This window comes from Oryctolagus cuniculus, chromosome 7 (assembly GCF_051225735.1).
Source record: "Oryctolagus cuniculus isolate XC-2025 breed Fujian yellow rabbit chromosome 7, ASM5122573v1, whole genome shotgun sequence".
Lineage (NCBI taxonomy): Eukaryota > Metazoa > Chordata > Mammalia > Lagomorpha > Leporidae > Oryctolagus > Oryctolagus cuniculus.
Window position 1 is genome coordinate 156,422,455 of NC_142873.1, and position 70,166 is coordinate 156,492,620.

General features: G+C 54.0%; 1 protein-coding gene across 2 annotated transcripts; it reads right to left on the reverse strand.

Annotated features, from left to right (window-relative positions):
• Positions 1–391: 391 nt before the first annotated feature.
• PDPN (podoplanin) lies at positions 392–32,469 on the reverse strand. 2 transcript variants are annotated; one of them, XM_008275368.5, is made up of 6 exons: positions 32,016–32,469; positions 9,616–9,752; positions 7,263–7,392; positions 3,217–3,255; positions 2,578–2,683; positions 392–1,778 (listed from the first exon to the last, which is right to left on the reverse strand). In XM_008275368.5, exons 1-6 carry the CDS (start codon positions 32,083–32,085, stop codon positions 1,772–1,774), a joined length of 489 nt encoding a protein of 162 aa, XP_008273590.2. In that variant the 5' UTR covers positions 32,086–32,469; the 3' UTR covers positions 392–1,771. The 2 variants fall into 2 exon arrangements, with proteins under 2 accessions (XP_008273590.2, XP_008273589.2); XM_008275367.5 differs by having other exon boundaries at positions 2,572–2,683; positions 32,016–32,456.
• Positions 32,470–70,166: the final 37,697 nt, after the last annotated feature.

The window sequence follows — 70,166 nt, forward strand, 5'->3', positions numbered from 1 at the left end:
CCCTGAGGCACTTGGAGCCAACCTCCCAGGGGTTATTTCCTTCTGGTCTTGGGTAGCCAAGCCTCAAGCAGGAGGACTGGCAGGTGCAAGACTGGCAGGTGCCCACCCACCTCGCCTGGCTCCCCTCCTCAGTCATGAGAAGCCCAGAGCCCAGCACAACCTTGCAGGCACCGCTGGTCTCCCCACCTGTTCTGCTTGACCTTCAGCCCCGCGGCCGGCTGGGGGGTGCGGCTGCCTGCCTTTTCGCGGGTGAAGCCCCTGTGGTCGCTTCTAACTCGCACTCGGGCAGGTCAGCAGACGTGTGTTTACACAAGTTATAATCTCACCCCGAGACGCTCTCAAGTGTGCCCCAGACGCCGGAGAGACCTCCAATCAAAGGTCTGACTCATTCTTTACACAAGCATCTGTTTTATTTGAAAACATGTCTACACTGCATTGCACACCAACACAGATGTGACCAAGAAACCCAGAGTCCAGTGTGTGACTCAGGGCGGGCTGCTGTTGTCCACCGTGGCCGGGGGGTGGGGGTGGGATAGGGAGGGAGAAATGGGCAGTATTCCTCACTCCTGTTCAGGAATCGGAATGAGCAGACGGCAGGTGATGGAAATGTGAAGCTCTTCCAAGACGCCTTCTCTCTATCGGCTGACGTCCAGGTGTCGAACCCGGACGTTTTTTATTTAAATTGACAGGCAAGGCCTTCATACATTTCCTGGAAAATGCATATTATCCAAATACCACTCATGAATCTCAAAATTTTTTTTTGCACTACACTTATCTTTTAATTCCATTTTTCTAAAACCTTTTTGCAGTACCTTCCTATGGCATACGATTATGTCTTTCTCGCCTTCTCTTTCCCTGGGGGCAGACAGAAAATGCTAACAAGCCGGCGGCTTCTATTTCCACGCCAGAGGCACACACAGGATCTCTTTTTGCTTGGCGGCCAACACGACTCTTGGTTTCTGGGACACGGGAGCCTCCGACCCCATGGGGCCGAGGTCTCCATATTCCAGAGCCAGACAGCCCATCCGCAGGACGAGCACCATGGCAAGAGAGGAGGCTGCTGCCTTCACTCCGCTCCCCACCGCCCGAGGGAAGCCGGGGCACAGACAGGAGCTCATCTGATCAAGTCAACGCTGGCCCGGAGGCCGCCTGGTGGCCTTGCTCTGAGAACCCACGCGCCTTCTCCCCCAGAGTGCGGACTTCCTGTTTACGGTCGGAAATGGATGCCTCTGATAAATCATCTGGACCGTTGCTCACAGCATCCAAGTTTAGATTTTCTACTTGATTATTCACACACTCAATCAGGCTTTAAAAAAAAAAAAAATCAAAACCAGACCCGTGCAGCCTGGAGCGAGCGCACTCCACCAGCTCAGCAGCACCGGCCCGAGCACCCTCCTGGTATGAACATGGGACCATTCCTCCGCATTTCACAACAGCAGAGCGCAGACGCGATGACAGCCTCTAACACGGACTGGGGGACATGGCCTCAGCACTCAGTAGTTCACATAGTTTTGCTCCGTTTCCTATGCATGTTGTCTTTTCTATCAACTTTTTTTTTTTTTTAATTACGTTTAAAAAAATTTCAAAAGGCAAATGCTTAGAGGAGGGAGCCGAGTCGTGTGCGACTTTTCCTTTCTTCGGTCGTTTCTGGCAGGCAGAGGGGTCGCCGTGGAGTTTTCTGCGGCTCATCTTCTCCCGCGAGCTCGGGGACGGGGGGCGTCAGGAACTCTGTTTTCAGCAGGTTGTCAGGAGGGCACGGCCTTTCAGCTCTTCAGGGCCTGTGAAAACAAAGCAACAGGCGACAGCTGCTCACGTCTCTCGCTGGCCCCATGAGTCACGGTTCCTATTGTCCATTTCTCCGCATCTTCCCATCCTGGGGCCCTGTGCCCCTCTCCTCTCATTCCTCCTCCACGTTCAGTCCTCATCCAGCCAGAATCAGAGCCCCGGGCATTTCTGAACATGACAGATCATCAACCCCGCCCCACCCCCAACCTGTGCATCGGCTGTCAGATGTATCATCTCCTCAGTAGAAACCAGGAAGGCTGCCCTCCGACCATGAACTTGAATATCTGAATCCTTAAAGATGTTCAATAAGGAGAGAGAATTCCTTGCCCTCATCTGAAGGCAATGCCAGGTGAACAGAACCATGTGTAAGGAGAGATTCGGGTGAGGAAGGTCCCATGCCCCGCGGGATTCTTCCTGAGAACGGGGTCTTGGCTCCATGACAGGTGCTTTGCCAATAACCACGCAGCTGTGATGGCTGGAGGCAGGGCGATTAGGTTCAAGTTAAAACTTGGTTTGGGTTTTCTTTCAAGTTCAGTTAGTTGGAAAATTAAGATTATATTTGGTCAGATCTCAACAGAAGTCAACTTATGAGCCATCTCTGGCTCTGACTCTGTTTTGGAACCTTACAAGGTCTAAGCCAACATCTGTTCTGGGGAAACTTCTGATGCCCCACTTGCAGAGCTAGGAGGCTCTTGAACGTGACCTTTACAGAGAGGTCCAAGGGTCTGTGCTCCAGACGCAATGGCCTTCGGGGACCTGTCACGTGGGCGTAAGTTATTTACTTACGAGTACCTTCCCGACATTTTCCGCACAACGACGATGACGATCCCACCCACGAAGCCGATGGCTAGTAAGACCCCAACTATGATTCCAACCAGCGTCACTGTCGCCAAACCACCTGAAGGAAAAGGGACAAAAAAGCATGAGTCCCAGATTAAAAATGCACCTGCAATAAAACGAGACACCTAAACAATGCCACTGCCCCACTGTACACAACAGCCTTCCAAGTTGTTCTGCCTGTATCCAGCGGAAGCTGACTTACAAGAAGAGAAATCCTGGACTGGATAAATCCCACCTCCTGAATGGAAAGATTTCGGGGTCTCAGATCTATCAAGCATAACACTCGCACCAGCTTCACGGTTAATTATTGGGTAATGTTCGTATACCGCTATTCAATTGGCTTCTAAATTCATCCTCAATGACAATAAGTTGTGATAGGAGGCCATTCTCCACATCTGTCATTAAGGGAATATATTCGTTTGTGGTTTATTTATTTTCCAACACAGGGAATTCCCCGAAATGTATTCTCGGGAGATTTCTATTCTGCTCTCGCTGACTACAATCTAGGAAAGAGTGGAATTCACCGCCAAGATCAAAGAAAAACATTTTTCAACTCCCATAAGAATATTTTGACAGCAAACTCTAACCCACCTTTCTCAATGGTTGTGTCTGGCTCTTCACCCGCTTTCTCTGTAAAGAGAGAGATGTAATGATATGGAATTATTAGGATTTAATAACTATAATTTAACAACTGGCAAAAGATGAATTTACCCTAAGTGGAAAGTGACTAAACACAAGCGAAAAAAGATAATTTCCTAAATAAACTGGAAGGAATTCATAAGCAGGCTCTGACATGAAACTGACTTTATAGCTACTATTATCACATTTATGAGGGCTTCTTCCCCACTATGGGTCCACAGCACTTCTGTATTATTATGTACTTTTCCTCACCCAAGTTAGAAAGCAGAGCCAAGAAAACACAGATGTCCTAAACGAATGATTCAAATGTTTCAGCGGTTAAGGCAGCAAGGGAATTCTGAGCTGTGGGCTCCTAGCCCAACGCCAAGATCTTGGAGGAGCCGGCGTGGCATAGCAGGTAAAGCCACCACCTGCAGTGCTGGCATCCAATACGGGCGCCGGTTCAAGTCCCAGCTGCTCTTCTTCTGATCCAGCTCTCTGCTGTGGCCTGGGAAAGCAGCAGAAGATGGCCCAAGTGCTTGGGTCCCTGCACCTGTGTGGGAGACCCGGAAGAAGCTCCTGGATCCCAGCTCTGGATCAGTGCAGCTCCAGTCATGGCAACCAACTGGGGAGTGAACCAGTGGATGGAAGGCCTCTCCTTCTATCTCTGACTTTCAAATAAATAAATAAATCTTTTTTAAAAAATCATGGAAAAGTCAGAGACCATGATGAAGGCCTCTGCTCACTGAGAACAATGCTTCAGTTTGGGGAAAGGGGACCAGGACTGTGATGCACCTCTCGGTTTCTGTTCCCTGATTCCTGTTTGGTAGCAAAATCCAATGTCAGAGAGCAGCAATCCGCCCAGAAAACTGAATGGAAGAATATGGCATTTTCACTTATAAAACTTTTTTTTTGAAGATTTGTTTATTTGTTTGAAATGCAGGGTTACAGAGAGGCAGGGGCAGAGAGAGAGAGAGAGAGTGAGAGGTCTTCCATCAGCTGGTTCACTCCCCAGATGGCCACAATGGCTAGAGCTGAGCCAATCCAAAGCCAGGATCCAGGAGCTTCTTTCAGGTCTCCCATGCAGGTGCAGGGGCCCAAGGACTTGGGCCATCTTCTACTGCTTTCCCAGGCCATAGCAGAGAGCTGGATCAGAAGTGGAGCAGCCGGGACTTGAACTGGTGCCCATATGGGATGCCAGCACTGCAGGCTTTTCCCGCTACGCCACAGCGCCAGCCCCTATTTATATCACTCTTGTTCTAGGGTCTCTGTCATGGTCAAACCTAGTCCAGTAGCTACAATGTGAATATTCTCCATTACGAGGTTCTTTTGGGAAAGTTTACATAATTCCTGTTTTAAAATAAAGGTGTTGGGGCCGGTCCTGTGGTGTAGCAGGTAAAGCTGCCATCTGTATCACCATCTCATAAGGACACTGGTTCAAGTCTCGGCTGCTCCACTTCCAATCCAGCTTCCTGCTGATGTGGCTGGGAAAGCAGCAAAAGATGGTCCAAGTCCTTGGGCGCCTGCACCCAAGTGGGAGACCCAGAGGAAGCTCTTGGCTCCTGGCTTTGGATTAGCCCACCTCTAGCCACTGGTACCATTTGGGGAGTGAACCAGTGGATGGAAGATCTCTCTTTATCTCTCCCTCTCTCTGTGACTCTGCCTTTCAAATAAATCTTTAAACAACAACAACAACAACAAAACCCAAAGGCATTTTGTTTTGTTTTTCCCAACAATCTCTTTATAACTGAGTTCTTAACTCCAATGAAAGGTGGTTGTTTTCCTAGTTTGCAGATGGGGAAAAAGTCAAAATGCTTTGATCTCATGAGAAATTAGAGAGAAAGAATAATCAGTCAAGATTTCCCTAAAATCTTGGCTCGCGGTTTACAAAATATCCCGTATGTTCAAACATTTTTCTAACCAAAGGTAAAATTAGCCCAAGTATCATCTAAAAGATGCTTGATTTTCCTGGAGGTTGGGTTTGAAACAATCTTTGTGCCGAGACTCTCCTGTAAACAGGCGCCTTCTCAAGAGGGCCTTGGGTGGGGCCCCAGGTCACAGCTCTTCCTGCGTGAGTTGAGCTCACGGTCCCAGACCCTCACTGGCTCGGGAGCCTCACGCTGCCCGTGCTATCCCATCCTGGAAAACAGCTGGGAGACTGCAGGCGCGGAGCCCTCCCAGACGAAGGCATCATCGAGTCAACGCCCAAAATGTCATCCTTGGAAGTCAGCTACTGGCAGGGATGGGCCAGTCGCGTGCTGACCATGTCCTAACACGGGGGCTGCCAGCGTCAGACACACAGCACAGCACTGTCTTCACCAGAGACACCATTGCATAAGAAACAGATGACCAAAAATAGAGTGAGTTGGGGAAACTTTGGTAGGAATTCCGAGCTTCTCGGTTCTGTCCTCTACAGCTCACTCCCAATTACGCTGACCGTGACCGTGAACATGGGTCATACGTGTGAACAACCCTGGGCGTGCCAAGGGAAAAGCAGCCATCTGCTGCCCCAATCAAATGCCCTCTGAAAACACTGACTGCTTGTAACTGACTTTAACTCACGCATGAAATCATCGTGAGATTATGAGAAGTAACGCGGATGCGCCTCAGGGTGGCGCTGTTTCTGACAGGGTGGGGCAGGAGAAGGAAGGCAGAAAAGAGGATGTCCCAGGCAAGCAAGAATTTCCTTTTGCTGGAAGAGAGGCGTCTATCACGACAGAAATGGTCTCAACACGGAACTTCTCATTTCTGCTGCTGATTAGTTGTCAACCCCATTCAAAGGAGCGATTCTTAAAAATGTTGAAAAGCTCTCCAACGGCCACTTCCGCTGATTCGTCTTTCTTGCATTACCCCATTGGCTCTCTCTGATGTCCAAATGTTAATCTTTCCTTTAACCGCTTGCAGCAAGCGCTCGGGTTTACTTCAAAGCACTTAATGAAACTTTCAAAAGATCGTGGTGATGCACAGCGAATATGAAATTTGCTAAATTAACCATTTTCAGCATACAGTTCATTACCAGCATCCGTCTACAGAACCGCTTGAGGCTTACCAAATTTCCACTCTGTGCCTATTCAACACAAACCCCTCAATCTTCCCTCCCCTGCCCCTGGCAACTCTCAGGACTGCTCCTCATTCTCATCCGTGATGGTTTAAACACCACAGTGATGGCAAAGACACAAAGGTCTCCTCCCGCGCTTGCCTTCCAGGTGTTCCGTTCACACACAGCAGGTGCCAACTGAGAATCCCAGGTACAACCCCAAATCCTGGCAAGACTGGCTCAGAGCAGACCCTTGTTCCATGTGTATGGACATGAATCCAATGGAAGATGGTAACTATTAGCCTAGAATCTGTTAAGATTTACATAGGTACGGGGCTAGTGCTGTGGTGTCGTGGGCTAAGCCTCTGCCTGCAGCACCAGCATCCCATATGGGCGCAGGTTCGAGTCCTGGCTGCCCCTCTTCCAATCCAACTCTCTGCTATGGCCTGGGAAAACAGTAGATAGTGGCCCAAGTGCCTGGGCCCCTGCATCTGTGTGGGAGACCCAGAAGAAGCTCTTGGCTCCTGGCTTTGTATCAGCCCAGTTCTGGCCGTTGTGGGCATCTGATTTGGGGAGTGAACCAGCGGATGGAAGACTTTTCTCTCTGTCCCTCTTTCTGTAACCCCAGCTCTCAAATAAATAAATATTAAAAAAAAAAAAAGATGTACATAGGTTGACTGAGTTTCGCAACCTTGGTTGTCAACACCAAGTTCTTAGAGCAGCACTACACCAGCTTAGGGTCAACAATGCAAATCAGTAGCTACTTCACTTGCCCTTATAGGAGCATTATCACTGGTTCTCTCTCAAGGTGGAGAGAAATGTTCAGCAGCCCAATAAATTTAATTCTGAATCTGCTCCATCAGAACTCCCTCTCGGCGCTCCAGAGTTCTCTGTTGATGATATCACATCTATTCATCAGCTTCTGGAATGCACCAATTATGCATGAGTCAATCAGCCCCTATTGACACAAATGGTTTCTTACCCATGGACCGACTCGTAGCCGCATTTGGGGTCGTTGGTTTCTGGCTCTCTTTATGGGCAGGGACTGTGCTGTGCAGGAATGAGTGATCCTCGAAGTGATGGCTTGTAACACTCTCTGCATTTGTTGGCACCTAAGGGAGATGCAAATGAGGCAAAATAGAAAGCCAAGCCTGATGTGTTAAATACATACCCTAGAGGCCAGTGCTGCGGCATAGTGGGCTATGCCTCTGCCTGCAGCACCGGCATCCCATACGGGTGCCAGTTCGTGCCCTGACTCCTCTTCTGATCCAGCTCTCTGCTATGGCCTGGGAAGGCACTAGAAGATGACCCAAGTGCTTGGCCCCCACACCCACCCGGGAGACCTGGAGGAAGCTCCTGGCTTCGGATCAGCCCAGCTCCAGCCGTTGCAGCCATTTAGGGAGTAAATCAGTGGATGGAAGACCTTTCTCTCTCTCTCTCTCTCTCTCTCTCTCTCTCTGTGTATAACTCTACCTCTCAAATAAGTAAATAAAATCTTAATATATATATATATACACCCTGCCTTATAACAGGAAAGTGTTTACAGTGGCATAAATATGTCAAGTATTTAATGGAGAAATTGAAAGTGGAAACAAGGAAACAAACAAAAAGAAACAAGGGTGGAGACAGGAATAAAACCGGGGCCATTGCTGTGGCGTAGAGGGTAAAGTCACCGCCTGCAGTGCTGGCATCTTATATGGGTGCTGGTTCAAGTCCCAGCTGCTCCACTTCCAATCCAGCTCTCTGCTGTGGCCCAGGAGTGCAGTGGAGGATGGCCCAAGTGCTTGGGCCCTGAACCCCATGGGAGACCAGGAGAAGCACCTGGCTCCTGGCTTCGGATCAGCGCGGTGCGCCGGCCGCAGTGGCCATTGGAGGGTGAACCAACGGCAAAGGAAGACCTTTCTCTCTGTCTCTCTCTCACACTGTCCACTCTGCCTGTCAAAAAAAAAAAAAAAAGAAGAAGTATAAAAACTGCGTATGATCCCACGTCTAGGGTACCCAGAGTAGTCAAATTCATAGTGAAGCAGAATGGTGGGTGCTTGGGGCTGGGAGGATTGGGGTGTCAGTGCTCAGTAGGTGGGAAGTTTCCATTCTGCAAGACGAAAAAGGGGATATACTTAACACTACTGACTACATCCTTAAAAATGGCTCAGGTGGTAATTTAAAAAAATCATTTAAGAGGCAGAAAGAGAGAGAAACAGACACAAAGAGAGAGCTCCTAGCCACTGGTTCACTCCACAGATTCCCACAACCGCCAGGGGCCCAAGCTGGGAGCCTGGAACCCACTCCAGGCGTCTCACTCCTGGGTGGCAGGAGCCCAAGTCCCGGAGCCGTGACCAAGGCCTCCCAGCATCCGCAGCAGCAGGAAGCTGCATCAGAGCCCAGGCCCCGCTGGTGGGATGCAAGACCTCAACCAGCATCTTTTCCTGAAGATGGGAAATTTCACGTTTCCTGTTTATTGCAATGTTAAAGACGTGCTGAGGAGTGTGTGCCTTGCTGGCAGCAAGTTCCAAGCCCTGGGAATCCCAGTGATACAAGTTAAAGACGTAGGCGTTAGCTACCGTTCATTGGGCTAGGAGTACGTCCAGTGAGAATCTGCACAGTGGACACCCATGTGGCCTGGGGATCAGTTTACTCCATGTTGGCTACTGGTCTACAGGGAGATAAGAAATGGAGAACCCCGCATGCTGGCCCTGGGGCACAGGTGTTCAGCCACCACTGGCACTGCTGGCATCTCATAAGGCAGTGCCGGTTTCCGTCCTGGCTACTCTGCTAATGGGCCTGGGAAAACAGCAGGAGAAGGTCTGAGTACCTGGGCCCCTGCCACCCACGTGGGAGACCCAGCTGGAGCTCCTCGCGGCTGGCTTTGACCTGGTGCAGCCCAGACCTTGGCAGCGGTTTGGGGGAGAGAATCAGCAGATGGAAGATCTGCTTCTGTCTCTCCTGTGACTCTGCCTTTCAAATAAACTCAAATAAATACATTGTAAAGACACTCAGAACACGTGGTTAGAAACTTTTACAGCAACGACATCGCTGCAACATCCAAGGAGACTTTTACTGTATTGAAAAATGACTTTTAACTCATTGGAAGAACCTCATTCCTCACCAGTCTGAGAGGCCCCGGCCTAGGCTCTCAAATCACCTGAGACCAGCACGCTAGCGACCTGCGAACTGGATGACACCGGGAAGTAGTTCTTGTTGCGAGCCTCGCACTTACGCCTTCGAGTGGTGGCTCATGCTGATTCCACACACGAACGCACATTGTTCGTTCACACAATACCCTTGTGCGTGGTCTGTGCCTGTGGGGCAAATTCCTCTCTTCCCGGGACACTCACCAGAGCTGTGACACCGTGAGGCTCTGAGTGATCTTCCCTGGCGCCTCTGGTCACCACATTATCTTCTACCCCTGTGAGTCCCGTGCCACCGTCCACACCCGGAGTCACAACCTCGTCTTCCGGCAGGGACGTGACGGCTAGAGAAGAAAGACGGAGTAAGGACTTTTGGAAAACTGTGTGGCGCAGACCTAAGCGGCCAGCTACCATCAGTTCAAGGGCTTTTGTCTTTGTTCTGTTTTATTTTGGGCCACGAATCAAACCATCCTCCTCCAGGCCCCTCTGGCATTGGCCTGGTTGAATCCACCACAAAGCCAAGGAAGATGGAGACACAGAAAGCAGAGGTAGCCTGTCCCTCCCTGGGGTCCCCCGGTATGAGGCAGGGTGGGGCGGGGAGTGCACATCCTTTTCAATAAAGAACCAGATTCTTCTATTTTTCTGGTGCTATCTCATGCAAGGATTTCCTGCAGCGGAGTATCATGTGGGCCTGGGCACTACGTAACAGTCACCTGGAAAGATTTCCCAACAAACCAATTTCCAGGCTCCCTGCAAACCTACTGAGTCAGAGTCCCAAAGTGAGTCTCCATCTATTACTTTGGATTTATATATTTATTTAATTTGTTTGAAATACAGAGAGAGAGAGAGAGATCCCCCATCCTCTGGTTCACTCTCCAAAGATTTGCAATAGCCAGGGCTGAGGCAGGTCAAAGCCAGGAGCCAAGAGCTCCATCAGAGTCTCCTACATGGGAGGCAGGGACACCTGCTGCCTCCCTCCCAGAGTACACATAAGGAGAAAGCCAGACTGGAGAAACAGAACCATGACTCAACCTTGGCCTCCCGTACGGAAGGCAGAGTCCCAAACAGCACCTTCACTGCTCCACCAAACGCCCAGCCCCGTCTTACTAAAATCCAGCCTTCTCTCCATCCGATTCTGGGACCACTGTCCACTGGCATGGTTGGAATCGTTGTTCTGACCCCAGACCTCATGGGTAGGGAACCTCTTCTTCTACAGCGAGAGTCGTTGTCTACAGAGGGGCAGCCAGGTACTTACAGGTACTGAGACAAGAGAACACCCAGTGCATCAAGAGCTCTAGGAAGAGGCCGGCGCTGTGGCGTAGTGCGCTACGTCTCTGCCTGCGGCACCAGCATTCCATACGGGCGCTGGTTCGTGTACCGGCTGCTCCTCTTCCAATCCAGCTCTCTGCTATGGCCTGGGAAAGCACTGGAAGATGGCCCAGGTCCTTGAGCCCTGCACCCATATGGGAGACCCGGAAGAAGCTCCTGGCTCCTGGCTTCAGATCAGTTCAGTTCTGGCCATTGTGGCCATTTGGGGAGTGAACCAGTGATGGAAGACCTCTCTCTCTGTCTGTGACTCTACTTCTCAAATAAATAAGATCTTAAAGAAAAGGGGGGGCTCTATTAAGGCACCTCGCTGCCCCTGGCTTGCCTGTATTCACATCTGGATGAATGACTGGGTGGCTCCCAGTGGAGCATGGGATTGCTGGACTGGGGGAGCACGCCAAGTCCCACCACCAGGGAGCGTGAGGTCTGGAAGTGTCCTGTAGATTTCGTGTGCTGGAATTCGAATCCACATACTCACGGGTGGATGATACACATCTCTGGGAGATGATAAGGGCCAGATGAGGTCCCGAGGGCGGGGCCCCCTTGCTGGCATTCGTGGCCTCATAGGAAGAGGAAGAGACCCACGTGTGTGCACCAGCTCTGCTCTCCCTGGGTCGCCCTCCATCCACCACCACGATGCAGCAAGAGGGCCCTCGCCCCGCGGATGTCCCCACCTCCCCATCCCAGGGCCAGATAAACCTCTCCTCTTTATCAATTATGCAGCCACACGTATTCTGTTAGAGCAACAATGAACTAGGGCAGGGAGAGAGGGGACAGCGCCCGTGCCCTCCCCAGCCTCTGTCGCAATGATCCGAACTCGTCACGGCTGCGTCCAAGCACCGTCTCCTAACACCCAATAACCCTCTCCACGAGTCAGAAATCTGACTCACTGGCCATGGCTTCCTCCCCACACTCCGGGGGCTCTGGAAATTCCGTGACTAACTACAGCTGCAAAGTAAGCAAGTCACGGCACGCCAGGAACAGGAGGGAGGGGCTGCCCGGAGGGAGGGGCTGCCCGGAAAGCCAACAAGCAGCTGTTTGCTCGCACCCAGGCAGTGCTCCAAGGAGGGCCCGCCCTCGCCTTAAAACCCCTCACTTCCTGCCTGCTGAGACAGCGCATCCAAAGGCCCGGTTACTAAATATTTGATCATAATGTCTTCGCTGATGCCCAGAGGGAGGAAGCCCCAAGAGGCTGTTTGTTTGTTCTGTGTGTGCGCCGCCTCTTTCCATCTCAAACCCGAATCCAGCTGCCGAGCGAAGGCTGTGGAGGCGCTGCTTAGGCACATGCATTGATTTTTTTATCTGGGAGAAAAGGGGTGCATGCAAATACAGGTTTGCCTCCCCTCCTGGCCACCTGTGGGGGTGGGGACTGAAGTTCTGACTGGCTCCCACAAAGAACGAGGACTCTGTTCTGGGCAGCTGTTTAATTTAATTGTGGAGCTCAAGGGAAACATCTATTTTTGCCTGGCAAGTACCAGGGTACTTGAAAAAGCTCGTGGAGGGGTGGGTGTTTGGTACAGCAGACAAGACACCTTGGGGTGCCTGCGTCCCATGCTGGAGCCAGATTTCTGCTAATGTGCACCGGGGGAGGCCAAGGTGACAGCCCAAGAGGCTGGGTCTCCGCCACCCACAAGAGAGACCTGGAGGGAGCTCCTGGCTCCTGGCTCCAGTCGGCCCAGCCCCAGCTGTTGCAGGCATTTGGGAAGTGAACAGCGGATGGACTCTCTCTCTCTGTTACTCCCTTTCAAAAAAAAAAAAGTCTTCTTAAAAAGACTTTGAGTAAAAACTGTTAAAATCCATACATAGTTTTCTTATAACATACATTCTCTATGAACTTTTGGAAGATTTCACAATGATTCGCATCAAAATAAACGGACCCTTGAATTCCATCTTTCCATGAACTTCTGGAAGCTCCCTCGTCGTCCCTGTTAAAAAACCAACTGCCCAGTCCCTTTCCTTCCCCTCATTTGAACTTGGTGATGAAAGCATCCACCTTTAAGTGTGTTTGGGGCTGCTCTGCAAAACCACTTATTACATGGAATCTCCACTTCAGCAACCCTTGATAGGAAAAAAAAAAAAAAATCAGGTACTGAGTGCAGTTGGTCTGGGTTCTTTCACAGAATGCTCAGCTCACTGAAAGCTGACCTGATAAAATTTCTGTCTCCATCTTTGCGGGCCCAGGCCCCCAGCCCAGCACTACACCGGCTCTGAATGGACAAAGGGCGTTTTTATGAATGACAGCAGCATTCAGACGCAGGGCTTTGTCTCCCAGCCCCTGCATTCTTTCTGCTCCCTGGGAAAGCTGATCTCTAACACAATTACCCCCGCTTCCCATCTTGGCCCAAGGTTGGCCGGGTGGAGAATTGCTGTTAGGCCAGAGGCTGAGTTTTGCAGCCAGTGTCTGACATCCTTTTTATTTAACTTGAGAAATGTGAAGCATGACGTCACGCTCCTGTGTCTGAAGACGTGTATGTGTGTGTGTGTGTGTGTGTGTGTAGACACATACAGAGAAGCGCACTCATGCACACACACACACACACACAGAGGCCTAAAGATGAGCCTACGTCATGGGTCAACGCTCACAGGCTGGCCAGGAGGGTCAGTTCTGGGGCGATGGACCCTCATGGTCACTTGAACACCTTTTCTGGCCACACCCAGCTTCAGCCAGCACACGAACCAATGGAAGTTTCCAAACACGTCAGTGGCAACCCATCCATTTGCTTTGGAATATTTTGTTGTTGTTATTCTTGAAAAAGTTAGGCCAAAGTTTATACTACCTATGAGAAGTCGACTGGATAAGTCCATTTCACTTTGCCATTCTTAGTTTTGGGAAAAAAGTAAGAATTTAAGCAATGCTTATTTATGTGAAAGTGCTAATTAAATTTTTTTCACAATAAAGTCTAGTATCTCTAAAGATATCACCCTAGATTAACCACATTTATGGGTGACATTTCTTAAAACATATTTTAGGGGCCAGCATTGTGCCATAGTGGGTAAAGCTGTCCCCTGCAATGCGGGCATCCCACATGGGCACTGGTTCGAGTCCACTTCCAATCCAGCTCTCTGCTATGGCCTGGGAAAGCAGCGGAAGATGGTCCAAGCCCTTGGGCCCCTGCACCCACGTGGGAGACCTGGAAGAAGCTCCTGGCTCCTGGCTTCAGCCCAGCCCAGCCCTGGCTGTTGCAGCTGTCTGAGGAGTGAAGCAGCAGACGGAAGATCTCTCTCTCTCTCTCTCTCTCTCCCTTTCTCTTTTCTCTCTGAAACTGACTTTCAAAAAAAATAAATAAAACTTTTTTAAAAATTTTAGAATTCAGAGACAACTTTACATCAGGCCATTATTACATTGTAACAGTCTCACATTCTTAATGAAAATCTTTGGAATAAGTGTTTAATCATTTGGCTTTATCTATACCTCTGACTTGTGGTGGTGAGTTGTCCCATCTGTCTGTTGGTTAATAGGATTTTGGTGGTTTTGGGGGGGGGGGCATTATGGTATTCCTTCTTACAGTTTTTGAAGCACTTTTAATACCTTAAGAATAAATTCTTTGGACTAGATGCTGCAGATAGTTCTTTGCTTTGTTTGCTTTTGTTTATTTTAAAGATTCACTGATTTGAAAGGCAGCGGCCGGCACCACGGCTCACTAAGCTAATCCTCCACCTAACAGCGCTGGCACACCGGGTTCTAGTCCTGCTGTCCCGGTTGCCCCTCTTCCAGGCCAGCTCTCTGCTGTGGCCAGGGAGTGCAGTGGAGGATGGCCCAGGTGCTTGGGCCCTGCACCCCATGGGAGACCAGGAGGAAGCTCCTAGCTCCTGGCTTCGGATTGGCTCAGCGCGCCAGCAGTAGCGGCCATTTGGGGGGTGAACCAACAGAAGGCAGACCTCTCTAACTCTGCCTGTCAAAAAAAGAAAGAAAGAAAGAAAGAAAGAAAGAAAGAAAGAAAGAAAGAAAGAAAGAAAGAACGAACAAGGGAAACAGGGAGGGAGGGAAGCAGACAGATGTTCCATCCGCTGGTTCACTCTCCAAACAGCTGCCACGGCCAGGGCTGGGTCAGGCAAAAGCAGGAGCCAAGAACTCCATGCTAGGCTGCCACATGTGTAGAAAGAGCCTAAGCACTTGGGCCATCTTCCGGTGCTTTCCCAGGCCACACCAGAAAACTGGGTTGAAAGTGGAGCAGCCAGGACTCGAACCGGCACCTATATGGGACACTGGCACTTAACGTAGAGACTTTACCCACTACGCCACAGCACCAGCCCCCTATACATTTGTTTTTGAGAGAAAGAGACGGGGGTGGGTAGAGAGAGTTCTTAATCTGCTGGTTCACTCCCTAACTGCCTGCAAGAGCTGGGCTGGGCCAGGACAGAGCAGAAACCTGTGAACTCAATCCAGCCTCTTCCCCATGGGTGGGTAGGACCCCGGTACTCGAGCCAGGGCCTGCTGCCTCCCAGGGTGCGCTCCAGCAGGCAGCTGGAGTCACCAACGTCCAAACCCAGGCCCTGATGTGGGACGTGGGCATTGTAACCAGCGGAGTCCAAACGCGGTCCCTCGCGCACCCTCACTCGAGGTCGGTCAGGAGGGGGATTTTCCACCTTCAGTGACACCTTGGTGCTCAAAAGTCTCAGGTGAGGGGACAGTCAGTGTGGGGAACAATCCGGACTAGACTGAGTTACTGGAATTAAGACTTATTCTATGCATCTGCTCTCCCACAATATGGCGCTGGGAGAAGAAAACAGCTTCTACACAGGTGCCTCCAGTTCAGCCAATAAACTGTAGGACTCGCTCCTGATTGGAGGAGAGCAGCGTACTCGGCGTGTGGGCAGCCGAGTTGGGATTGGCGGAGGAGGACTATAAAGGAGGAGAGAGACGGCATGTACGAGGAACATCTAAGGGGAACACCTAAGGGGAACACCTGTGCAGCCCCCGAGAGAGCCGGCCGGCGGTGTGCCGCTCCCCTGCGGAAGTGGGGAATGTGGCAGGGGGAACCGCCCTTCCACGGAGGTGGAAGGGATAATAGCCAACCCGGGAAGAACCAGCAGCAAACCCGGGGAGGGCGGAGCAGACAGAAGAACAGCGCAGGGTCCTGTGTCGTTCCCCCACGAAGACGGGGAGCGACAAGTCAGGGTTTCAGATTGTTGGAGTTAAGGCTTCTTTCATTTGCAAATGAAGGCCCAGCCTTCATTCACCTGCTTGGGCCGGTGCTGGGGGGGGGGGGGCTGCTCACCAACCTTCCTCCAGGTGACACAAACTTTGGCCCGCACGTCCTGAGGGTCTTGCACTTGCACTTGCTATTCCTCTTGTCTGTGTTTACTTTGAGGCATTATGTAAAACAGGAATATAACTTGATTTCCTCCAAGAGATTAACCAATCGTCCCCAGAAGTCCTCTTTTTCCAATGCTTCAGTCGCATTGAGACAACTTCCCTTCTAACACAAGGCCCGGCTGCAGCAGCTGGCCACTGCCGACTGCTCCCCTTACCTCCGGCCGTTGTCACTCACTGAGCCCCTCTCTGCCCCTCGCTACAAATCCCCACGTGATCCTGCATCCAGAGCTGGACATAATCTCTCTCCACGACGGCAGTCCCGAGTTAAGCACTATCTCCGCGGTAGCGATGCCCCTTCCTGCGCGAGTGCTGCATCTGGTCTTCTTCTCCATCCTTACCAATGTCAGCACAAGTGCACCTGGCCCGAGACGGACACAAAGCGAGCCGCACAGGGCCACGGGCATCTCTGCTCCTCCGGGATGTGCCCTTCTAGCTAAAACACCTGCTGCTTCCCTCACTGGGCCCTGATGCTCTCTCTCCTCTGCCTCCCGAGCTTATCCCCACCTAGCTGTCAATCATACTCTTGGCTGTCAGAAACAGCTGCTTCCGCTGGCATCACACCTCCTCTTGGGACACCCTTCTTTTTAGAATCCTCCCAACCCCCAATTCCAATGTCCTCAAGTGTGTCCCCTTCTAGGAACAACGGGAAACTGTCAGACAACGGCCATCGAGAAGGAGGCTGTGATTTGCTTTTAAAGGATGTGCAGTCATCTGTCCCACTCCCACCCCCAGCAAACCAATACCTGGGGGACAGGTGGTTCCAGGACCACCTGTGGACACCAAAACCCGTGGATGCTCAAATCCCGTGGATCCCTCAAATCAAATCTGCAACATGCAACATGGTGCAATGTTTGCACACAGCCTGCGCCCAGCCTGTTGGATTACTTGTGATACCTACCACTGTGGAAAGAGCTGTTATCCTGTGCACTCCACCATGGTTTTTCCCAAGTATTTTTGACCCAGAGTTGGGTGACCCTGAGGGCGGGGCAACGTCGATACAGAGGGCTGAATGGGCGCCTTTGCCAAGGCAAGGTCTCCACCCATGGACTTGAGTGCTGGGGGCAGGGTGGGCTCACAGCTAGGAAACCACAAACAGAACGCTTCAGGGCTCTGCTACAGGCCTTCCCCGGGCTGCCCACTTAACCGAGACGCCGGTGCCCTCCACGCACATCCCCGGTCCTTCCCACCCACCTCAGTCCGCCCCACTAGAACAGAAGCTCCGTGAAGGCCATTTGGACCCCATGCCCTCTACTGCCTAAGCCACCAGCACGTCGAAGGCACTCAGTGAGTTGTTGGTGGGCTCCAGGCGGGTGAAGAGCTGCCGACCTCCCCACAGGGGCTTGGCAAGCTGGGGAGGGCAGCCCGTGCGGCTCGAGTGCGAAGAACAGTCAGAGAGGAGGTCAGGGACTGGGTGGCAGAGATTCAGGACCGCCTGCAGCCCCAGTAGCCACGTGGACGGAGAGTGTCCAGCAAGGGCAAGGTGTTTGGATGGGACAGAAGCAGAGAGACCACCCGGGATTTCTGCTGTCCACGTGAGACAGGGCGGTCCTTACACCACACTAGAGGCAGTGGGCAGGGACAGAACTGGACAGGTCGTGGCCGGGAAGCTTTACTACTACTGCCTATCAGAACCAACAGCACCATCCCAGAGCCAGGAATTCCTTTCACTGTCAGCTACAGCCCTGCTGATGAGCGGTACTCAGGTAGGAACGGATCTACTGGATAAAGCAGTGTTCCTCCGTGAGAAGCAGGGCCATCCCGTTTCGTTGCGGTATTCACAAAAGCACTCGGTATAAAGTCTGGGCAAAGAACTTCCACCAGGGGTCGTCATTGTGGCACAACAAGTTAAGCTGCCACCTACGGTCCCGGCATCCCAGATGGGCACCAGTTCATGTCCCCGGTTGCTCCATTTCCAATCCAGCTCCCTGCTGATGCGCCTGGCAATGCAGTGGAAGATGGCCCAAGTGCTTGGACCCCGGCTACCCACGGGAGACTCAGATGGAGCCCCAGGGGCCCAGCTTTGGCCTGACCCAGCCCCGGCTCTTTGGAACATTTGGGGAGTGAACCAGCGCTCCTTCTTTCTGTGTATCTCCCTCTGCCTCGGTAACACTGCCTTTCAAATAAATTAAAATCGATAACTAAATACATAGAACTTCCACCTGCTTCCTTCCACTCCTACTTCTGCTGACCACAGCTCCAGCGCCGACAGCTGGAGTAGTTTCCACTGTGTTGCACCTTGAAACGCCAGTGTTGCTTTTAAAAATAAAGAAGTTATAAACCCTCAGGGTTTTCAAAGAAAATCAGTGGTTAGGCGACAGATTAAGGAGCTCTTTCATGTTGCCCGGTGTTTTCTAACATTTTGGGCTGCTCCCGCGCCTAAATGCACAAATATGCCTTTGAAGACGGATGACGAAATAGCCTTGGAATGACTTTTGCGCTCACTGAGAGGCAGAAAGGGCTTTTTGTCTATGTCATCCCAGGAAGTTGTGGGTTCCCTAAGAGGACAGGCAGCAGGATAACTAATAATTAATTTTAGGACCCTGATTCCCAATTACATCCGAGATAAACTGAAGGCAACACCAAATGTCTATTAGGAAAACAAAACCCCACTTCTGTTCCTTTGCACAAACGCAGGTTTAATGTATTATTTTTTTCATCAGCTTTCAAAAGCGGGCCCAGAAGCTTGCGGCACCCACACCGCTGCAAAAGGGGACCAACCTCCAGCATTTTCTCCCGCCTGCTATGGTCACGGAGGCACTGGGTTAGCCTGCACGGCCATTCAGAGCTGTGTGCCGAGTTCCCAGGAGGCCACTCAGAGGGGCCCCACCTCTGCTTCCCCCAGGCTGGCCCCCTCCCGACCCTGTGCTGCGGCCTCTCTCTGGAACACCAATGCAGCCAGTGACCTCTGAGGTTCCACAGCTCCTTTGCACACTCTCCAAAAACCAACTTCCTAACCCAGAGCTGTGTGCCCTCAACTTCCGGCAGGTGCTGGGTGTAGTCACATAATCACCCCTGTGGCCAGCAGTTTTTTCTTCCTTCACTCCTTCCACAGATCCTAGCAGATCGCTCACTGGCCAAAGTTTGGCCCTGGAAACTCTAGGCAGCCCAGGAATAATCTACGCAAGCCCCAGATGACTTTGCCCTGCTGCCCTGGGCACCCACATTCATTTCATTGTCCCACAGGCAGCACCAGGCAGTCTGCAGCCTGCACTGGCCCACATTCTTGGAACCTAGTTAACAGATGTTTGTTGAGTGACTGATGGTATACGTACATTTACAGCCATGTAGGGCATTCCTCTTGAGTTACTCCAAGGATTATAAATTTCCTGCCACCATCCACTGGGCATCATCCCGAAGTTTGTTAAATATCTCCCCCTAATGAAAGGGAACGCGTGGCTGAAGACAGAACAGTATCCCTTTGAGGGTGACTTTAATTTTGCTGCCCTGCATCCGATGTCCAACACGCAGCAGGTTGTCCACTCACTGGGCAGGTCCTGCTAGGCACGTTGGGCTGAGTTCATCGAGGAAATGAAATCTGACCGCACGCTGTCCGCATTTACGACGTGCCTGGCTATGCGGAGGGGGGTCAGACAACCGTCCCCAGCTCCTCTGCCGATGTCACAAGAAACCCTTTGCATTGACTGGGACTCACGGCACCCCCTGGTCTCAGCGGGGGAGGCACGGTGCCCTCACATTTTCTCAGGGTTCTGTCACAGTTGAAGGCAGCATTCGGAGACTCTGCAGCTGCACATGGGAGAGAGAAAGAAGGGGCCCAGGGGGCCAGGGGACTCCATTTCCACTTCAGTGGGCAGCAGTCATGTTAAGTCACTGGCAGGTGGAAAGAACAGGACGTTAGAGCCACAAGATGACAGCAGGCTCCAGTCAGATCCATGCTCTTTCCCCCTTGTAGGGGAAAGGGCCTGAGACCTCCCGTGGGCCCTTGACAAATGTCTGCATTTACTCCCCACAACTCTCCAGGAGCTGAGCCGTCGTAACAGCCACGATGTGTTGAACACAGCCGAGAATGAGCAAACACGGCGCCACACACTTGCTCTGATCTTGACTAGAGTCTTGCAGGCCAACAGCCTCCTCCAACTGCGCTGCCCACGTGGCATGCAGGTGGCCACACAGGGACGGGGCAGGGCTCGAGCAGACCCTTGTACTCAGGCTCCCCGCCACGTGTGTGTTGAACACAGCCTTCCCATGTACGGGTCACCCTTGCCCATCTCCTTCTTGGTCCTTGCACAAAGGACTGGAGTGGAGTGAGGCCGCCGTAGTGGTGGCTTCTGCAGGAGCCTGAGGCTGGGCTCCCAAGGGTTCATCCTGAAGGTTCACCTTTCAACTGCACCACTGCCCATGCAAAGCTTACAGAACCTGGACGGCCAGGAACAATCCCCTCCCTTCAGAGCCCTCTCCCCTGAGCCAGTGCAGGGTTGAGAACCCTTGGCATCTGCTAAGTTTCTCTCTACTTGAGTTCCTGCCTGGCACCAGCCAGCATCCTACTCCACAGCGATGGCTCAGCCACCTGCATGCTTCCGCTGGCCAGATGAACAGATGAACACCACCAGACTTTTCAGGCTCCAGGGAGTGAGTCAGCTCACCCGCCCGGCCCCCAGCACAGACAGGAGGGATTGGTCCAGCTCCAAACCAAGATTGCTCAACCTGGGGAGATGTCTGGCTTTGACCAAGAGCAGAACTTTCCGTGAAAGAGGAAGTGGGCTCACAGTTTTGCAGACGGGAATCACATCTCTGTAGTAACTCTTCTGGAATTCGGCTGGGGCTACCTTCCAGGGAGGATGGTTTCTTACAAAACACCTGCTCTGGAAGCGCCGCCCCGGCCCGGAGCACCTCTGTGGGGTAGTGGGATAGCGGGAGGCACTCGCCATCTCTCAGAAACGGAACGGACACCTGAGCTTCTGACTCACTCGGAGCGGTCAGCTGAGCAGGCCCTGGTTTTGCAGGAGTGGAAAGAGAAGCCCCTTGGACTCAGACCACGCTGTCCCCCGCGGTCCCCCCTGCAGCCCAGACAGCCCCCACTGAGAGCCCAGGAGGGCAGAGGCCTGCAGGAATGTGGAGAATGTGGGTGTTTCCACTAGCTGCCCTAGGCCTTGAGCCTCAGCCTGCTTTGGGAGCTTGGCGAGTGCCTAGGAAGATTTTTTTTAAAAAAGATAATTGGTACTGGCTAAGAAGGTGTCTTTCACTCTTCCCTTTGTTCTTTTATTCTTTTTTTTTCTTTTTCTTTTTTCTTTTCTTTTTTTTTTTTTTTTTTTTTTTGACAGGCAGAGTGGACAGTGAGAGAAAGACACAGAGAGAAAGGTCTTCCTTTTCAGTTGGTTCACCCCTCAATGGCCACCGCGGCCAGCGCACCGCACTGATCTGAAGCCAGGAGCCAGGTACTTCTCCTGGTCTCCCATGGGGTGCAGGGCCCAAGTACTTGGGCCATCCTCCACTGCACTCCCGGGCCACAGCAGAGAGCTGGCCTGGAAGAGGAGCAACCAGGACAGAATCCGGCGCCCCGACCGGGACTAGAACCCGGTGTGCCGGCGCCGCAAGGCGGAGGATTAGTCTAGTGAGCCATGGCGCCGGCACCTGTTCTTTTATTCTTGTGTTTTTTTTTTTTTTTTAATAGAGAAAATTTAGGAAGAGCAATTTGAAAATATTGAGTCCTTTTGTTCTGATATGTGGGAAACTCAGGCAGTAAACGTCACCTCCAGGATGCGCCTCTGTTGTTAGTGCAGGATTCCCCCAGGGACTCAGAGGGCTCTAACTGGAGGCCACAGTATCAGCTGGGCTCACTGTGTCCCAAACAGCACATGGATGCTCACCCAGCTCAGGAACCTCTGACCCCTGCCACCCGGCTTTTGCATCTCCATCACCTGCCTTCCTGGGTCATCCTTCTTCCTCCCTCCTCTTCCTGCCAAATGCTCACTGTGGACCTATTACACGCTCGTTTACACGCTCTGTCTGTAAGGGACAAGAGGAGTATGCGAGCCAGGAAAGCCCGGTGATGAGAACAGACTAAACAGTCCTGACATCGGCCAAAGCAGGGTGTGGTCAGCGCAGGGCTTGGACACTCACATCCCGCACCAGAGCCCCAGGTTCGAATCTCTTCCTGACTCCAGCTTCCCGTCCGTGCAGAGGATGGCTCAAGCACTTGGGTCCCTGTCACTCACTTGAGAAACCCAGACAGAGCTGCTGGCTCCTGGTTTCAACCTTGCCCACACCCAGCCCCAGCTGCTGCGGGCATCTGGTGAGTGAACCTCTGCTTTTTACATAAATGGAAAAAAAGAGAAAGACCTAAGAGAGTGCAACGAACTGCAAAGCTATGGTAATCGAGATTGTGGTACTAGCGGTACTAGCACAAAGACAAGCTATGGATCAATGGAACAGAACTGAGGATCCAGAAAGAAACCTACCCAGTTATGACTAGTTGACTTTTGGCAAAGGTTCCAAGATGATTTGGTAGGGAAAGAGTTATCTTCTCAATAAATGGTGCTGGGACAAATGGACAGAGACTGGAACTCCACCCAGAATTCTAAAGAATGGAGGCACTCGCCCTGCACAGCATACATAAAAATAAACTCCAAATGAATCAAAGAGCTGTTTGTCAGAGCTAAAACTGTCCAGCATAGAGCCAGATCTTTAGGGCCGGCACTGTGGCGTAGCAGGTAAAGCCACCGTCTGCAGTGCCGGCATCCCATGTGGGCATAGGTTCAAGTCCTGGCTGCTCAGCTTCCAATCCAGCTCTCTGCTATGGTCCTGGAAAGCAGTGGAGGATGGCCCAAGTCCCTGGGCCCCCGCACCCACATGGGAGACCCAGAAGAAGCTCCTATCTCCTGGCTTTAGATAGGCCCATCTCCAGCCCTTGCAGCCATTAGGGGAGGGAACCAGCGGATGGAAGATCCCCCCGCCCTTCTCTCTCTCTCTCTCTGTAACTCTTCCTTTCAAATAAAAAAAAAAATCTAAAAAAAAAGAAGAGCAGATTTTTACAATCTAATCCAGGCAATGGCTTCCTAGATATGACACCAACAATATGAACAATTACAACAACAACAACAACAACAACAAAAACAGGACTCTTGCATTTTTAAAGTTTGTACTGTAATGGACTCTGCCAAGAAATTTCAAAGACAACCAATGCAATGCACAGAGCAGGAGATATGCTTCCAATTCATATATCTGCAAGTATCTAGAATATATAAAGAATGCTTTCAGTCAACAATAAATGGATAACCCACTTTTTAAAAGGGCAAAGGAGGCTAGTGCCACAGCTCACTAGGCTAATCCTCCGTCTGTGGCACCGGCACCTGGGGTTATAGTCCCAGTCGGGGCGCTGGATTCTGTCCTGGTTGCCCCTCTTCCAGTCCAGCTCTCTGCTGTGGCCCGGGAGTGCAGTGGAGGATGGCCCAAGTGCTTGGGCCCTGCACCCCATGGGAGACCAGGAGAAGCACCTGGCTTCTGGCTTCAGATCAGCGCGGTGCGCCGGCCACAGCGTGCCGGTCGCAGCGGCCATTGAGGGGTGAACCAACTGAAAAGGAAGACCTTTCTCTCTGTCTCTCTCTCACTGTCCACTCCACCTGTCAAAAAATTTTAAAATTTTTAAAAAATCAAAAGGCAAAGGATTTCAACAGACATTTCTTAAAGACACACAACTGGCCAAACAGCATAGGAAAAGACGTCCCACGTAATTCACCAGCAGGAAATGCAAATCAAAGCTACTTGATCCTCTTAAGATGCCTACTATTTTTTTTTTTTTTTTTACAGGCAGAGTGGACAGTGAGAGAGAGAGAGAGAAAGGCCTTCCTTTGCCGTTGGTTCACCCTCCAATGGCCGCCGCGGCTGGAGCGCTGCGGCCGGCACTCTGTGCTGATCAGAAGGCAGGAGCCAGGTGCTTCTCCTGGTCTCCCATGGGGTGCAGGGCCCAAGCACCTGGGCCATCCTCCACTGCACTCCCGGGCCACAGCAGAGAGCTGGCCTGGAAGAGGGGCAACCGGGACAGAATCCGGTGCCCAGACCGGGACTAGAACCCGGTGTGCCGGCACCGCAAGGTGGAGGATTAGCCTAGTGAGCCACGGCGCCGGCCCAAGATGCCTACTATTGTAACACACACATACACAAATACACACAGAGAAAACAGGCATTGGCAAGAGTGTAGAGAAATGGGAACACCATGCACTGTTGGCGAGAGTGTAAGTGGTGCAGCCACTCTGGACAACAGCAGGAGGTTCTTCAAAGAGTCCTCACTGGACTGAGACAAGTGAAAACACAAAGCCTTGCGTCTGACTTTCACAGAATTATTGGTAATAGCCCCAAAGCGGAAATAACCTGTCTACCAATGGGTGAACGGGAGAGCAAAATGATCCAGATAATGGGCTAATACTCAGCCCCAGAAAGAACGCAGCTCTGCCACCCACCACAGATGCACTGACAAACACCGTGCAAAACCAAAGACCCAAGCAGTCACACCTCGTATGAGTTCACTGAAACGAGACAGCGAGACTAGCAAATCCCCAGGCACAGCAAGTGGAGCAGTGGTGGTCAGGGGCTGCATCGAGGGGGAGAGGGGAGTGACTGCTGATGACTTGGGGCTTTGGGGGAGGGAGTTACTAAAAATGTTCTGAAATTAGGGGCTGGCACTGTGGCTGCCCCCAAGACGCCAGCATCCCACAGGTGCCCATCCCATTTGTGTCCCAGCTGCTCCACTTCCAATCCAGCTCCTTGTTAATGCGCCTGGAAAAACAGAGGATGATCCAAGAACTTGGGCCTCTGCCACCCCACATGGGAGACCCAGATGAAGCTCTTGGCTCCTGGCTTCGGCCTGCCCTACACCAGGTCGTTGCAGCCATCTGGGGAATAAACCAGCAGATAGAACATATCTTGATATGTTTCTCTCTCTCTCTCCCTCTCCCTCCTTTCCTCCCTCCCCCCTCCCTCCCTCTGTAGCTCTGATTTTCAAATAAATACATAAATCTTTTTTAAAAATGTTTTAAAACTGATAGTGGTAATGGCTGCATAATTCTGTGACTATATTAAAATGCTAAATTGTTTATATTAAAAGGGTTCATTTTATAGTATGTAAGTTATATATCAATAAAAATTGTAATAGAGCAATGAGCGTTGTAAGAGGAAACTATAAGAAATGAGGCAGGGCTGGGGCCGGCGCTGTGGAGTAGCAGGTGAAGCCACCACCTGCAGCAGTGGCATCCCCTATGGGCACCGATTCAAGTCCTGGCTGCTCCATTTCCGATCCAGCTCTCTGCTATGTCCTGGGAGAGCAGTAGAAGATGGCCCACGTCCTTGGGCCCCTGCACCTGCGTGGGAGACCAGAAGAAGCTCCTGACTCCTGGCTTCGGATCAGCCCAGCTCTATCCATTGTGGCCAATTGGGGAGTGAACCAGCAGATGGAAGACCTCTCTCTCTCTGCCTCTCATTCTCTCTCTGTGTAAATCTTGGAAGGAAGGAAGGAAGGAAGGAAGGAAGGAAGGAAGGAAGGAAGGAAGGAAGAAGGAGCCAGCCGCTGTGGCATAGCAAGTAAAGCTGCCACCTGCAGTGTCGGCATCACATAGGGCGCCAGTTCAAGTCCCGGCTGCTCCACTTCCAATCCAGCTCTCTGCTTTGGCCTGGGAAGGCAGTGGAAAATGGACCAAGTCCTTGGGCCCCTGCACCCCTGTGGGAGACCGGGAAGAAGCTCCTGGCTTCGGGTCGGCTCAGCTCCGGCTGTTGCTGCCATCTGGGGAGTGAACCAGCGGATGGAAGACCTCTCTGTCTCTGCCTCTGCCTCTCTGTAACTTTGCCTTCCAAATAAATAAATCTTTTAAAAAAGAAAAAAATTTATTTAAAAAATGAGGAAGTGAGGGAAGAATAACAGGAAATCAGGAAATATAGAGTGCCAACCTTGCTGGCTCTTATTCCCCGAACTGTGACCCCTCCCCCCACTTCCTGTGGTCACTACCTTATTCCCCGAACTCTGATCCCCCCCCTTCCTGTGGTCACTACCCTTTGCCTCTTCACTTCCTGATGTCCCACCTGCTCTGAGACTGGCCCCACAATTTGATCCAACTTTCCATGGTTCCCTCTCATCCACTTTGGACAACCACTATCCTCGGCCTATCCTACTCCCAATCTCTATTACTGACTATAAGGAAAAAAAACATAGGTCTGGGGGCCAGCGCTGTGGCACAGTACCACAAGCCTCAGCCTGCCGTACCAGCATCCCATATGGGCACTGGTTCAAGTCCCAGCTGCTCCACTTCCCATACAGCTCTCCGCTAATGGCCTGGGAAAGCAGTAGAAGATGGCCCAAGTGCTTGGGCCCCTGCACCCACGTGGGAGACCTGGAAGAAGCTCCCAGCTCCTGGCTTCTGATCGGCCCAGCTCCAGCTGTTGAGGCCATCGGGGGAATGAACTAGCAGATGGAAGACCTCTCTCTGTCTCTCCCTCCCTCTGTAACTCTACCTCTCAAATACATAAAATAAATCTTAAAAAAAAAGTCTGCCTTTCCCACGCCACGTGGACTCACGTGTCTCTCCCGCCGCCTGCCAGTGCCCACTCCACCCTGACTCCAGCAGCCTTCCCCACGCTCCTCAGACCTCGATGCCCACACCTCCTCCCGCGCGACACCCAGGCCAGTCAAGTATCATCAGGCGTTTGCTTCAGCACCTCCTGCTGCCCGGAAAGCCCTCCTCTGCCTCCTTGCCCAAAACTCACCATTGTCCACCGCCAAGACTGACCACATCTTCCCCACGAGGCTTCGCCTGGCTCCTTGCAGCCACGGAGTCTCCACCCCCTCCCAGCTCCCAGCAACAGGCACAGGACCTGCCCGCAGGTGATTTGGACATACAGTTTCCTTGTCCACCTGCATTTTCGACACATAGTAACGGTACATCCGAGTGGGGTACCATGTGATATAACACACATATACAGCATGTAATGACCAGATCAGGGTGATTAGCACGTCCATCGCATCATTTATTTCTGGTGTGGGAACATTCCAGGTCCTCTCTGCTAGTTACTCCACGTACACAATGAATTGCTGTTGACCACAGCTATCGTACTGAGCCACAGGGCAGAAGTCACTGGTCCTAACCAGCGGCATCCCCTGTCCCCATTAGCCATCCTCGCTCCGTCCCCCATCCCAACTCTCAACATTCTTAGTAACACACGGGCTCCTAAGCACTAAGACAGGGAGAACATCCTTTCACTCTGTCTTCCCGGCATTGGGCACAGCCATAATCAATACTTACATGGTGATGGTGCCGTGGCGTAGCGGGTAAAGCCGCCACCTGCAGCACCGGCAGCCTGTATGGGAGTCCCGACTGCTCCGCTTCCCATCCAGCTCCCTGTTAATGAGCTTGGGAAAGCAGCGGAGAATGGCCCAAGTCTTTGGGCCCCTGCACCCACATGGGAGACCCAAAAGAAGCTCCTGGTTCCTGGCTTTGGCCCTGGCCTGGCCTCAGCCGTTGTGGCCATCTGGGGAATGAACCAGTGAATGAAAGATATCTCTCTCTTTTTTCTCTCACTCTCTCCTTCTCCCTCTAATTCCTTCAAATTAAAAAAAAAAAGTCTTTAAGAAAACATAGCATATATAGCAAAAATCATCCAACCAAAGAAAATTATGTCTGTGAGAATGATAAGTGGCTGCTGCTGCCATAAGACCCTTGAAGGAACCAACTAAGGTTTCCCGGGTGTCCCCAGTAGCCCTGACCCCGGGCTTCCGCTGCTCACTCGGCGCGGGCTCTGGGGCTGAGCAGCCCATGTTCAAGTCTCGCTGTTGCTGTCACCATTGCCATTGACCGGCTCCGTGTCTGCATGTATGTTACTGGGGCTCTTAGAAACGTTTCCATAATTCACGAATGGTTCCTGCCTCGTGGCTTTGTCGTACGTATTGGCTGAAACAGAGCCAGTGAGCTGTGGGCACGCCGTAAACCGTCAGTGCTGGGTTGCTGCTGTTAACATCACCCATCCATAGCCTTAGTCACATTCACTCCTGTGGGGCAATCCAGCTCAGACAAAACTGCTCCACATTAACCCAACTCACAAGCGGCCGGGGAGCAAATACTTCACTTACCGTGGGAAGTGGCTTTCTAGTGCTTCAGGTGCATTTTTGCTATCCAGGGCATGTCCTTGTTGGGCGTGAGACACCTGGGATGCTGGGAGGTCGCTGCACCCAAGGAGGGAAGCAGGGCGGGACACACTTCAGACTGTGTAGGAATGAGGCCCCTGACTCACGGCGGGGTCACACTGAGTGAGACCAGGGTGCTCGGGCCCCGCAGAGCACATATCTCTCACTTGCTCTGCGCTGGCTCCCCGCTGCCTGACTCACACAGCAGGTACTCGACAAATATTTGTCAGCTAAAGGAATTCCTTGGGCAGGGCAGACTTAACAACCCCTTGTGCCCTTCCTCCTCCTTTCTAGGCTCCAGACAAGCCTCTCCTTGGGGCAGGGCATCGCAGGCAGCTGCTTAACCCGCTACGCCACAGCGCCAGCCCCGTAAGATGAATCTCAAGTCACTGTCCACTTGGCCAAGTCCCTCCTGCACTCCAATCGTTGGGGTCTGGGGGGCACAGCCAGGCTTCCTTGTAGGGTCCCATTCAGACTTAGGTAGCGGGGATGGAGTCCTCTCTCTCCCCCCTTGTCCTCCCCAGGATGACTCCGGCAAGCTGCAACCTGGCAGGCCCGCTCTCAGACGCCAGAAATATGACAAATATTCAGACAGGCCCCTGGAATTTAAAGCACAGGCGGTGGACTGCGGAGTGTGCTTCCCAACCTTAGGTGCGCCTCCCTCAAGGGAGAGGGAATCCTGCATCCAGCCACATCTGAGGGTGCTGGCTGTTTGCAGAATGAATACATGAACCCAACTTTAATGTGCTATGACCATTTCATTCTTCAAGTAACATGAAGGTGTATTTAACACAAGGGGTTTTCTATCTTGTTCCTAATCATTATTTTTGTTTTCCTTGAAAGGCAGAGAGACAAATGGAGATAAATTTTCCATTCACTGGTTCATTGCCCACATGCCCACAACAGGCAGGGCTGGGTGAGGCTGAGCTCAGGAGCCCAAAAACCAACCTGGGTCTCCCACGTGGGTGGCAGGGGCCCAAGCACTGGTGCCATCACCAGCTGCCTCCCAGGGTGCACGTTAGCAGGCAGCTGGAGCAGAAGCGGAGCAGCCAGAGCCCAGACCAGGGATGTGGGCGTCCGACCGCCATCTTAACCACAGCACCAAACCCTCACTCTGGGATTTCAATGACTTTAGAAAGTTCTTGCTTTCTTGTCTAAGGGGCTTAAAGTGAGGTTCAACTTTAATTTCAAGTTCAACTTATTTTTTTTAAGTTACTTATTTGCTTAATTACTTGAGAGATAGACAAAAAATGAGACACACATACATGGCAGGGGGGGGGGGGAGAAACTCTCCAAATGCCTGCAACAACCCCCAATCTTAGCCAGAGAGGGGACCCAGGATTGCATCTCCCGTGTGGGTAGAGGAACCCAAGCACTTGGGCCATCACCCTTGCATCCCAGGAGCTGTGTTGGCAGGAACCAGAGCCAGGTATGGAGCCCAGGCACTCTAACATGCGACACAGGTGTCTTGATTGGCACCTTGCCTCCCACCCCCCACCCCCAAATCAGAGTAACGTAGTAACAAGGGCTTGATGTTGGAGTCTGAACTGTTTAGGAACCCCAGTTTTGGCACGTCCTGAAATAATGGCATATAATTCACGGGTCTTGCGACGGTGAAATGAGGCAGCTCCTGCCGTTGCTGGCGCACGGGGAGGGGAGGGAGGTGGTGACGTCCTTTCTCCTTGGCTGGGCCACCCACTGTCCCGCCAAGGCGCGAGGGGGTCACTCTCATCCTAGGGTACAGAGGCACCCCTGTGCTGCTCACTTCAGAGAAAGGAGGGAGTGGATTCCTGCTGGCTCCGTCTAGTCTCAGCCTCCTCATGCTTGGACACACTTTTTAAAATGTGCTTTTCTATTGAATGCCATTTGGTTCTTACACACCAGAGCAATGAATAGGGCCCCTCACCAAGTCTCTAACAGAGTGGATCTGTATTAAATACCCAAAGTACAACAAAAACTCCTAGCAGCTCATGAAGATTTCAGGGCCTCGAAAACTGGCAAGGATCTCAGGGAAATCACAGGGAAATTTGCCTGCCGCATGATTAATTCTGGCCAGATTGGTGCCGGAAAATCACATGTGGGCCAGCGGCAAGCAACAGCTTGCAGAATTTCACAAAAATAAACGGACCGACGGGAGGGGCCCGGGAGGACGTGATGTGGGGGAAAGTTCAGGGTGAGGGTGGGGCAAACGCCAGATGGGTGCACAACAGATCTGCTTTTGGAGCCTGGAAGATCCAGAGAGATGGCACACGGGGCCGGATTATAAAAGCAAATTAGACTAGAGCTCTAGTGAGGGACACCCTGTACGGCGGAGGATCCCAGAGAAGCACAGTGAAATGCATGACCATGATCACCCCCAGGCCAGCCTGCAACAATCCGGCTGAGCTCAATGAAGTTATTCATCCCCATTCAAGTTGTGGCACTCATTGTCCTCAGACAAAAAACCCTGCAGACCCCTGTCTGCAGCCCCTCATCTGCAGCCCCTCGGCTGGGCCCCAGCTAGCCCGAGAAGGTCTCAGCCCCAAAGCGGCTGCTTGTTCTGACAGGCTGGATGCAGCCCCCTCCCAGACTGACTGACACTCCAGAGCTGGCTTAAGATAATGACAGCCAGGCGCTCTCTCTCTGGGTGACAGAGGATGTGGCTTAGCCATCAGCTGTCTGTCCTGGGAGGCACCTGGCTCAGGTGGGGGAGGATGGGGGGAGGAAGCCCTCACCTTGCTCTGGGGCACACAAAGTGGTGTCCCGTGCACCCTGTCTGGGCACCACGGAAGTACAGCGGAAACCCAGCCCCGTCTGCTTCCTGGTGGTGGGAGAACTTCCAAAGATAGGACTGCCCCGAATAGCTGCCGGGCTCTCCAAAGAGAGGTGCCCGCTTAGGACTGCCCTGCCCTCCGTGTGATTTTCCCGTGTACAATTATGGGTGCCTACGTTGGGTCTGTCCTGCCTACAAGCCCCTCCCTCTGCAAGGATTCCTCTGGGTCCTCAGCCCCAGAGATCACACGCCAGTTGGTCCACTTACAAGTCCCCCAACCCACATTCAGTGAGCAACTACTATGTGCGCAGGCGGCTGTGGGCACCCCGAGGCGAGACGTGCCTGGGGAAGCAGATTAAACATCCTAGAAAACAAGATATTGACAAAAGTTCGGGGTGGGGGGTGGGGGGGAGTGGCCCAAGGCAGCAACGGAGCAGAAATGGGCCCGGAGTGAGAAGAAGGAAGAAGGGACCCTCAGGGAGGGCAAGGTGTGGACAAGAGGCCAGCAGTGCCCCCCATCTTTGGGCCACAGCCATTTAAAGCCTAAGGAGTCACTAATTCAGCCACTAACCTTGTTGGCCAAGTTCAACACGCAGCCCCCAGCTCACTTCAACCTCCGTTCACAAGTATGCTCCCTGGCACAGGCCGCTAAAACGCCCCCCAACCGGGGTGGCACCCCCAGCCTGCTCCAAGGGGACGCTAAGGCCATGGTCCCGGGGCAACCTCCAGCCGCGCCCCAACCCTGCTGAGTGTCCCGCCTGATTCCACGGGACAAACTTCCCCCGGGATCACGCGCATCTCTGCGTCACCTGCCAGCGAGGAAAGCCAGCCGCCCGGGCGCACTGAGGAAGGCTCCCCCGACCCCCACGCTAGGGAGCTGGCTCGGAGGGAGGCTCCCTCGCTGCCCACCCTGGCTGCCCGCGGATTCCAGGGCTCCTCCCGCCACCACGCTCAGCCGCTGCCGCTGCTCCTCCAGGGCGCACGCAAGCACAGCCTCGGGCTCCCCCGCGTTGCCCCTCGGGCAACCTCCAGGGCCAGGCCCCGTGCCTGCTGTGGGTCTCCCCGCCCGTCTCCACCCGCCGCCCGCTTACCTCCCGCCGCCGCCGGCGCCCAGAGCCCTGCACTGCCCAGGAGCAGCAGCAGAATGCGCGCCTTCCACATCTCGCCGCTTCACTCGTGCGCTTGGAGCCGCAGTCGTCGCGCGCGCAGGAGTTGGGAGAGGGGCTGGAAGAGTCCCTGGGGAGATGGCCACGTCCAGCCTGGAGGGGCGCAGGGAGCGAGAGACCCAGCGCGCCACGGTGCCCGGGCGCAAGGCGGTCGGACGGCGAACTTCGCAGCTGGCGACGTGGGCAGCGCAGTCAGCATTTATGCCTCCAGCCGAAGGCGGGGAGCGGGGCGGCGGTAAGGTGGTCTCAGCCCCGGCGCTAGGACCGCCCTCGGGCGCTCTTTGGCCGGCGCGTAAGCCGCGAACCCCCCGCCAGGTTTAAAGTTACAGCGCACCAGCTGCGGGGCCGCGCCGGTTTCTACGCTGTGCGCCAGCAGCCTGGGGAGCGGGTGTGCTCTCAGACTTGTGTGCTTTTTTGCTGTATTTATGATTCTGTTTTGAAGAGGCAGGCGCAAGGTCTTGTTAGGTCTGGAGCGAGAAGTGATCGCTTTCTTGTGTGGTCAGGACTGTTAGAACCAAGCCTGGCACTATTCCTTTTTAAATATTGAATTCGATGGTTTAAAAAAATTTTTTTTCTTGGCTGTCAACTGGGTGGGCCCGAGGCGATTCACGCTGGTCAATCGCACTCTTGTCTAGGGGACCCCGGGCCGGAAGGGCCCCAAAAGCTGGCCAGAGGAGAGGTCAGTAGCCTCGGTTTTGGGAAACAAGCTAAGCTCCATCCACGTCTCCCTCGCCGAGCTGGGAGTGGGGCGCTGTGAGGCTGGGGCCAGGCACAGGTGGCTCCACGTCCAGCTCCCTCCTACGCCCTTTTTAACCCTGGAGTTGGATCCTGCAATGGCCTTTTTGCTCCTTGAAGGGGCCTTGCTTTGACCTCAGGCAACAGCGACAGGAGTGTTGGACTTAAATGTTTTTTTGAAGAACCACAATTTGGGGAGTGGTCTCTGCCCCACCCCTGGATGATCAGCTGCCATTCAGCCAATGAACCAGAGACTGAAAGCCCCAAGCTCCACTGAGGGGTGGGAGGCCATGAAAATGGGTTGTTTTCAGCTTGTTATCTTTGACACCACATGTACTTTGTCCTAAGAATCACTCAGGGAACTTGTTCTAGAAGATTCTAGAAGCTCAGATCCTGGAGTTTGCACCCCAGACCACTGGATCTGACCCTTGGGGAATTCCTATTTTAAACTGGTGTCACTGGGCTTCCTAGACCTGGCCCTTCTCAGCAAGAGTCTCTGGGGGGGGGGGGGGGTGATTAGCAGGCAGGTGCGGGGTGGGGGTGGGGGTCTGAGCAGGCAGATTCTGCAGGGCTTAAACATTGCCCCAGAGTCCTGAGCCTATGGGATCAGAGCTGAGCCCTGAAAGTTGGGAAAACAATGGCTAGGGAGGGGGCACAGGCTTTCCTGAGTGACACACCTTGTATTGTCTCTGCTGGACAGAACTGGCCTTGTCTGTCCTCCTGTTAGATAGGGAGAGATGCAAGCCACCCCCAAGGCCACAGGAAGAAGAAGGTAGAAGGTGGCCCACCTGCACCTGGAAACAATGCCACCAAGCTGGGGGAGAGAAGGGGTTAAAAGCAGCCGCCCATTTAGGGGAATGTCCGGAGCTAGGATTCCCAGAGACCCACCCTCTTCCTGCCTCCCAGAGGGGTTGTCTAGATTCTAAAAGGTGGCTCACCTGACCTTCAGGTGTGGGATGGAATAGAAGCAGTACAAGGGAATGGATGTAGTCTAGGATCCGGGCACGGGGACAGGGTCTGGGTGCTGCTGGCCACCCTGACACTCTCCAGGGAGAGTGGCTGGGCCCGGCAGGGGAGCCCAAAGTCCAGAGGGAAGAAGCCTGCTCCCTGGACAAGGCAAACAGCAGATGGAGAGGGAAATGCAGGCCGTGGCAGTGTAGTTCGAGCCGAGACTCAGGAAGGACGCAGGCCTGGGCTAACGGAGATGCAGGGAAACACAGGGGGCCCGAAGCTGAGATCCCGCCCGGGTGGGGAGAGGCAGAGCTGGGAGAGCCCACAGGGGCCTTCACCTTGCAGCGAGTGCTGCCCCTGCACCCCCGCAGGCGACCCTCAGGCCACCCACAAGGAGGCAGGTTCACCTGGGGGCTGAGGTGCTGAGTCATCAGATCTGGGCTGGGGCCTGGGAATTTGCATTTCTAAGTTCCCAGGAGATGCTGATGCTGCTGGCCCTGGGCCCCCACACGGAGAACCTATTTTATTTTACATTTATCTGACAGGTAGAGTCATAGACAGTGAGAGACAGAGATAGAGAGAAAGGGCTTCCTTCCGTTGGTTCACTCCCCAAATGGCCACTACAGCTGGAGCTGTGCTGATCCGAAGCCAGGAGCCAGGTGCTTCCTCCTGGTCTCCCATGTGGGTGCAGGGCCCAAGCACTTGGGCCATCCTCCACTGCCTTCCCGGGCCACAGCAGAGAGCTGGACTAGAAGAGGAACAACCAGGACTAGAACCCGGCGCCCATATGGGATGCCGGCGCCGCAGGCAGAGGATTGACCAAGTGAGCCGCGGCGCCAGCCCCTGAGAACCCATTTTAGAGGCCAGATGAACTGTGCAGAGTTCCACAGCGAAGAGGAGTGGAGCCATGTGCCCCCCGGTGTGCTTTGGGTAAGGATTTGGCCGGACAGGTTTGTAAATCGCTTTTGTTGGGGGTGGGGGGCTTTTGGGGGGGGCAAGCTGTGGAGTGAGAAACAGCGAGAGCATCCAGATGAGACCCTCCACCCTGAGGGGTGCTGGAGAGTGGGTGCTGGGGTCTCCCCTGTCTCCTGTGTTCCTTGAGGCCTCTGGGAGCAGCCAGCAGAGCTGCAGTCCCCAGCTGAGTCTCGGAGAGCAAGAGCAGCTCTGTGGCCCCCAGTCAGTCACGCGCTTGGAGGTGGGAGCTGGGACCCAGGTGTGTTCGGCAGGAATAAGATGAGCCTGTGGGTGGGGGGTGGCGCTGCACCGGGCGCAATTCTCTGCACCTTGCTTTGCTGGAAAGAGTCTGGGTATCGGGAACCAAACCCCAGCTCCACGGCAGCCTCGGTTTCTGCTTCTTTGAAATGGGGGTGTTCCTTCTCCTAGGGGAGGAGGCTTGATGCACAGCCAGGATCATCACCACTGCACTCGCTCTGTGGCTGTTTCTGGCTCCCAGCCTCTGCTGCCCACCTGCGGCCTCCTGGTCACTCGGCCAGTGCCAGCGTCCGTGGCACAAGTCCTTTGCAAGGTTCCAGTGGAGCTGGCTGCTCTTGAACTTGGGAAACCCAGCTGGCCCGGCACACAGGCACTCACACCGCACGTCCTCTGCTGGTCCAGCCCTCCCCTTGGGGCGTGTTCCTGAGAGTTCTCTCCATTCCTTCTTCCTGTCCCATCCCTCGTGCCCCAGGTGCCCACTCTGGGAAACTGAGTTATCCCATTCCAGCCAGGGACTAGTGCCTGCTGCTGTGCCATGAACAGGGAGCTGCCCGGGATCTCTGACCTGGCTTTCTCTATTCACCAAGGTACCTGTTGCTCTCCCAGGGGTCTCCTGGAGGCCCCCTGCCCCTCCTGTAGTCAGTCAGGCTATCTCATGCCTCATTCCAGAGGCTGCACACAATTTTGCTTGTAAACCTCCTGAAAGAATTTTGGAAAACTAGATACCAATTATTTTTCATCATAAGCAGGATTTTTAAAATATTTATTTATTGATTTAGAAGGCAGAGCGACAGAGAGATCGAACTCTCCTCCACTGGTTCACTCCCCAGGTGCTTGCCAGCAACTCCATCCTGGTCTTCCATGTGGGTGCAATGGCCTCAAGCACTTGGACCCTCTTCCACTGCTTTCCCAGATGCATTAGCAGGGAGCTGGATCAGAACAAAGCAGCCAGGACTTGAACTGGCGCTCAGATATAGATGCCGGCATTGCAGGCTGCACCGTAATGCCACTCCCTAAAAAACTATGTTTAGCAGGAGGTAGAACACATGGAAAAGAGTTAAACCCTGTCTTGCAACAAAACAGGTTCAACTGGAAACCATTATGCTTAGTGAAACCAGCCAGTCCCAAAAAGACAAAGATCCTATGTTTTCTCTGAAATGTTAACACAGAATACAAAAAATGTGGAGGAATGAGACACCTTGTGATTTGATTGTTGTTTTTAGCCTTTGTTTATGCTCCTGTGGAACTGTGGTCTCCTACTTTTTACTTCTCGAATATTATGGTTAGTGGTGAATTAAGCCTGTGATTATAGAAGGGTTTGAAATTATGTCTTTGCAAAAATTAAAGAAAAAAAAAGGAAGGAAAGAAGGAGGGGAATTGAGGGAGGGAGGGGGAAGAATGGAAATATGGTTATCATTCTAGAGCTGTACCTATGAAATCTGTTCTCTTTATATTAATACAAATTAAAAGATTTTGTTTATGAATTTTAATCCATACATCTGGGAATTCTTTTAAAGGCTTATTTTATCTATTTGAAAGACAGAGTTATAGAGAGAGGTAGAGACAGAGAGAGAGAGAGAGAGAGAGAGAGAGGTCTTCCATCTGCTAGTTCACTCCCCAAATGGCCACAACTGCCGGAGCTGTGCCCATCAGAAGCTGGAAGCCAAGAGCTTCTTCCCAGCCTCCCATGTGGGTGCAGGGGCCCAAGGACTTGGGCCATCCTCAGCCGCTTTTCCAAGCACATTAGCAGGTAGCTGGATCAGAAGTGGAGTAAGCCGGGACTCGAACCGGTGCCCATAGGGGATTCCAGCACTGCATGCCTGGACATTAACCTGCTGCACCACAGCGCCAGCCCCATATCTTGGAATTTTTTTCACAGACCTGGAAAACTTCGCAGCAACACTTCAAAGAATCAGCATTACTAAGATATGCTCTTTAAAATTTGTTATGAATGTATTTTTAGTTTATTTGAAAGAGACAGACAAAGATCTCCCATCTGCTGGTTCACTCCCCAGATACCTGCAAAAGCCAGGGCTGGGCCAGGCTGAAGCCAAGAGCCCTGACTCCATCCCAGTCCCCAAGGTGGGTGGCAGGGACCCAAGTGCTTGAGCCATCACCCGCTGCTTCCCAGGGTGTGCATCGGCAGGAAGCTGGAGCAGAAGCGGAGCAGCCAAGACGCCCAGGGAGCGTTCCAATATGGAGTGCAGGTGTCCTGAGGGGCAGCGTAACTGCTGGGTCAGATGTCTGACCCCAGATATTTTTGCTAAAATCAATCAGCATGTATTAATTTCTCATTATAAAAATATGCATTCATTATGGAAAACAGGAAAGCAGAAAAGCTGTCCTACGTTCAGGTATCCTTGTGTCACTCGTTTGGTGCAATCTCGAGTTTTCAGAAACACCGGGAGAGCTCCGTGCACTCTTTACCCCACGTACCGCCTGCTGTGCGTTTCCCTTCATGGTGATGTCTGCTTCAGCCGTCTCTGTATTTACGCCACATGCGGCGCAAATCAGTCTGATTCTCAGTTAGCCGAGGATCGTGGAGATGTTATGCCCTCCAGTCCTAATTTCTTGGATGTCAATTCTCTAAGTTCAATGACATTCTCCTTTATAGCCACAGCAGGAGTATCAAAGTCGGCAGAGAGAGAGAGACAGAGAGAGAGAGAGAGAGAGAGAGAGAGAGAGATCTTCCATCCTCTAGTTCACTCCCCAAATGCCCACAACAGCCTGACCACAGAACTCAGTCTGGGTTTCCAATGTGGGTGGCAGGGGTCCAAGGACTAGAGCCATCACCTGCTGCCTCCCAGAGCGCACAGTAGCAGGAAACTGGGTTTAGAAGCAGAGCAGGAACCTGGAGTCAGGGATCCCAAGCAACATTCTAACTGCTGCACCCAATGCCTGCCCCAGAGTCAGGAAGTTTGATGTGGAAACAGTGCTATTGTCTAGTCCAAGTTCACATGCACATTCTGACAGCTGTCCAATGATGTCCTCTACAGACTTCTTTTCGGAATATCCTCCAGGCCTCACATTGCGTTTGGCGGTCGCGTGGCCAGAAGGTGCCAGTCCACAGCTTTGATCCATGTCTTTCCCAAGCCGGATGCATTACAAGGACCACAGGACAGTTATGCTATGGAGCGTTCTCCAGCTGGGATGTGTCCCAGGCTTCCACGAAGTGATGCTGTGTCCGTCTCCCTGCACTGCCAAGGGGGCACGTGACGCTGGTGCCCCGTGCTGGCGAGGGCCACCCCGGACCCCTTGCTATTCACGGCACCCCAGCGTGGCTGAGCTCTGCACTTAGTGGTCCAGAGGCAGGCAAACAGGGAAAGGCAGGTTCACACACCCTGAGATGAAAGGGATTTTATTTTGCACGCCAAAAAATGCTCTTAGGGTTTGGGATGAACCAGGGCGCGTGTTCTTTTGGGAAAGGGAGAGGATGGTTACAGACGGGCGGCCACCTCCCAGCGTTTGAGGAGAAAACTTAGGAATACGCAGGCGTCCCCACTGGCTCTCTTGTGTGGAACCTGTGTGCGCTGCCCTGGCCCTGCTGCCCTGCCGGACTGGGTCTCCTCCCAGCACTAGGGCTGCCTCATCCCTGCCCTGCGGCAGTTACAGGCAAGCCCTGTGTGTCCCTGGCCACAGTGTCTCACTGCCCGCCTGTAGGACAGTAGGGCCCCCCAGAGCCCGGGGCTCCATGGTGATGGCGGCCGACCGAGTGCCCAGGCCCCTGTGCCAGCAGCCTCTGCCCCTGGCTCTGCGCCCTGCGGCTTGCTCTGCTCTGCTGGAGGACCCGTCCTTAGAGGAAGCCCAGAGCACTTCGTGGTGGGCCTCGGAGCCTGTGGCTGGGCAGAGCAGAACGGGACGACGGGGGAGGAGCGGCTGCACCAAGCCCTGCCAGTGTGGCTCCAGGTCTCAGCACCCCTCCCAGCCCCTGCACAGGCGTGGCTGTGTGCACCCAAGCGACCTCCAACCTTAACTACATCCCAAAGACCCCGCCTCCAAATACCCTCAACACATGAATGGCGGAAGTGAGCTACCCACACGGGAGACACATTCCAGCTATGGTGGATGAGCCTGGCTCCCTCCCCTGAGAGCAAGGCTGTTTCTTTTCTTTCTCTTTCTCTCACCTCCCTCCCATTCTTCCTATTTTTTTTTTTAAGATTATTTGCTTATTTGTAAAGGAGCCAACGGACAAGAGAGAAGGTGAGAGAGATCTTCCATCCGTTGGTTCACTCGCCAGGTTGCTGGTCCAGGCAGAAGCCGGGCGCCTGGACCTCCATCCAGGTCTCCCACCAGGTGGCAGAGGCCCAGGCACGTGACCCATCATGCACTGCTTTCCCAGAGCTGGATCCGAGGCAGAGCAGCCAGGACTGGAACGGTGCGCCCATGTGGGGTGGGGCATCGCCCGTGGTGCCCCAGCCTCTGTCCTGCAAGCTGGCCACTCCCTTCCTTTCTTTGATGGAGAATAGCACCCGTTCACGGGGTACCGTGTGACTGATGTTCTGATGCATTTCTTTTCTTTTCTTTTTTGACAGGCAGAGTGGACAGTGAGAGAGAGAGAGACAGAGAGAAAGGTCTTCCTTTGTCGTTGGTTCACCCTCCAATGGCCGCCACGGCCGGCGCACCGCGCTGATCCTATGGCAGGAGCCAGGTGCTTCTCCTGGTCTCCCATGGGGTGCAGGGCCCAAGCACTTGGGCCATCCTCCACTGCACTCCCGGGCCACAGCAGAGAGCTGGCCTGGAAGAGGGGCAACCGGGACAGAATCCAGCACCCCGACCAGGACTAGAACCCGGTATGCCGGTGCCGCAAGGCGGAGGATTAGCCTAGTGAGCCGCGGCACCGACCCCTGATGCATTTCTACACCGTGTCTCCACTGCCTTTATTTAGGATATGCATCGTCTCAAACATGTACCTTTTTTTTTGTGATGAGAACATTCAAAATCCTCTCTTCTGGCCACTTTCGAATTAAACTATTCAGTGTGGTTTGGGCTAATCCCCCTCTCTGCGCAATGGAACGCCAGAACTTACTCCCGTCTGCCTGCAGCTTTGCACCTGTTAACTTGTCTCTGCCATCCCTGCCTCCACCCCACCCCTTCCTTGTCCCTCCCCTCCTGGTCTCTAGGAACCACTATTCTGCCCAGAGTAGGAACTGATGAGGGGTCAAAAGTACCACTTTCTGGGCCGGTATTGTGGCACAGCGGGTTAAGCAGCCACCTGCAGTGCCGGGCCGGCATCCCTATCAGAGCACCTGTTCCAGTCCCAGCTGCTCTGCTTACAATCCAGCTCCTTGCTAATGCACCTGGGGAAGCAGCAGAGGACGGCCCGAGGGCTTGGCTCCCTGTCATTCCCAGCCGATAGACGATCTCTCTCTCTCTCTCTGCACCTCTGCCTCTCACTCTCTGTAACTTTTTTCAAATAAGTAAATAAATCTTTTTTAAAAACAAAGGTAACATACTAAATAGATAAACAAATAAATAGGGGCCGGCGCCGTGGCACAGCGGGTTAACACCCTGGCCTGAAGCGCCGGCATCCCATATAGGCGCCAGTTCAAGACCCAGCTGCTCCACTTCCAATCTAGCTCTCTGCTATGGCCTGGGAAGGCAGTAGAAGGTGCGCCCACATGGGAGACCCGGAGGAAGCTCCTGGCTCCTGGCCTTGGATTGGCACAGCTCCGACTGTTGCGGCCAATTGGGGAGTGAACCATTGGATGGAAGACCTCTCTCTCTCTCTCTCTCTCTCTCTCTCTCTCTCTGTTTGTCTCTCTCTCTGCCTCTCTTCTCTCTGTGTAACTCTGACTCTCAAATAAATAAATCTTTAAAGTAAATAAATAATTTTTAAAAAGTTTTCAGTGTTTAATTCAAAGCTACAGGGAGCGGTCAGCTCTGGGCACCTGTGGCTCCCTGCTCTGTGTCACTGCAGGGAAGTCTGCAGGGGGACAGGGGAGCCCCGCACACCCCAGGAGAACGAACTGCGTTTTATAAGCCCCACGTTGATCACTGTTGGCTTCACGCTGCTCTGAAGAAATACAAAAGCAGCGCCCTCAGGCCGCCGTCTGTAAGTTGCTTATTTTTTTAGGATCCTCCTAGAACCCAACCGGAGGCCCAGCTGGCAGAACCGCTGGGTCACCCTGGGTTCAGGGTCTCTCCGACCGTTTGGGCAGAAAGGGTCACGGATTATTTTACAGCGCCGGGCGCACAGGGTCCGGTTGTTTGCTGTTAGAAACACGCTGCGCGTGAGTGGACAAGCCCCGGGAGGGGGCCGTCTTCCCCCACTCAGACCCACGCTCGCAGCAAAGCCCCTTTCGAGGGTCTGGGGAGCCCCGGGGGCAGGGACAGCAGCGCCCAGAACACGGGTCCGTGCGTGCGGGAGGCTGCGGCTGCGCGCGGGCAGCATGGAGGCGGCGCTGGCTGTGAGGACGGCGACCCCGGCCCTCCCCGTGCCCAGGGTGCTGGGACGGTCTCCGCGTGTCCTGGCGGAGGCCACCCCGGAGGCGGCGCCGTGTGCGGGAGGCTGCAGCATCCGACCTTCGCCCCTCCCTCTGCCCACTCCCGCCCCTGCTGAGGGTGGCCGCAGCCACTGCGGCCTCGTGCCCTCTCTCTCCCTCCCTCCCCAGAGACACAGCCGCAAGGCCCACGGGTGGAGCCCTGACTCCCTCCGATGGGAGCAATCCCTGTGGAATTTTCTGGAGTTGCTGGTGTTTGGGAATCTCTGGTTGCGGCCTCCAGATCTGCTTTCATCCTTGTTCAGGAATCAACATTCAAATATTCAGACCTCAGCCTTGGCCAGGAGGTGGGCTTGGCCATGACAGGCAAACAGGAAAAAAAGGCTTAAAAGCGCAGGAGGCTGGAAGAAACCAGCTTTTGTGTTGCAGTCCCATTGCCAGAGCCCAGCCCTCCAGCGGCCCGAGCTGGGGGACAGCGTGATGCAGCGGACAGGGCCTCCCCTTGCGTTGGAGCAGCCTGGCTGACGCTGGTGCAGACACAAGCGGCACAGGGGAGCTGGCGGGAGGTGACCTTGGAGACCGCGGCCGGCCAGCTATAGCTGAGCAGGGAGCCAGGGTTTGTTCCTGGCACTCACGGCGGGGGGTGACCTTCAGGGATGGTTTCCTCCAGCAGCTGTCTCCCGAGCCGTGCGCTGTGTGCCCGGCAGCGTTGGGGGGTGGGGGGAGGAGGTGGGGAGCAGGCCCCTGCTTCTCAGGACTAGATGGAGGGTAGATGCAGGAGCGAAAAGGTGAGCTGGGGGGCTGGCGCTGTGGCGTAGTGGGCTAAGCCTCCACCTGCGGAGCGGTTCCTGTCCCGGCTGCTCCTCTCCCCATCCAGCTCCCTGCTCATGGCCTGGGAAAGCAATGGAAGATGGCCCAAGTGTTTGGGCCCCTGCACCCAAATGGGAGACCCAGAAGAAGCTCCTGGCTTCAAATCAGAGCAGATCAGTTCAGCTCCAGCCATTGCTGCCATTTGGGGAGTGAACCAGCAGATGGAAGACCTCTCTCTATCTGCCTCTGCCTCTCTGTAGCTCTGCCTTTCAAATAAATAAACAAATCTAAAAAAGAAAGAAAGAAAGAAAGAAAGAAAGAAAGAAAGAAAGAAAGAAAGAAAGAAAGAAAGAAAGAAAGAAAGGGGAGGGAGGGAGGGAGGGAGGGAGGGAAGGAAGGAAGGAAGGAAGGAAGGAAGGAAGGAAGGAAGGAAGGAAGAGAAGGAAACTAAGGAGCCAGAGGCTGGGTGCCCAGTCCCCCAGCCCAGGCGCAGAGTTGACCCCAGGGCACACAGAAGCAGGAGACCTTGGAGGGCAGCAATGTCGGACTCTTAGCTAACGCGCGTTCCTCTTCTCCCATGCATCTACTCCCCTTCCTGGCTGTTCTTTTCTTTTTCATAACATTTTATTTATTTTTAAAAAGATTTATTTATTTATTTGAAAGGCAGAGTTCCAGAGAGGGAGAGACACACACACAGAGAGAGAGAGAGAGGTCTTCCATCTGCTGCAATGGCCAGGGTGGGGCCAGGCTGAAGCCAGGAGCCTGGAGCTCCGTCCTGGTCTCCCACAGGAATGGCAGAGACCCAAGTACTTGGGCCATCTTCCACTGCTTTCCCAGGCGCTAACGCTAACGTGGGGAGCTGGATCGGAAGTGGAGCAGCCGGGACTCCAACAGGCGCCCATATAGGTAGGATGGCTGCACCACAGATGGGGCCTTAAACTTCCCGGCCACAGCCCCGGCCCCTCCCTGCCATTCTTCCACATGGCTGCAGAGGGCGGTCTTAGCCACCCTAATACTACCCCGGGGGCCTTGTGTAAGGGATGAGAACCTGCGGCCTGTAAAGAGCAGGTTAGAACCCGGTGTGTGTGCAGCCTCCCGCCCACAGAGCCCCGCAGGCCTGGCTGGGGGCCATTTCCAGTGGCTGTGAAGCCTGATTTTAGATGTGGGGCATCGTGGTCCGGGGGCTGAGCCCTCATTCCCACAGCAAGGGTGACAGCTATTTTAATTCCACGGCTTGGCCTCTAGCACATCCTGACGCCCTTTTTTCTTTCTTTTTTTTTTTTTCAAAATTTTTATTTCTTTGCATTTTCTATTTAAAAGGCAGAGAGAGGGGCTGGCGCTGTGGTGTAGTGGGTAAAGCCATCAGATGCAGCTCTAGCATCCCATGTGGGAGCCGGTTTGAGTCCCGGCTGCTCCACTTCTAATCCATCTCCCTGCAAATGTGCCTGGGAAAGCAGTTGAGAATGGTCCAAGTGCTTGGGCCCCTGTATCCACGCAGGAGGCCTGGAAGAACTTCCTGGCTCCTGGCTTTGGCCTGACCCAGCCCTGGCCATTGTAGCCACCTGGGGAGTAAGCCAACAGATCTCTCTCTCTTTCTCTCTCTCCTGCTCCCTCCCTCCTTCTCTCTCTATAACTTTGACCTTCAAATAAATGAATAAATCTTTTTTTAAAAAAAATTATTTATTTATTTGAAAGGCAGAGTTACAGAGAGGCAGAGAGAAAAAGATCTTGCATCCAATAGTTCACTCCCCAAATGGCCACAACGGCCAGAGCTGGGCTGATCTGAAGCCAGGAGCCAGGAGCTTCTTCTGGGTCTCCCACATGGGTGCAGGGGCCTAAGCACTCAGGCTGTCTTCTGCTGCTTTCTCAGGCCATAGCAGGGAGCCGTATGGGAAGTGGAACAGCTGGGTCTCGAACTGGTGCCCATACCAGGATGTCAGCACTGCAGGCGGCAACTTCACCTGCTATACCACAGCACCAGCCCCAAATGAATAAATCTAAATAAATAATAAATGAATAGCAGAGATACAGAGGCAGAGATAGACAAGAACTTCTATCCACTGGCTATTCACCTGCAACAGCCAGGGCTAGGTCAGGCTAAAACTAGGAGCCAGGAAGTTCTTCCAGGTCTCCTGCGTGGATACAGGGGCCCAAGCACTTGTCTGGGTGTCTGGGACCCAAATACTTGGGCGAGTACCTGCTGGCCCCCAGGAGGTGCATTAGCGGGAAGCTGGAGTGAGGAGCAGGGCCAGGACTCAACCCCCAGGCACCGTGATGGGGGTCGCAGGCGTCCCAGGTGGGGTCTTGGCTGTTATGCCAAACGCCCTCCCCCTGACTCCTGACTCAGAGGCATTGCTGCCAAGGGAGAGTTCGGGGAGACCCAAGTGAGGGGAAGGTGGCAGCCCCTTGTTTCAAACAGGAGACGAATCACAGCCTAGGCTCCCGGCCTGACCCAGCTAGTGTGCCAGACTTCTTAGGAGAGATGCCGCAGCCTGTTATTTTGAATTAAACATACAGTTAGACTCTTAACAAAGAAAGTCTCATCTGGTTGATGTGATAAAGAGGACTGGCTTGAAAAATCAGGTGTCGTGGGAGAGATTTTCCATTAGTTTAATGAACTGGATTTGCAGCTCCATGGGTTTTTGTGAAAATAAATATAAAGCAGGTGATGAGAGGAAATCAATTTATTTAAATACATCAGCAAAAATCTCTTGAAATGAGAAGTGTGTTTATTTTCCCAATCATTTTTGAGAATATCCAATGGAACAAAGTGCCTCTAAGTCAAAGAATAAAAGGCAAATTAGGAGTTGTTTAATCATTCTTACTAATCCCTTTTTGGTGTGCCTTCCTGAAATTTAAAATGGTTCCAAGGACTTCGGACTTATCTTTTTGCAAACCAAATGGTCTTGTTTCATTTCATTTCTTTTCTTTTTTATTTCATTCATTCCTTTTCTTCCTTCCTTCCTTCCTTCCAAAGTTTATTTGTTTGAAAGATGGAGCAACAGAGAAAGAGGAAGAGACAGAGAGGGAGAGAGAGGTCTTCCATCTGCTGGTTCACTCCCAAATGGCTGCAACAGCCAGGTCTGGACCAGGCTGAGGCCAGGAGCCAGGCTGTCCACCTGGGTCTCCCACTTGAATGGCAGAGACCCAAGTACTTGGGCCATCTTCTGCTTTCCCAGGTGCATTGGCAGGAGGTTGGATGGGAAGAGGAGTAGCGCCCACCTGTTAATGGTGTCCCTACTCCACGCTCACGGCCTTTTAGAGCGAATGGCGCTGGGTTTCCATTACCTCTGTCACAGGACATTTCCACCAGCGAGGAATCAGCATCTACACAAAAAATGACTCCATGCAGGGAAGCGGTTAGATGAACCACAGACCAGGTTGCCGTCAGATATCGCCAAACTCGTGGGACTGACGGGTGGGGAACAGCTGTCCGTGAGCCCCTGGCTGCTCACACCCCCTGAGCCGGGTCAGAGCTGCCTTCCCAGTGCAGCTCGTGCTCCTCCCTCCTGCCAACGACTCCAGAAGCTTTGTGGCCACAGCCCCCCCCCCCGCCCACTTCTGCGATCATCCGTCCGCCCCTCCGTCCCTCCGTGGTGTGCACCGCACCCCGGGATGGAAGACGGCTCCTGCTGACACATCCAGCTTCCGCTCAGCTAGTGCTCCCCTATGCCTCTTTGTCCCCTTGTGTCACCTCATCTCTCCATGTCTCCATGACACCTTGTATCCTCGAGAACCTCTGCTGTGAGCCCGACACATAACCTGGCGCTCAGGTGGCAGGGGTCACCAACCTCTAGTTGGGTTTGGACACTAAAATGAGTTGGCGTCACCAGCCGGACACAGCTCGGGTGACGTGATGTAAGCGGGCTGTGGCTTCCAGATGAACCAACAACCTGAGTGCACCCTAAATGGCAGTCTTCTAGCTTTGCATCCCTCCCATGAATAAGCAACTCTGCAGTTCTGTGTCTGGGAAGCACAGTGTGAACCCATCCCCATTTTGGTGCTTGGAGCCACCGAGCTGTCAGCACTGACCACGGCTGAGGGGATCAAGGCTCTCCCTATGCCGGCTGGGCAAGGACCCCACAGCCCTCAGCCCTCGTTTTCATCCTGCAGGCTGCGTCTGGGAAAGCCACTGGGGGCAAGGAGAAACTGTGAGCTGGAAAGGAAGTGGCTTCCTGTCCCAGGCTCCTGCTTTGGGAGACTAATTCTCTATTTACCAAAATTTCCCTTTTTCAACCTTCAGTTCATTCCTGAGAGCCAGAAAAGCCCTGTGAGGATCAGCATCTCTCCAGAGCTTTGTCTGCTCTCAGAAGTCAGTAGCTGCTGTTGGATGTGCCTGTTTCTATGAATATTTACTGCACAGCCTTTCCAGCATGGGCTGGCAAAGCCAGGCTGTGGTGGCAGACCGGCTGGCTTCAGAGCCACCCCTGCCACCTGCTGCCTATGTGTCCACAGATGTGCTAGCTCCTGCTACCCCCTGCAGCGGGGATGGAAGTTGCACCTGCCACAGAGCGGGAACTCACGTGGGAAGGAGTCAGGACTGCTCAGCACCCGGTGATGGCGAAGGAGGAGGGTGGTGGTGATGGTCACGGCCGTGATGATGATGACACGGCATGGCTGGCACCTGCTAGGTTCCGGGGATGCCAGCATTGATGAGCAATGGCTCTTGCCCCCGGTGTCTATAAAATAGCCCGTCAGATGCAGCAGGAAGTGGTCAAGCAGAGTAGGTGGGGCCGGGGATGATGCACGGAGAACTCTGCTCCTGGCCGGAAGTTCACACGGGGCGAGTTTGCAGAAGGAGCAGTCCCAGTCTCGGGGCACAGGACCAGCGTGGGCGGGGCAGTTGGGGCCGGTGGCCCCGAGCGCCTGGCTGTGCCCCTGCTCTTTGCAGAATGCCTCATCCTCAGGGTGCATCCTTTCCTGCCCCGCGCTTTGAAATGACCCAGCCCGCTGCCCCCTCCAGGGAGCTGTGGCTCGGCAGCCCCACGTGTGACCAGGGGCTGGTGGGTCTACTTCACGGAGGATGTACTAAGAAGCCCCTGTGGCCACACACCCTGTGGTACCTCCTCTGACGCAGCATCTCTCAGTTCTCCAGCTTTCCGACTACTCTCTCTGTGCAACCGGCAGCCTCCGAAGGGGCACCCAGGGATCCTGGTCTCCTGGTTTCTGTGTCCTCACATCAGGGCTGCCACCTTGTGCTGGGGCAGTCTGCAAGTAAGCTTATGGCAAAAGTGATCGGATGTCCTACCCTAGCGCTCTCTTTCCTTGCTCCAGGAAAGCCACAACCAAACCCTGAGCAGCCCCAGGGAGAAGCCCACGCAGGGCCTTGCGGGTGAGCTTAGCACTGAGCCCTGCAGCCTCCCTGGGGCCTTGAGAGCTCCGGCTCTCACCCTCACTGCAACCTTGTAGGGGACCCTGCGTCCCCGTCACACACCTACTCCGCCCCCAGAGCCTCCATCCTCAAAGACCAGGGGACAATAAGTATCTGTCACTGTGCACCACTGCCTGGTGGGATGATACATTTGGTGGCAACTGCTAATGGAGACAGATTGTTTCTCTGTTACTCCTGCGCCCCAGAGGGGAGGGGAGGGCACGACCAGCTTCACACAACTCCAGGGGCGGGCAGGGCTGGGGCTGTGACACCCGCTGGACTCCACCCTGCTGGCGTCTGAGCACCTGTGGGCACAGCTGAGCTTGCATGCCGCTTCGCCAGCTCTTCCTCCTGCAGGAACGGAGCGGCTCCTCTACCTCAGTGCCCCCCCACACACACACCAGATGCGGTAGGTGCGCACCGTGGCATCCACCTGGTAACAGGGTCGTGAGGACCCAGTGCGGGCGCACCCGGTCAGCGGCTCCCCGGGGTGCTGGTCCACCTTGGCACCAGCTCCGGGGAGGTGCTGGCAGACACGCCCCTCATGCCCCCAGCCCGCCCTACCTGGGACTGGGAGAAGACAGCAGGAAAGCCCCAGCGAAGTTTACAAAAGAGCAAATCCGATTGTGGCTGGTGCAGCCGCCCTGAATCTCAAAGGCCACCGAAGAACCACACGTACGGGGCGAGACTGAACGCGCGGGCGCGGGCTGAGGCCGCTGGGGACAACTGGTCCCCCTTCAGGGCGGGCTCTGCTCGCACTCGCGGGGTGTCTAAGCCCTTCCCCGGGGCTGCCCTCGCCACGGACACCCAGCGCTGCACTCACTGGGCATGCATCACGCGCTTCACGGCCAGGGACGTGCTGGTTCCACGCTTTCACCCACGCACCGAGCACACCCAGCGGCGCAGTGAGGGGACCACGCCGGGACTCTAAGGGCTCACGGCCTGGTCCTCGGGGCCGCGGCCGGCTACTGAGCATTCTGCCAACCCTGGGATGATCAATAACAGCCCGGGCGGACGGAGGCCAGCAGCCCGAGAGGCCCGCGGCACGCCCTCCTGGCCTGCAGACTGGAGCTCCGCCCGGGTCCCTTCTTTCTTCCATCCTGGGCGACACGCCTGTGCAATGCCCGCGCCCGGCCACGAGGGGGCGCCCGGAGACCGGGCGGGTGCGGGGTGCACGGCGGTGGCGGGGGCAGCTTGGGTGCCCTGGCTCCCGCGCCAGCTGCTGCCTTCTCTGGGCTCCTGTTTACCCTCTGAGGAGGAGGACAGGTGCTGGGTGTTTGGGAGCAAAAGCTTCCTTTGGCAGGCCAAGGTGCGCGTGGGAGCCGCGCCCGCCTTCCCCTGCCAGGGGATCCCCAAGCACCCGGCCTGCGCTTGGCTGCCAGGGAGTAGGGCGCGCAGCGGGGCAGGGCGGGGGCGGGTGGTGGCGGGGCAGGGTGGGGGGCAGCTTCTCCCTGGGTGGGCGCCCCCCGGGGTATCACCCAGGGCGCTCTGAACTGGGCCGAGGGCGGAGTCGCGCGTCCCTGCAGAGGGGCACCGGGTGCGAGTTAAGCCCGGAGGTGGCCGTCTGGTGCCAGGGGCAGTTCCAGCTCCACCTGCGTCACCTCGGCCTTGTGCACCCCTTGTGCCACGGGGAGCCGCTGAGATGCAGGCTGGAGCCGGGGCGGGCGCCTCTCCCGCGGGAATCATCGGGCAGCAGAGCCCAAGGGGCCGCTGGGACCGCACAGCTGCTGCTGCTGGCTTTGTGTCTTGCTGACGTCTGAAATTTCTCTGGAAGTTTCTCCAGCACAGAAAAGAAAAGGCTTGGCTGTGAGACGCTGGGTTAAACTGTGTTCAGAGGGTGACATTACTACTGTCATCGCCGTCACCACCATCATCATCCGTGTCAGCAGTGGCTGCTGATTTACCCAGAAATCCTTCTCTGCCACCCGCTCTCGGGGCAGCGGAGTGGAAGGCTCCCGTGGGGGTGGGAGCAGACTACTGCAAGTTCGTGCATAAATGGAACCAATGTTCGGTGTATTTCGGTGTGAAAGTTTTTGGGAATTTGTGCATAGATTTTTTTTTTTCATCAGCTGCATTTTCCACGAACCGTTGAAGCACCTTGACCGTGGCGGCTGTCCAGGTGTGGACCCCGAGCGGGGGACAGCATGTGTGCGAATCGCTGCGTCCTCCAGCGGGTGTTGTTCCCGTGTGACAGCCGAGACGTCCGAGCTGGCCCGCTGCGGTCCGGGTGTGCTGTGTTCCAGCGAGGGGCGGGCGCTGGAGGCGCGGTCCTGGCTGCGGCAGTGTTGGCCCCTCCCTGTGTGCTGGCTTCCCGGCTCACTCTACACCTTTCCCTTTTATTCTTTTTTCACTTTTGTTTGTTTGAAAGACAGAGTAGCAGAAAGAGAGTGAGAAACTTCCATCTACCGGGTTCACCCCCTAAGTGGCTGCAATGGCCAGGGCTGAGCCAGGCTGAAGCCAGGAGCCTGGAGCTCCATCCGGGTCTCCCACATGGGTGCAGGGGCCCAAGCACTTTGGGTCATCATTGGCTGTTTTCCCAGGCGCATTAGCTGGGAGCTGGATCAGAAGTGGAGCAGCCAGGGCTCAAACCGGCGCTCCAAAGTGAGATGCCGGATTGCAGGAGGCGGCTCACCTACTGCGCCAGACCGCCGGCCCCTGATCTTTCCCTTGTGTGGTGCTGTCTGCCGTGAGGCCTTTCGCAGAGCCGAGCAGGAACCAGTGCCCTCAAACCTCCAGACGTGGGAGCTGAATGAACCTGTTTTCTTTGCAAGTTACCCGGCCGCAGGCGTTTTGTTAGAGTCACAGAAAGCTGAAGCCACGTGCCGTGTCAGAGGCCACCCCGGCACAGCGCGGGAGGGAACTACACAAGGGTGTGAATCCCGGGAGGGGGCTTTGGGGGCCAGCTTGGGGGCTGGTTTCCACCCAGCTGGGAAGCAGGAATGCGGACAGAGAAATATCATTTCGCAGCCAGTGGCTGGCCCCACCCCCGGGGGCTGCCTCGACCATGCAGGCTTTAGCAGGGCCAGCGGTTGAGAGCTCTAACCCTCCTGGTGGGCTGTGCTCCCCCCGGCCCTACCCCACCTCACTTGGTTTGAGTGGTTGGGTCCTTGTCTCATCACCCATTCATCCTCCCTGACCTTAGAAAAGCAGATTTCCTAGGGGCACCGGAGCTGAGGTGTGAACGCGACCAAGTGGGAACTGTTTCCTATCCTTGAGAAAGGAGCCCCTGGGAACTGGGGCTGTGAGGGGGTGGTGGCTGGGGCTACTGTTTCCTGGCTTTCTTAGTGGAGACATTTAAATTAGGTAGTTTGGGTGGAGAGTCAGGGTACCAAGCACACAGCCAGCTGGCCCTGGGTTTCAGTTCTTTGCCACTTGTAATGGTTTGGATAGTAGTTTGGAGGTCCCCCAAAAGCTTGTATGTTAAAGACTTAGCCCCCAAAGGCTTATGTTAATGGTTAGTGGGTTAATGTCAATGGCTAATGGGTTAGGGTAGAAATCTGCCCCAGTCATTGATATTCAGGAAGTGGGTCTACTGGGAGGTCGTAGGTCACTGGGGGTGTCTTGGAAGGCGGTCTCGCGAGAAGGCTGGTTATAAAAGGGTCCCTCTGCCCACGCTCCACTCTGCACCGTGGCCACCCTCACCAGATGCTGAACGAATGGAGCGCCCTATCTTCTGTGAGCTCCCCTCCTGCCTAGGTCGCTTTTCTCACTGAAACCAGCTAAGGCACAACTTCCAGTTCACAGCATGGGTACATTTCTTAATCTCCCTAAACTTGACTATTGCATTAAAAATAGAGGTAATAGCTAGCTCACAAGATTGTGGTGAGAGTTAAATCAGACCCCAGACTTCGAAGCTACCCAGTAAGTGACCGTGCACATCGGAACTGTTGTGCCCTACACAGTAATAACCCCAGCTGTTCTTCTCCGGGTGGCTTCTTAACAGACGAGGGTGGTCAGCTCCAGCCACTGAAGTGGTGATGGTCCCAGGTCTGCCACAGCCTCCTCTGGGCCTTTATCACATCTTGGAGCCCAAGAATATTCAGAGGACCCGTTTTGGTGAGGAAAGTAATGGAGGCCGGCGCCGCGGCTCACTAGGCTAATCCTCTGCCTTGCGGCGCTGGCACACCGGGTTCTAGTCCCGGTCGGGGCACCGGATTCTGTCCTGGTTGCCCCTCTTCCAGGCCAGCTCTCTGCTGTGGCCAGGGAGTACAGTGGAGGACGGCCCAAGTGCTTGGGCCCTGCACCCCATGGGAGACCAGGAGAAGCACCTGGCTCCTGCCATCGGGTCAGCGCGGTGCGCCGGCCGCAGCGGCCATTGGAGGGTGAACCAACGGCAAAAAGGAAGACCTTTCTCTCTGTCTCTCTCTCTCACTGTCCACTCTGCCTGTCAAAAAATAAAAAAAAAGAAAGTAATGGAAACAATGATTTGGGCTCTAAAAATTCCAATTTGCAGTTAACTTTTCAGGAGGTACCTCATCCCCAAGGTGAATGGCTGTGTAGCCCTCCTCTCTGTGTCTGTCCACTCACTCCTCCGTAGTCGGGCAAGAGTGTCCTTTGGCCAAATAGCTGCCCGTCCCCAGGTAGGGGTCTCAGAGACAGTCGCCTCAAAATACCTTTCCTGCGCGTCTCGGCTGCGAGGTGCCTTGTCTTCAGACGCATTCCTGCTTCCAAGGCAGTGATTTTGCCTTTTTTCGCCCGAAACGCATTGTCATTCTGTGCAGAGGACTCCCCGCTAAGTTCTACACTCAGGACACTGAAAGTCACAACTGCAAGACGAGTGTCACCTCCCAACAGCTCCCGCATGGCTCGTCAGCAGCGGGAAATGGAGCGTCACAAGGCAGAACTAATTTTCTGCTCTAACAGGGCTTGTGATGAAGCTAAAGGGAAGGCTCTCTGATTCGCCTTCTCTGTCTGCGTGACTCTTGCATTTGGGAGTGGCGGGTAGACCAGATCCCCGGAAGACCTCTGCTTGTGAGCCCTTAGACACAGGATGGGAAGTTGGTAAGTCAGGTGTCACTCCCAACGAGGCATGCCCTCACCCTTCCCCTCCCTTCAGGGGATAAAATCCCCTCTCTGCTGAGGTCATTTGCTGGTTAAAGAAGCGGGCAGGGGCCAGCACTGTGGCATAGCGAGTGAAGCCACCACCTGCAGTGCCGGCATCCCATATGGGCGCTGGTTCGAGTCCCGGCTGATCCACTTCCAATCCAGCTCTCTGCTGTAGCCTGGGAAAGCAGCGGAAGATGGCCCAAGCACTTGGGCCCCTGTACCCACGTGGGAGACCCAGAAGAAGCTCCTGACTCCTGGCTTCGGATCGGTGCAGCTCCAGCCATTGCGGCCATTTGGGGAGTGAACAGGTGGATGGAAGACCTCTCTCTCTCTCTGCCTCTCTTCTCTCTGTGTGGCTCTGACTTTCAAACAAATAAATAAATATTAAAAAAAAAAAAAGTCCAGATGCACCTCACCAGTAAGCCGCGAGGGTGACAGCTGGTCTGATGACCACAGAAGAGGCCATGAGTTCCTGTCCCCTTCTGATAAGCTTATTCTCACTAAAGGGGCCTGGACCGTTCGTGAGCCTGGGATGAAGTGGCTGATGGGGACTAGGGAGAGAAGGGAGTGCACTGACACACACCCCTGGCTTGGCTTAGCTGAATCCTCTTGCTATGGTTTGGGTAGTTTGTCCTGACATGGTCTGTGTGCTGGAAGCTTGTTCCTCCAGGGGGCGCTGTGGAGAGGTTGAGACCCTTGAGAGGCAGGGTCCCGGGGAAAGTCACTAGCCTGTGGAGGAGTCCGTCCTCATGAGGAGGATGGGCGTGAGCTAGGACTCCCATGCTCCTGCGTGCAGCCCGTTGCCTTTGCATGTCTCCACCAGGCTGGGTCAAAGCGAGGAACCCTCTCCAGGGGGCTGGCACCACGCTGTTTGGACCCTCCAGCTGCCGGACGCAGGAGCCAAAGAAACCGCTTGCTCTGTGAGTTACCAGCTGCAGGTTCTGTTACAGCAACACAGCGGGGGAGCGCACCCTCAGCAGCCGTCTCTGTGGGCTGTGCGCCCCTGCGTGTGAGCCTGGATGGCCTGGGCTCCCTCTGTCACACAACCAGCAAATGACGAGGGCAGGAACGAGGACCGGGCCTGCGGACTCCCCGGCAGGGGCCTCAGCGACTTCAGAGTCTGGATGCGTTCACGTGGGCGGTCCCTGAAGAGGAGAAGTCAGAGGTAGTCCTGCTTCCAGGGACGATGTTGATCTTGATCTTGATTTCTGATATTGTGAGCATATCGTAAACTCTCAGTTATTGATTCCACGTCTCTTTACTTGGTTAATTTGACTGTGCATTAGAAAGCAGTGATGGGAAGGACTGTAATGAATCCTTTTCTGTGTCTCCTGTGCATTTTCTCTGATCCTACCTGGGTGTCTGGGAATTCAGTTGCCTTCTGATGTCGCCTGGAGCAGGCATCCGATCTCGCAAGTGAAGGGCCCGGTCCCACAAGACCATCCCCCAGTTCAGACACAAGGCAAAGTTGCAGACCACCTGCACTTCAGGTCAGCTGGCGTAAATCGGAGGTTCCTACCACCCACTCCACAAGATCGACAGTTTGCGGGACCGGTGCTGTGGCGTAGCGGGTAAGGCCTCCGCCTGCAGTGCCGGCATCCCTTATAGGCGCTGGTTCAAGTCTCGGCTGTTCCACTTCTGATCTGGCTCTCTGCTATGGCCTGGGAAAGCAGTGGAAGATGGCCCATCTCCTTGGGCCCCTGCACCTGCATGGGAAACCCGGAAGAAGCTCCTGACTCCTGGCTTTGGATAGGCTCAGCTCCGGCCATTGTGACCATTTGGGGAGTGAACCAGCAGATGGAAGACCTCTCTCTCTCTCTCTCCCTCTCTCTCTCTGCCTCTCTGTAGCTCTGCCTTTCAAATAAATCATAAAATCTTTTTTAAAAAAATGATTGACAGTTTGCTAAATGGCTCACAGAACTTGGAAAGACACTTGACTTACTTTTACCAATTTATTGTGAAGGCTACAACTCAGGAAGGAAATAGAAGAGATGTGTGGGGCAAAGGGTGTGTGTGGGGGGTGGGGTGGGCGGAGATTCCGTGCCCTCTCCCAGCACTTCCGTGCCCACCTACCAGCAATCCATGTTGTCACCTGCCAATCATCCAATCAGTCCCTTGAGCTTTGAGACTGTGAAAGTCAAAGAACATTGCTTGGGGGCTTGGGGACTGTGAAGCAGCAGCCACAGATTCAGACAGCACTGGTGAGTGTTCTGAAGGAAACGGGGCAGGGGCAGCTCAAACAGGCGCACAGTGCTGGCTTACGACAAAGCAATGAAACTCCCTTTGCAGGAAACTATTGTTGGATGTCGAGAAAGAACAGGGCTGCACGACTGATTAAAGACAAGAAGAGAATGTGTGTATGTAGTAAAAATGCCCATGACATGAGAGCCACGTAGCCTTTGGACATCTGGGCTCTCTGGACACGACGGAACTAGCTGGCCGGTCCAGAGGCCCGGGAGGGCTGACTCGGGGTTCAGACCCGGGCAGCAGATCCAGGTGTGCGCAAGTCCTGCTTTCTGAAGGACCTCCTGATGCCGTTTGAAAAACACTCCCTTCCCCAGAGGGAAGTCAGCGGGGTACAGCTGAGTCCCGCTCACTCATCACCTGATCTTGCAGGGGACCCCCCACTCCCACCCAGGGGCTGGCCAGGGGTCCTTCTCCAGGTCACCTCGTTAGCATGTAGTCAGGAGTGACCTAACAGGGCTTGTTATGAGCGACAAGAGCCGAGAGCCACTCCTCTTATCACCCCGAGATTTTTAGAACAAAGAACAATTATACTTTCTTTTATTCTACACGGTGTCCAGAGCCTACCTGGACTCCAGCAGTGCACCTGACCTGTGGTTCTTCTGAGACTCCCGTGTCTTCCCCCAGGACCTCTCCGTTGGGAGAGCACTGACGGTAGGAGGTCTCCTAGGGACAGTACCAACACAGCGAAGGGGCTGTGGGCCGCGGGCTCTCTCTCCAGTCGCAAGCGACAGGAAACCCAGCTCCCACTGCCAAGTGGCTGAAGGGGAACGCAGGACCTGCTTGGCTCACGGTGCCTTGGAAGCCGTGAGCACCACACCGCAGTGTCTCTGTGCGGGGGACGGGGCTGCGTGTCCTCAGGAGCCCCCACACTCGTCCCCTGCCTGCCTGTTCTTGGAGCCAGCTGGGTCATGGCTGCAGGCCTGACCCGATCACCTAGCGATGGGGTGGGTTGTGGTAAGGAAAGTGAACTCATCCGTGACACCTGTTAAGGCAGTTGGGCCGGCTGTATTCAGGCAGCATCACGGTATCGGGGCTACCGTGATGGTGGTAGGAAGAGCTGTTGGCTTAATTCCCAAGTGGATAAGGAGAAGTGGGAATTTGTTTTTTTTTTCCTCAGAATCCTTTTTTTAGGGTATACAAGCTTCATACATTTCGTAAATACAACTTTAGGAACATAGTGATTCTTCCCACCATACTCACCCTCCCACCCCTCTTCCTCCTCCCTCTCCCATTCTCACTTCTATTTTTTACTAAGATATATTTTCTTTTTTTTAAATTTTTTTGACAGGCAGAGTGGACAGTGAGAGAGAGAGACACAGAGAAAGGTCTTCCTTTTTCCATTGGTTCACCCTCCAATGGCTGCTGCGGCCGGCGCACCACGCTGATCTGTAGCCAGGAGCCAGGTGCTTCTCCTGGTCTCCCATGGGGTGCAGGGCCCAAGCACCTGGGCCATCCTCCACTGCACTCCTGGACCACAGCAGAGAGCTGGCCTGGAAGAGGGGCAACCAGGACAGAATCCGGCTCCCCGACCGGGACTAGAACCCACTGTAAGCGCCACAGGCGGAGGATTAGCCTAGTGAGCCACGGCGCCAGCCACCAAGATATATTTTCAATTATACACATAAGATTAACTCAACACAAAGAGTTCAACAAATAGTATGAAAAAGAAACTTCCTCAACAGCAGAGACAAGGGCTGTTCAGAGTCATCACATCTCAAGTGTCAATTTCACTTCTACAGACGACCTTCTAGGTGCTGCATTAGTTATCACAGGTCAGGGAGAACATACAGCATTTGTCCTTTTGGGACTGGCTTATCTCACTAACTATGATGTCTTCCAGTTTCATCCATTTTCTTGCAAATGACAGGATTTGATTTTTTTTAACCGGTATGTAGTATTCTGTGGTGTGCATATCCCATCATTTCTGGTTTTTTTTGTTTGTTTGTTTTTTTTTTTTTTTTTTTTTTTGACAGGCAGAGTGGACAATGAGAGAGAGAGAGAGAGAGAGAAAGGTCTTCCTTTGCCGTTGGTTCACCCTCCAGTGGCCGCCGTGGCCAGCGCGCTGCGGCTGATCCGATGGCAGGAGCCAGGAGCCAGGTGCTTCTCCTGGTCTCCCATGGGGTGCAGGGCCCAAGCACTTGGGCCATCCTCCACTGCACTCCCTGGCCACAGCAGAGAGCTGGCCTGGAAGAGGAGCAACTGGGACAGAATCCGGCACCCTGACAGGGACCAGAACCCGGTGTGCCGGCGCCACAAGGCGGAGGATTAGCCTAGTGAGCCGTGGCACCGGCCCCCATCATTTCTTTATCCAGTCTTCAGTTGATGGACATTCGGGCTGATTCCATAGCTTAGGCACTGTGAATCGAGCTGCAGAGAAATGAGCGTTCCTAGTCAGAGTATGTGTGTGGGGGTGGATGGATGGAAAATTCCCAAGAGAACACAGCAGGGGTAAGGAGAGACTGGCTCTGCCGACGACAGGACCCCTGCTGGAGGAGCCAGGGTGACAGGAGGAGGAGAGTCAGGGATTCCGGCTCAGCTGGGCCAGCAGGGCCCCTGCCAGCACTGGGCTCCGGGCCGAGGACCAGGCCTTGTTGAACAAGAGCCTGGAGGAGCCTGACCTCCAAGGCTTTGGTCAAGGACAGGTAGGCACCCAAAGCACGTGGCTGAGGACGGGGGAGGGGTGAGTTCATCAGCAGGAAGACAGCTGGGAGAAGAGAGGAAGGGTGGGGGAGCCTTGTCCAGCACGGGGATGGGACCAAGGCCCCTGCACTGCGGGAGGCTGGTGCTTCCTGCGGTCTGAACGTGTCTCCCAGAGCTCATGCAACAGTGTGGAGAAGTGGAACCTTTTCCCAAAAAATTAAAAATAAAAAAATGGAGATGCATAGAGACACACAAACAGACAAGGAGAAATCCCATCTGCTGGTTCACTCCCAAAATGCCAGCAATGGCTGGGGCTGGAAGCCAGGAGCTGGAATCTCCATCCAGGTCTCCCACGTGGGTGGTAAGGACCCCACCACTGGAGCTGTCACGGCTGCCTCTCAGGGTCTGCATTAGCAGGAAGCTGGAGTCAGAGCCAGAGCCACAGAACCCAGGCACATCAGCATGGGACACAGGTGCTCTTTCTTTCTTTCTTTCTTTCTTTCTTTCTTTCTTTCTTTCTTTCTTTCTTTTTTTTTTTTTTTAAGATTTATTTATTTATTTGAAAGGCAGAGTTATAGAGAGAGAGATATCTCCATCTGCTGGTGCACTCCCCAGATGACCGCAACAGCTAGGGCTACCCCAGGCTGAAGCCAGGAGCCAGGAGCTTCATCCGGGTCTCCCACGTAGGTACAGGGGCTCAGACACCTGGGCCGTCTTCTGCTGCTTTTCACAGGCCATTAGCACGGGGCTGGATCTGAAGTGCGGCAGCCAAGACTTGAACCAGCGCCCATATGGGACGCTGGCATTGCAGCTTTAGCCGCTGTGCAACCATGCCAGCCCCCATGGGTGTCTTAGCATGTTATCTGATATCTGCCTGCCTTAGAGAGATGATTGAGGCCACCCTCATGAATGAATGAATGAATGAATGCTCACATTATTCAGTTTTCTTTACTATAACCAAATTCATAAGACAGGGTAACTTCATAAAGTGAAGAGGTTGATTTTGGCCCACAGTTCTGGAGGGGCAGAGCCCAAGGTCGGGCAGGCCCCGCTACTCTGGCCTCGGATGGTGTTCTTGCAGGCAGGGTCCTGGGGTGGCCCAGGGTGTCACGCGGTGAGAGAGGGAGCGGGTGTGCTGGTCTTTGCTTCCTGTTCTGTGGCCTTTTCTGAAACCACCAGGATTCAGCCTAATGACTCAGGCTGATCTAATCACCTCCCCACGGGCACTGCGCCTGGATTAAGTTCCCAGCCTCTTAGTGCCTTTAACACAAGAGTCCAGGGACCCAGCCTCTGTTCTGAGACACAAGTACTCAAACCGCAGCGGTTCAACCAGTGTGGGACATCGTCCTAGGGGTTTGCTCCTGATAGAAGGATGAGCTGGACCCTGCCTCATTCCTTGCCTCTCTCTCTCCTCTCTCTCTCCTCTCTCTCTCTCTCCTCTCTCTCCTCTCTCTCCTCTCTCTCTCCTCTCTCTCTCTCCTCTCTCTCTCCTCTCCTCTCTCTCTCTCCTCTCTCTCTCCTCTCTCTCTCTCTCTCTCCTCTCTCTCTCCTCTTTCTGTCTCTCTCTCTCTCTCCTCTCTCTCTCTCTCCTCTCTCTCCCCTCTCTCTCCTCTCTCTCTCTCCTCTCTCTCTCCTCTCTCTCCTCTCTCTCTCCTCTCTCTCTCTCCCCTGTGCACGTGCTCCCTTGCTCTCCCACCTCCTGGCGTAGTTCACATGGCCAGAAGACCCTCACCAGATACGGGCCCCTCAACCTTGGACTTGCAGCCCCCAAAACTGGAAGCAACACTTCTCTTATCCGGTCTCAGGTATTCTGGGATGGCAGCATGAAACCGTCTGGGACAGAGCTGAGCCCTCTGAGCTGCTGGGGGCGGGGCTACTGGGCTTTGTTTCACCTGTTGACCCACCAGGGCCTCGGAGGAGCTTGGCCAGGAGCTCTGACCTCATCTCACCCGGGAGCCTGATTTGTCAGCTGAGACCCAGGATGAGGGAGGCCAGCGATTTACTTCAAAGGACACAGGGCAGCAGGGGTGGCGGGGACCCTACATCCTGCATCTGCTGATTCAAGTTCCAGGCTGTCATCTGCCTAGCGTGGTAGAAATGGGGACAACTGGTGATGTGCAGGGGCCAGTGCTGTCCGCTCATAAAAATCAGTGATTGGGCCGGCGCCGCGGCTCAATAGGCTAATCCTCTGCCTTGCGGCGCAGGCACACTGGTTTCTAGTCCCGGTCGGAGTGCCGGATTCTGTCCCGGTTGCCCCCCTTCCAGGCCAGCTCTCTGCTATGGCTCGGGAAGGCAGTGGAGGATGGCCCAAGTGCTTGGGCCCTGCACCCCATGGGAGACCAGGAGAATCACCTGGATCCTGCCTTTGGATCAGCGCGATGCGCCGGCCGCGGCAGCCATTGGAGGGTGAACCAATGGCAAAAAGGAAGACCTTTCTCTCTGTCTCTCTCTCTCACTGTCCACTCTGCCTGTCAAAAACAAAAACAAAAACAAAACAGTCATTGAACAGTCAGGAATTTTGCAAGCTGGTTGGGAAACACAGCCATTATTAAAAATCAGAGTACGGAAACTTACGACTAAATGAATTATACTAAAAACGAGGGTCATCTTGACTGTTCAGAGCTGCACTATTATTTACAGGAACTAACAGGCAGGAACAACCCAAATATCCACAAACAGATGACCAGCTGGACGAAATGCGGTCTGTCCGTTCATGGAACGTTCTTCAGCCGTGCAAAGGAATGAAACTCTGATACACGCTGCAAAACAGGTGCACTTTGGGGACATCTTGCTCACGGAAAGAAGTCACACACAAAAGCCACTTACTGAGGGCTCCATGTGTGTGACATCTCTAACAAGCAAATCCAGACAGATGCAGCACCCCAGAGGCTGCTGGGGGAAGAGGGCACGTGTTTCTGCCTAACGGGTAGGGGGTTTCCATTTGTGGTGACAAAGAAGAAGTTCTAGAAGCAAACAGCGGTGATGACCGTACAACACCATGAAAGTGTTTGATACTGAATTGTATGCATTAAAGTGGTACCGATGGAAGGAAAAATGCAATAAATACTCGAAATTCATCATTTCCTAGCAGTTTTCCTACTTCTATCCTTGTCTACGCATTGGCGGTTGTTTGTATCTGTTGTGTCTGGACAGCAGAAACCCTACTAAATGGGGAGCTACTGCAGGCCTCTTCCCGTCTCCCCGCTCAGGGCAGTCACAGCGGTAGCTTGACATCAACCGTGGTGGGAGGGCTTGCACCATGGCAATTGGAAAATACTAGAAATCGCGAGCTACATATCCCCCTCCCCCTTTTTAAAAAAGAAAATGATGGAGGAAAGAATTCACAATGAACCGGGAGGTGTTTTGTGTTTGAAAACTGAGGGACTCGGCTAGTATTTGACAACTGTCCTCTGATTCAGCCACGAGGTAGCTGGCTCAGATGAATGAAGGGCCACGTGTCTCACCGCCCATCTATTCTGCAGATGGAGACTCACTCAGCACTCACGTTGGGCTGCACTCGGGGTCAACAACTCACTCAGGTCTTTGCTGAATCGGATGGTGATCCGCCGTCGGAAGTCCAGTTTTGCCAAGACGTGGTTGAAATGCATTTGTAGACGGGTTGCAGATCAAGGGTTCAGCAAAAACCAAATCAATAATTAAGCAAAAACAGTCTGTGAGGATCAGTTGGTCACATGAAATTTACAATAATGAATATTCCACAATGCATAAGTGTTTGTGAATCACGTGCTATGCGTCTTCTATGCTGGCTGATCGCTGGTCACAGCGCATTTCTAGGCCCTATGGGGCCCAGGTTAAATCAGGGTAACTTATAACAAGTGCGACAACCCACCAGAACTGTCATAAATTATGCCTGGGGCCAGCGCTGTGGCGCCTGCAGCGCTGTGTCCCATATGGGCACCGGTTCAAGTCCCAGCTGCTCCACTTCCAATCCAGCTCTCTGCTATGGCCTGGAAAAGCAGTAGAAGATGGCCCAAGTGCTTGGGCCCCTGCACCTGCATGGGAGACCTGGAACAAGCTCCTGGCTCCTGGCTTTGGATCAGCTTAGCTCTGGCCATTGCGGCCATTTGGGGGGTGAACCAGCAGATGAAAGACCTCTCTCTCTCTCTCTCTGCCTCTGCCTCTCTATGTAACTCTGTCTTTCAAATAAATAAAATAAATCTTTTAAAAAAGAATTATACTTAAGACCCAGAAACAGGATGCTGAAAGCCTGGAGAGGAAGGGGGATTGGCACTTCTTGGAAAAATATGTTCAATTTATTTCTCTCCGCCAGAGGAATTGCATTCATTTTCTCCACTCAGACGCCCGTCTGCATTTTATTCTTCAAATCTCCCTGCCTCCTGGAGATCAATCAAAAACCCAGTTGTTTGATGTTTTAATGAATAAGCAACTAACCTTGCATTTTGGTTAGCATATGTTGCAGCAAATTCAGTGGAAAATTCCGTGGCACCCAAATAACCTATAGGTCCCTTGCTGCTTATCAATGGCACTTGAACTTTTAGAGAATTTGTCTGATGTTCACAGAAGCACCGGTGCAGCGCGCCCTCTCCCCACCTCCTAAGAGCTTGTCCTATGCATCGCACCACCCCCAGGGCAGGGTGGGAGGGGGGAGGTGTGATTCTTAGTAGAGAACAGACGTGTCTCCCTTCTGTTCTCACACACCTGAGGGAAGGATGGAGGTATTTTGTCCTCAGGGGCCAGGGGAGAGGGGACCCCACACTCGTGAACATGAAAAGAAAGTGTGCTTGAAAGAAAGGGAACGGGGGCTCAGAGGAGAGACTACTGGGTCTAGCCTTGTACAACTTCAAGGAAAACCAGATTGGAACTCCAGGCAGAAGATAAACGAGGGGAAGGGAAATCGCTTTATGAATTTTCTAACGGGGCTAGGCCACCACCTGTGACTCCTGCATCCTCTATGACATCCCATGTGAGCACTCGTTCAAGTCCTGGCTGCTGGGCTTCCGACCCAGTTCCCTGCTAATGCACCTGGAAGAGCAGCGGAAGATGGCCCAAGTGCTAGGCCGCTGCACCCACGTGGGAGACCCAGAAGGAGTTCTAGGCTCCTGACTGCAGCATGGCCCAGCCCCAGCCGTTGTGACCATCTGGGAAATCAGTGGATGGAAGATTCTCTCTCTCTCTCTCTCTCTCTCTCTCTCTCTCTCTCATTCTGCCTTTCAAATAAATAAATTTTTAAAATAGATTTTTTTTTTTTTGGACAAGCAGAGCGGATAGTGAGAGAGAGAGAGAGAAAGGTCTTCCTTTTCCGCTGGTTCACCCCCCAGAGGCCGTTGCGGCTGGCGTGCTGTGCTGATCCGAAGCCAGGAGCCAGGTGCTTATCCTGGTCTCCTATGTGGGTGCAGGGCGGAGGATTAGCCTAGTGAGCCGCGGTGCCGGCCAAAAATAGATTTTCTAACGATGATGATGCCCAGAGATGGAGAAGGCTGCCCCAGGGGGGAGGTTACAGGGAACACCTATACATGGTACCCTCCCCTCATCCACAGGTGAGGGGTTCCAGGACTCCCAGTGGATGCCTGAAACTGGAGGTGCACGTCCTATCTGAGCTATGCTTTCTTTACTGGATGTGTATCTCTAATGTAAAGTTTAATTTGTAAATCAGGCATAGGACACTAATAATAATGACATAGACTAGCTGTAACAATATACTTTAATAAATTAGGTGAATGGCGTCTCTGCCCGACGCCATTTGGGATCCGGTGGACCGAGGCTGGCGGAGATGGGAGCAGTCTGACCTGGGCGTCTCTGCGTGGAGAACCAGCAGCCCCACAAGGCCCTCTGCCTCCAGGGCATGTGGACATTATACTTGCAAAATAACAGGTTCAAAGAGCTTGCTTACCAGATGGCTTAGAGGATGCTGCTTTTGGCTACACGGTAACCTGGCCTGGTGTCAGTGGAAATGGCCAGCACTAACTGCGGAAGTGAACGCTGTGGGACAAGGCAGAGGGAGGCGCCTCCTCCTAACCCTGAGAGAGCATCCCTCTGGCTTTTCCATCCTCTCTTGTCTTTGTCTCCCTGAGAACTACTGCCCGGACGGCGGCCAGTGGCTCCCGAACAGGGACCTGAGGAGCAAGCACCGCTGAGAGCGACAGAAACAAAAGTGTAGGGGCAGAGACGGCTGCGGGAGCACCCGGCACCCAGAGTTGCAGGAGCACCCGGCACCCAGAGCTGCAGGAGCACCCGGCACCCAGAGCCGGTCGCTGAGCTTCGTGAACGGTGCTCCTCTTCAGCCCAGCAGTGATGGGGCAGGATACCGGCACAGAAGGCGAACAGAACTGGAAAACCTTGAAACCGCTTTGGAAAGGGAGAGGAATCACCGTCCCGGAAACAGGTGGAATTGCTCTCCGCAGTGACAGTGTGTGCCCATGTAGGCCTGCCTGTGACACCCTGGCCAAAGGGTTCCTTGGGTGAGAATCAGCAAATTCCTCCCCAGACTGGCCGGCGCAGGGCAGAGCGGGGGGCCTCCCTTAGGGCCAGCGTTATCAGGTCCGGTGACCCGCTTGGTCCTGAGGAGCGAATTCTCCTGGGAGCTTTCCAGGGTCTGGGCAGGACTTGGAGACGCAGAAGCTGGACTGCTGTGGGCGTCAGTACCCTTAGTGCTTCTTACACACACAGGCTGATGTCTGACTCCCTGCTAACACTGGGACAATGACATCCCGTAAAGGCACTGGCTGCTCCACTTCTGATCCAGCTCCCTGCTAAGGTGCCTGGGTAAAGCAGTGGAAGACTGTGGGGAAATTAGGCACAGGAGGCAATTCAAAGATGGCACCTGCAGGGAAATTAGGCACAGGAGGCAATTCAAAGATGGCGTCCAAAGGAAGCAAGGTGGGCGGTATCCGAAGTTGTCTACCGCCAAAGCTGACTGCCTGCGCAGCATCAGGGGAGGTGACGACAATTGCAGTCTTGTGCTTTGAAAGGCTTTGCTATGTGCGCAATAAGCCGAGTTCTTGCTTGCTTGACTTGACTCCCCGCCGCGTCTGACTGTCTCCGTGATCGGGAGGCTGGGGAACGGGCGAGCGGCACACTTACCTTTCTTCGGACCCAGTCCACCCTCGTTCGGGTGGACTAAGACCCTGCAGAAGACGACCCAAGTGCTTGGGTCCCTGCCGTCACACGGGAGACCTGGATGGAATTCCTGGCTCCTGGCTTCAGCCTGGCTGCACCCTGCTCATGGCAGCCACTCGGGGAGTGAACCAGCAGGTGGAAGACCTCTCTCCTTCTGTCTCTTCCTCTCTCCGTGGCAGGTGGAAGACGTCTCTCTCTGTCTCTCCCTCTCTCCGTGGCTCTGCCTTTCAAATCAATCAATAAATCTTAAAATAAAAAAAAAAAGTTGCTGGCCAGCACCGCAGCTCATTAGGCTAATCCTCTACCTGCAGCGCCGGCACACCGGGTTCTAGTCCCGGTTGGGGCGCCGGATTCTGTCCCAGTTGCTCCTCTTCCAGCCCAGCTCTCTGCTGTGGCCCGGGAGGGCAGTGGAGGATGGCCCAAGTGCTTGGGCCCTGCACCCAGGAGGAAGCACCTGGCTCTGGGCTTTGGATGGGTGCAGTGTGCCGGACGTAGCGGCCATTGGAGGGTGAACCAACGGAAGGAAGACCTTTCTCTCTGTCTCTCTCTCTCACTGTCTAACTCTGCCTGTCAAAAAAAAATTTTTTTTGCTGTGGCTTGTTATTCAGATCTTGAATGTGGTTCAAGAAGTGCCTGCAAAGATTGAATTTCTGTTTTAATTACTTTAGACTCCACAGTGGCCTTCCTTTGAGTCCGACCCCATGGAGACGCCCTGCAGGCACCCTGGCTCACAGTGGGGGTCCCTAAGGCACGAGGGCAGCAGACCTTACTGCACCTGCCGGAGCTGTGCTGGGGCTGCTGGCAGCAGTGAGCCGGCGCACCGCTCCTTACGGGCTCGTGGTTTTGTGCAGGAGACAGATGTGTCAGCACAGATGGGTGACCAGGGCGCTCACGGGGAGACCAAGCACCGGAGAACCCGGGTCGGGGAGGGGAGGGTTGGAGGTTCAGGTGGAAAGTCCCAGGCCAAGATCATATCCAGACACAGGAATCTTTTTTTTTTTCCAACTTATTTGCAAAGCAGAGAGAGAGAGAGAGAGAGATGGAGAGACGATATCGTCCTGCTTATTAATACTTTTTAATGTTAATAATCCTGTGGGTTCTTGCCGCCTATTCAGAGAAGAATTCTGCATAGTGGCTCAAGTAGACCAGGCATGGTAAGATTTTAAGGATTTTATTCAGTGAGAGGAATGCACAGGAAAGTGAGGGCTTTAATGAGGGAAGAAAGAGATCTAGAAGCTAAGTCGGGTCCGTACAGGCAGAGAGCAGACCTCTCTGCCGCATGCCAGCATGCGGGCAGGGAAACAGAGGCAGGGCTGAGACTGGAAGGCCTTGCACCACGAGGCGCAGGGCAACGAGGGCGCAAAAAAGGAGGGGCCCAGCCGGCGCCGCGGCTCACTAGGCTAATCCTCCGCCTTGCGGCGCCGGCACACCGGGTTCTAGTCCCGGTTGGGGCGCCGGATTCTGTCCTGGTTGCCCCTCTTCCAGGCCAGCTCTCTGCTGTGGCCCGGGAGTGCAGTGGAGGATGGCCCAAGTGCTTGGGCCCTGCACCCCATGGGAGACCAGGAGAAGTACCTGGCTCCTACCTTCGGATCAGCGCAGTGCGCCGGCCGCAGCACGCCGGCCACGGCGGCCATTGGAGGGTGAACCAACTGCAAAGGAAGACCTTTCTCTCTGTCTCTCTCTCTCACTGTCCACTCTGCCTGTCAAAAAAAAAAAAAAAAAAAGGAGGGGCCCACCGAGCTCCAGGCGTTTTATCTACGCCAAAGGGGAGTGGTTGTGTAGTCTGATTGGCAGGTGGGCATCCAGGTGAGGTCAGGTAGGGGTGTGAGAGCACACAAGGGGCGTGGTCTCAAGCTTTAAAATTTAATAAATTCGATGTTATCTGCCTGCCTATATCATTGAGAAGGGGGCAGGGGGAGAGAGAGAGAGAGAGAGATCCCATCTGCTGGTTCATGCCCCAGATGCCTGCGACGGCTGCAGCCAGGGTGCAGCTGGGAACTCAGTCCGGGCGCTCCCCATGGGTGGTGAGAATCCAAGCACTTGAGCCAATGCTGCTGTTTGCTGGAGTCGGTGTTAGCAGGAAGTTGGAGTCAAGAGCCAGAACTGGACGCCAAACCCCGGGCTCCCTAGTGTGGGTCACGGGCGTCTCAACTGGAGTCTCAAGCACAAAGCCGGATGCGACCCCCGGACGTCAAACTCCCTGGTCAGTGAGCGGACCGACTGCGGGCGGGCGTGGGTTAGCAGAAGGCAGCGGCTTTCTCTGGCTTGTGAAACCCCACGTACAGATAAACTCGGTTAATGTCCCTTCCTTCTGTGTGTGCCTATCGGCCACAGGGTTCTATAGGTGGCTTATTTTCACTCCATCACGTGACTTTCAGCGTCAGCCGCTCTCGTAAGCAAGCTAAGAGCTGCAAAGAATTGCGTTGCGTGCAGGTTTCAGGTTGTTTCTGTTGGTTTTTTTTGTTTTGTTTTGTTTTGTTTTTTGTTTTTTTTTTTTTTCCATTTTGGGGCCATTGTAAATAACCACAGGCTGAACATCTTTGTGAACATCTTGGCCGCTAGCAGGCTTTAGGCACCAATCAGGTCTCTTCCGGGAAGATGATGATGGCGGGGTCACGGAACGTGACGTGGGGGGTGGCAGAGCCTGGAGACGGGAGCCGATGAGAAAAGATGCTGAGAGCCACCAGGCCCCGCCGCACAGTGGTCAGTGGCAGAGGAGGACGGGCCGCAGGATTAGAAGATCCTCCAGGACCCCGTGCCAAGGACGGGGCACGAGGTGACAGCCATCCATGCTGTCACAGTGATGGCCATGCCTGGCAGCCGCCGTCCTACACTTACACTGGGTCTTCCAGTCCCTGCATGGTCCCCTCAAAGGGGGTGGATGCACCATCCTCAAATTCACGTGTTAACGGTGAGACTTTGGGGGGTGATTAGGGTCACGGGGTCATGAGCAGCTTCAGAAGATGAGAAAGAGAGATGGCAGCTTGCACACTTGCTCTGTGTCTCCACGGGACGCTTACGACGCAGCCAGAAAGCCCTCGGTGGGCGGACAGCAGGTTCCAGAGCCAGAGCTGTCAAGATCCTCGCTTGGGACCCCAGCATCAGTCTCCTGGTTTTCTTAAAGGTGTATTTATTTATTTATTTGAGAGGCAGAGTTACAGACAAAGTGGGAGACACACAGAGAGAGAGAGGTCTTCCATCCTCTGGTTCACTCCTTAAATGGCCACGATGGCCGGTGCTGTGCCGATCCAAAGCCAGGAGCCAGGTGCTTCTTCCGGGTCTCCCACGTGGGTGCAGGGGCCCAAGCACTTGGGCCATCTTCTGCTGCTTTCCCAGGCCACAGCAGAGAGCTGGATCGGAAATGGAGCAGCCGGGACTTCAACCAGCGCCCCTATTGGATGCTGGCACTGCAAGTGGCAGCTTTACCTGCTACGCCACAGCGCCGGCCTCATTATCACTCTCTCTCTCTCTCTCTCTCTTTTTAATCTCCTTTGTGAAATAAAATTTACAAATCCAAAAGTCCCCTGTAAGTGTGCAGCTCAGGCTGTGTGACAGGTGCAACACTGCTACCGTCCACTTCAGAACATTCCCTTCACTCCAGAAAAGTTCCCAGGGGCTCGCGTGCAGTTAATCTGCGCCCTATGTCCAGCCCCCGCAGTTGCATTTTCCGTCTCTCCAGTTTTGCCTTTTGTACAAATGGGACCCCAAGGGTGCCATCTGTGTTGCCTGTGCCTTCCTTCAGTTGAGCCCAGTGGCGTGGAGCCCACCCACGTTGTACCAGGAATAAGTGGTTTGTTCTTCTCTGTTGCTGAGCAGTATTCCGTGGTACGGAGGGCCACTTGTGCTGTGTCCGTCCACCAGCTGAGGGATGTCTCTGTGGTTTCCAGTTCTGGGCTATCAGGGCTCATGCTTTTTTTTTTTTTCCTAATATGATTTATTTATTTATTTGAGAGGCAGAGTCATATATCAAGAGAAGGAGAGACAGAGAGAGAGAGAGAGAGACAGAGAGAGAGAGAGGGAGGTCTTTCATCCGCTGGTTCACTCCCCAAATGGCCACAACAGTCAGAACTGGGCCAATCCAAAGCCAGGAGCCAGGAGCTTCTTCTGGGTCTCCCATGCAGGTGCAGGGTTCAATGACTTGGTCCATCCTCCACTGCTTTCCCAGGCCATAGCAGAGAGCTGGATCGGAAGTGGAGCAGCCAGGACTCGAACCAGCACCCATATGGGATGCCTGCACTGCAGGTGGCGGCTTAGCCTACTATACCCCAGCGCCGGCCCCCAGGGCTCATGCTTGTGGGGAGTACTGGCCTGTGTGTCTCTGGGTGGGATTTTGTATTTGGGCAGATCCCTGGGTGTCCGGGAGACGTCATCCCTGCCTTGAGTTGCGGGGAGCCGTTGCTGGAGCTTCCTGCCTCCTTCCAATCAGCCCCACACTGCCCCAGCCCAGCTGGCTCCAAGGCACACACACCCACAGCTCTTCCTGGAGCAGAGGCCCGACCCCCTGACAGCACAGCCCACGGTGCCGGTCCCCTGCACCCACGGGGGCACCCAGGCCCTCCGCAGCCCCGTCTCATCTTGGGGAAGCAGGCTGGCCCAGGGGTGTCACTGTGACCCCCGAGTTCGAGTCCAGATGTTGGAGTCCATTTCGAGGGTTCTGTGTCGGTGTCGCTGGAGGAGTGAGTAGAAACCGCCACTCAGCTGAGCAGAAAAGCCAGAACATGGTGTGGCCTAGGAATGAGGAGGCCTGGGGGACTTCCAGTGTTGACCGACAAGGTTTTGTGGGCCTCTCCCTGATGCTCAGAGCCAAATCCACAGAGCGTTTCCTGCTGCGAGGCCGCCATGCCTGGGTGTGTGCAGCTCCCTCTCTCCAGAACTTCCGTTCCCTACCTGGAACAGACTCACGGCTGCTGGGAGAACTCCTACTCATCCTGTAAAACCTTGGTCAGGATGTTCTGTGACGCCTTCCCTGACCCCTCCCACCCAGGTAGAATGGGCAGTCCTTCCCTCCTTTGCACACCATTGTGTGCGTCACAGAGCACCTGCTGATGTGTCTGCAGGCTGCTCACCAAGGTCTACGGCGGAGCCACAACCAGGTGCCTTTTTATCTCAGTTACACTGAGCACGTGGGAGCCCCATTCGGTTTATTTTTTAACTAAACTAAGCCTTCCCAAGCTTCAAGCTTCCCTCTCGTCAAAGGCGGGTGACAATACCTGCCCCAACTAAACGATTCTTTCTATGACACTAAAATGAGTGCTGAATAAGGCACGGGAGACTCCACGAAGCTCAAGTCCAGCAAACCCTGGCGTGGCCGGAGCACCTGGCGTCTCTGATGCACCGAAGTTGACGGTATTTGGTTCAGGGAGTGCTCGAGGCTCCCCTAGAGCCCGGGGGTGCGGCTGTGCGTGTGGGAGAGCCACTGGGGCCAGTTAAGGATGCCGACTGGGAGCGGAGGACTCAGGCACTGGGACCTCTCCAACCCTCCCCGTTCTGGTTTGCTTCGTTGTGTTTATTGCTTCCTGCCATCCG

Bases quoted from the DNA above. Each gene is read 5' to 3' on its own strand.
- PDPN (XM_008275367.5), bottom strand. From the start codon at position 32,085: ATGTGGAAGGCGCGCATTCTGCTGCTGCTCCTGGGCAGTGCAGGGCTC. The intron at 7,393-9,615 runs GTGAGTGTCCCG...CATCTCCCTTAG, and splicing joins CTCACGGTGTCACAGCTCTG to GTGCCAACAAATGCAGAGAG. The intron at 2,684-3,216 runs GTGGGTTAGAGT...CTTTTCCTTCAG, and splicing joins AGACACAACCATTGAGAAAG to GTGGTTTGGCGACAGTGACG.